A 71,326-nucleotide genomic window follows, 5' to 3' on the forward strand; every position below is an offset into this window, starting at 1 on the left:
ACTATTTCTCTGTAACCTTTCACTTTGTTTACCCGCACCCACTGCCACCTCCTCGATGCCCGTGCTCACATTCTCCCCTAGCAGTTTAAAGACTTCGACATCTTTTGAACTGCCCTCTCGAGAGAGCCAGCCAGGTTTGCCACCCTATCCCTAGACAAATGTACCCCATTCCAAGCGTAAAGGTCCCCTTTGCTGTAAAAGTTGTCCCAGTTGTCAATGAATAGGACTGATATTGACTTGCAATATCTGTCAAGACGGCCGTTGACACCAACTGCCCTTGACAACAATTCATTGCCAACTCTTCTTCTAGGCAGGACACCACCACATATGATAGGGATCCCTCCCTTCACCCTAATACGTTCTATAACTGTCTTGAACTTATCAAGAAGCTCCTCACTCCCACACTGGCCAATATCATTGCCTCCTGCGCTGAGGCAGATAATGGGTTTGTTCCCATTACCAGACAAGATATTGTCCATCCTGTCAACTATATCCCCCACCCAACCTCATGGCAAATACACTCTCCTCCTATTTTTATTTTTACCACAAAAAGCTCTATCCAGCTACCGTACCTGGGAATCACCAACACTTAAGGGTTTTGTACCTTCCTTGTTAGCCCTGTCCCTGAGTATACTAGCATCCAACGTCTATCAAAGGAATAAAGGAGTTTTTCCCTTAGCTATAGTTGTTTCGGTGTCTTTTCTCACCACCAGTTTGGTCGTTCCTCTTCTAACAACCCTTCAATTGCCAGTGCTTTCGTCAGACACGGGCTTTCCTTGTCTCGTGTCTTCCTCCTTCATCCTCGCTATCACTTTCTTTAATTTCAAGTCTTCGGCCTTGACCTTCACTAAATTGGCCACTGACTCGGTCCTGACAAGGGCACAGCCCTGCTCACAACCAGCCCTAGCCATTACTGACAATTAATCCTTGGGAGCTAAGTCGACCGTGACCTTTCTTTCAGCAGGGTCATAACACACAGACATACAAACATGATGTGATATACCTTGACTTTAGCAAAGCCTTCGACAGAGTCCTAACGAAAGTCTAATACGAAAAGTGGAGGCTCATGGAATTGGAGGAGTCATTCGAAAATGGATTAGGGCGTGGTTACAGGACAGGAAACAGCGAGTATGCATTGACGGTACTAAATCCGATTGGGGTAACGTCACTAGTGGAGTACCCCATGGCTCAGTACTTGGACCATTACTATTTATTATATACATAAGCTAAAGGCGTAGACTGCAACATAAGTAAATTTGCTGATGACTCTAACAGAGGGTGTTTAATTAAACCTGGCATATGCAATTTAATGTAGACAAATGAAAAGTACTTAGTCAAGGAGATGTAAACAGAGAAACCAGATATCAGATGAACACCGTTGTTATAGAGAAATCCGACTGTGAGAAAGATTTAGGAGTAATGATAAGTAGAAATCTTAAACCAAGTCAACGATGTGTATTTGCTCGAAATAAGGCTAACAAAAACTTGAGTTCATACAAAGGAGCGTTCGCTGCAAGACCAGCAAGGTTATCCTAAAACTATATGTTGCTTGTGAAATCTCACATGGATTATGCAGTTTAGTTTTGGTCACCGTACCACAGAATGGAAATAGAATACCCAGAAAGAATTTAGAGAGAATGACAAGACTAATCCCAAGCATACGGTACTGAGACATGTTAAAGCATCTTAACTTGCACTCCCTTGAGAGACGTAGAGTGAGGGGCGATATGATCGAGGAGTATAAATGGAAGTCAGGGCTAATCTGAGGTGATTTATCAAAGGTACTCAAACTATCTAACGGGGAGCGAACTTGTAGTAATGGTTTTAAATTAGACATATTTTGATTTAGGCGCGAGATAGGTAATCATTGGTTTGGAAATAGAGCAGTGGATGAGTGGAACAAGTTACCAAACATCATCATTAACTCGAATACTCTGGATAGCTCCAAACATAGGTTGGATGGATATATGAGCGATAGGGGTTGGGTGTAAACAGGACTACCCAGTATGGGCCAATAGGCCCGCTGCAGTTTCCTCCATTCTTATGTTCTTATGTTCTTTGGTTTGCGTTAAATAGCACGGTTCACACCTATCGCATCAACTCCTACATAATTACCACTTGAAGATTATAACCAAGACCTGGAAAATTCACAACTGCTGTATTAAAAGTTTTTGATTCTTTAACTCGTTTATAAATTTGAATATAACAACCCTGTTCTTGTAACCAAGAGCTGATTATAAGTTTCACGTCTTTTTAACATCCAAATAAAATTAATTTACATAAGGAATATCGTATTAACATGTTTGGATTAACTCGTCTTAACAATCAAGAGAAGAGGAGAGGTGGTATACAGTCATTGATAAATAAAACTTAAAATGGGCGAAAAAATAATTTAAACCGATGATAATGATAATAATAATAATAATACAGGTGAACACAGGTAAAGAACTTCCATTAATTAGAGTTGTATGCAGACCATCAAAATCATTTCAGCGTGGAAGGGGAAGTTACCTGAAGATGGGAATATCTCTGGGTTACTGAGACACTTGGGGTGTTGGGGGCAGATGGTGTAGTAGGTAGAGTGGACACGTATAACCAGAACATTAGGAATGGGAGGTGTCTTAGAACACAAGAACATAGGAATGGAGGAAACTGCAGCGGGCCTATTGGCCCATACTGGGCAGTCCCGTTTACATCCATCCCCTATCGCTCATATATCCATCCAACCTATGTTTGAAGCTATCCAGCGTATTCGAGTTAATGATGATGTTTGGTAACTTGTTCCACTCATCCACTGCTCTATTTCCAAACCAATGATTACCTATTTCGCGCCTAAATTTAAATTTGTTTAATTTAAAATCATTGCTATGAGTTTGCTCCTGGTTGGATAGTTTGAGTACCTTTGTTATATCACCTTTGTTTAGCCCTGACTTCCATTTATACACCACGATCATATCGCCACTCACTCTACGTCTCCCGAAGGAGTGCAAATTACGATGCTTTATCCTACCTCTGTACTCAGGGTTCCTAATGCCCGGGATTAGTCTTGCCATTCTCCTCTGAATTCTTTCTAGGGATTCTATAACCATTCTGTGGTACGGTGACCTGAATTGAACTGCGTATTCCAAGTGAGGTCTCACAAGCGCAAGATATAGTTTCAGGATAACCTCGCGAGGCTTGTAACTAACACTACTTTGTATGAACCCAAATACTTGATAGCCTTGTTTCGAGAAACACACATTGTTGACTTGGTCTAAGATTCCTACTTATCATTACTCTTAAATCTTCCTCACAGTCGGCTTATAACATAGTTGTTCATCTGCTATCCGGTTTCTCTGTTTACATCTCCTAGACTAAGTACTTCATATTTGTCCACATTAAATTTCATATGCCATTTTTCAGACCATACGAAAAATTCGTTTACATCTTCGTGTAGTTTTGTGGAGTTCTCACCAGATATAATTACACGCTCTATTTTAGCGTCATCAGCAAATTTACTTATGTTGCTGTCAACGCCTATATCTATGTTGTTTATGTATCTAATAAATAATAATGGTTCCAAGTATTGAGCCTTGGGGTACTCCGCTAGTGACGTTACCCCAGTCGCATTTAGTGCCGTTAATGCTTACTCGCTGTTTCCCGTCTTGTAGCCACATCATAATCCATATTAGAATATCTCCTCCAATGCCATGAGCCTCCACTTTTCTTATTAGTCTTTCGCGGTGGAGTCTGTCGAAGGCTTTGCTGAAGTCGAGATATACCACATCATAATCGTGAAGAGAGTTTTGATTTACAGACAGACAGGCAGAGACACAGACAGGAAGAGACACAGACAGGCAGAGACACAGACAGGCAGCCTAGATAGGTAGATAGATAGTACAGATTTATTCAGTAGAATCGACACATGTTTACATTGGTTCTACCTATACACAGTACAGGTTTACACACATTATGTATACACTACACATACAGTGTAGGTATACCAACAATGGTAGACAGTGTAGGTATACCAACAATGGTAGGCAGTGTAGGTATACCAACGATAGTAGACAGTGTAGGTATACCAACAATAGTAGACAGTGTAGGTATACCAACGATAGTAGACAGTGTAGTATACCAACAATAGTAGACAGTGTAGGTAGTATACCAACAATGGTAGACAGTGGTGTAGGTATACCAACAATGGTAGACAGTGTAGGTATACCAACAGTAGACAGTGTAGGTATACCAACGATAGTAGACAGTGTAGGTAGTATACCAACACAGGGTGTAGGTAGTATACCAACAATGGTGTAGGTATACCAACAATGGTAGACAGTGTGTAGTATACCAACAATGGTAGACAGTGTAGGTATACCAACAATGGTAGACAGTGTAGGTAGTACCAACAATGGTGTGACAGTGTAGGTATACCAACAATAGTAGACAGTGTAGGTATTATACCAACAATAGTAGACAGTGAGGTAGTATACCAAATACTAGTAGTGAAAGGGTAGTATACCAACAATGGTAGACAGTGTAGGTATACCAAACAATGGTAGACAGTGTAGGTAGTATACCAACAATAGTAGACAGTGTGGTATACCAACAATAGTAGACAGTGTAGGTAGTATACCAACAATGGTAGACAGTGTAGGTATACCAACAATGGTAGACAGTGTAGGTATACCAACAATAGTAGACATGTAGGTACCAACAATGGTAGACAGTAGGTAGTATACCAACAATGTAGACAGTGTAGGTAGTATACCAATAGTAGACAGGTAGTATAACAACAATGGTGACAGTGTAGGTATACCAACAATGGTAGACAGTGTAGGTAGTATACCAACAATAGTAGACAGTGTAGTATACCAACAATAGTAGACAGTGTAGGTAGTATACCAACAATGGTAGACAGTGTAGGTATAACAACAATAGTAGGACTATGTAGGTATACCAACAATAGTAGACAGTGTAGGTAGTACCAACAATGTAGACAGTGTAGGTAGTATACCAACAATAGTAGAGATAGTGGTAGTACCAACAATGGTAGACAGTGTAGGTATACCAACAATACAGTGTAGGTATACCAACAATGGTAGACAGTGTAGGTATACCAACAATAGTAGACAGTGTAGGTAGTATACCAACAATGGTAGACAGTGTAGGTATACCAACAATGGTAGACAGTGTAGGTACACCAAACAATGGTAGACAGTGTAGGTAGTATACCAACAATGTAGACAGTGTAGGTATACCAACAATAGTAGACAGTGTAGTATACCAACAATGGTAGACAGTGTAGGTAGTATACCAACAATAGTAGACAGTGTAGGTATACCAACAATAGTAGACAGTGTAGGTATACCAACAATAGTAGACAGTGTAGGTATACCAACAATAGGTAGACATGTAGGTAGTATACCAACAATGTAGACAGTGTAGGTATACCAACAATAGTAGACAGTGTAGGTATACCAACAATGGTAGATGAGGTAGTATACCAACAATAAGACAGGTATACTAACAATGGTAGATCAGTGTAGATACCAACAATGGTAGACAGTGTAGGTATACAATGGGAGTAGTATACCAACAATGGTAGACAGTGTAGGTATACCAACAATGGTAGACAGGGGTAGTATACCAACAATGGTAGACAGTGTAGGTATAACAATGGTATGGGTACATGGTAGACAGGTATACTAAAGTGTAGGTATACCAACAATATATGTGTAGTATACCAACAATGGTAGACAGTGTAGGTAGTATACCAACAATAGTAGAGTGTAGGTATACCAACAATGTAGACAGTGTAGGTATACCAACAATGTAGACAGTGTAGGTATACCAACAATGGTAGACAGTGTAGGTAGTATACCAACAATGTAGACAGTGTAGGTAGTACAACAATGGTAGACAGTGTAGGTGTATACCAACAATGGTAGACAGTGTAGGCAACTACAGATAGTGAGGCAGATAAAATGTAGATACAACAATGGTAGACAGTGTAGGTATACCAACAATAGTAGACAGTGTAGGTAGTATAACAAACAATAGTAGACAGGTAGGTATACCAACAATAGTAGACAGTGTAGGTAGTATAACAATGTAGACAGTGTATAGATAGTAGACAGTGCAGACAAGGTAGTATACTGAACAATGCAGGAGACACAACAATGGTAGACAGCAACAATTGTAGACAGTGTAGGTATACCAACGATAGTAGACAGTGTAGGTATACCAACGATAGTAGACAGTGTAGTAGTATACCAACAATGGTATGGTAGTATACCAAATACAGAGACAGGAGGTAGTATACCAACAATAGTAGGTGTAGGTAGTATACCAACAATGGTAGATAGGTATACCAACAATGTGTGTAGGTATACCTAGTAGAGGTAGGTAGTATACCAACAATGTAGACAGTGTAGGTATACTAACAATAGTAGACAGTGTAGGTAGTATACCACATGTAGAGGTGTAGGTATACCAACAATAGTAGACAGTAGGTAGTATACTAACAATAGTAGATGTAGTATACCAACAATAGTAGACAGTGGAGTATACCAACAATAGTAGACAGTGTAGGTAGTATACCAAATAATGGTAGAGTGTGGTATACCAACAATGGTAGACAGGTATACCAACAATAGTAGACAGTGTAGGGTATACCAACAGTAGACAGTGTAGGTATACCACACAGTAGACAGGTAGTATACCAACAATGGTAGACAGTGTAGGTATACCAACGAATAGTAGACAGTGTAGTAGTATACCAACATGGTAGACAGGAAAGTGGTAGACAGTGTAGGGTATACCAAATGGTAGACAGTGTAGGTAGTATAAACAATGGTACAGTGTAGTATACCAACAATGGTAGACAGTGTAGGTAGTATACCAACAATAGTAGACAGTGAGGTAGTATACCAACAATGGTAGACAGTGTAGGTATACCAACAATAGTAGACAGTGTAGGTAGTATACCAACAATGGTAGACAGGTAGTATACCAACAATAGTAGACAGTGTAGGTAGTATACCAACAATGACAGTGTAGGTAGCATACCAACAATAGACAGTAGGTAGTATACCAACAATAGTAGACAGTGTAGGTAGTATACCAACAATGGTAGACAGTGTAGGTATACCAACAATAGTAGACAGTGTAGGTAGTACCAACAATGGTAGACAGTGTAGGTAGATACCAACAATGGTAGACAGTGTAGTATACCAACAATAGTAGACAGTGTAGGTAGTATACCAACAATAGTAGACAGGTAGTATACCAACAATAGTACAGTGTGTATACCAACAATAGTAGACATGTAGGTAGTATACCAACAATAGTAGACAGTGTAGGTATACCAACAATAGTAGACAGTAGGTAGTATACCAACAATGGTAGACAGTGTAGGTATACCAACAATGGTAGATAGGTATACCAACAATAGTAGACAGTGTAGTATACCAACAATAGTAGACAGTGTAGGTAGTATACCAACAATGGTAGATGTAGGTATACCAACAATAGTAGACATGTAGGTATACCAACAATGGTAGACAGTGTAGGTAGTATACCAACAATGTAGACAGTGGTGACAGACAGTGTAGGTAGTATACCAACAATGGTAGACAGTGTAGGTAGTATACCAACAATAGTGGACAGTGTAGGTATACCAACAGCAGTAGACAGTGTAGGTATACCAACAATAGTAGACAGTGTGGTATGCCAACAATGAGACAGTGTAGGTATACCAACAATGGTGAACAGTGTAGTAGTATACCAACAATAGTAGACAGTGTAGGTATACCAACAATAGTGACAGTGTGGGTATACCAACAATAGTAGACAGTGTAGGACCTACACTTGACAGTGTTAGTATACCTGCATATGAAGGTATATACCAACAATGGTGAACAGTGTAAGTATACCAACAATAATAGTAGACAGTAATGAGTAGTATACCAACAATGGTAGACAGTGTGGGTATACCAACAATAGTGACAGTGTAAGTAGTATACCAACAATAGTAGACAGTGTAGGTATACCAACAATAGTAGACAGTGTAGGTACCAACAATGGTAGACAGTGTGAGTATACCAACAATAGTGAACAGTGTGAGTATACCAACAATAGTAGACAGTGTGAGTGTATAACAATAGTAGACAGTGTGGGTATACCAACAATAGTAGACAGTGTAGGTATCATGTATACCTGACAATATTATACATGTGGAGAACAATGATGGTAGACAGTGTAGGTATACCAACGATAGTAGACAGTGTAGGTAGTATACCAACAATAGTAGACAGTGTGGGTATACCAACAATGGTAGACAGTGTAGGTGGTATGCCAACAATAGTAGACAGTGTGGGTATACCAACAATAGTAGACAGTGTAGGTATACCAACAATGGTGAAAGTGTAGGTATACCAACAATAGTGAACAGTGGAGTATACCAACAATGGTAGACAGCAGGTAGTATACCAACAATAGTGGACAGTGTGGGTATACCAACAATGGTAGACAGTGTGGAAGTATACCAACAATAGTAGACAGTGTAGAGTATGCCAGCAATGGTAGACAGTGTGGGTATACCAACAATAGTAGACAGTGTGGGTATACCAACAGTAGACAGTGGAGTATACCAACAAGTAGACAGTGTAGGTATACCAACAATGGTAGACAGTGTGGGTATACCAACAATAGTAGACAGTGTGGGTATACCAACAATGGTAGACAGTGTGGGTATGCCAACAATGATAGACAGTGTGGATATGCCAACAATAGTAGACAGTGTGGGTATACCAACAATGAGTAGACAGTGTGGGTATACCAACTGATAGTGAACAGTGTAGGTACCAACAATGATTAGACAGTGTGGGTATGCCAACAATGGTAGACAGTGTAGGTATACCAACGATGGTGAACAGTGTGGAGTGAGTATACCAACAATGAGTGAAGTGTGGGTATACCAACAATAGTAGACAGTGTGGATATACCAACAATGGTAGACAGTGTGGGTATACCAACAATGGTAGACAGTGTAGAGTATATGCCAACAATAGTGAACAGTGTAGGTAGTATGCCAACAACAGTAGACAGTGTGGTGGTATACCAACAATGGTAGACAGTGTAGGTAGTATAGCAACGGTAGACAGTGTAGTGGTATACCAGACAATGGTGAACAGTTGTGGTAATATAACAACATTGAACAGTGTGGGTGTACTTGACAATGGTGAACATTATTGGTGGTGTTGACGAGCGGTGGACGGTTGAATACTTGACAGTGTTGGACGATTGTGGTTTACTGACAGTGGTCAGACGTAGTTGGTGAGAATACTTGACGACGGTGGACTGATGTAATGATTCTCCGACGATGGTGGACTGATTGTTGGTGTGCCGAACGGTGGACGGTTATTGGGTGTGCACGTCAGTTGGACGGTGTGGGTGGTGTGCCAGCAAGAGGTGGACGGTGTGGGTATGCCGACAATGGTAGACGGTGTGGGTGGTATGCCAGCGATGTAGGTGTGTATCACAGGACAGTGTGGGTTACCAACGGCATGACGGTGTGGGTGTTCAGCGATGGTAGACGGTGTTGGTGGTAATACTGACAGTAATTGAGACGGTGTGGGTATCCCGACGATGAAGTGAGACAGTTAATAGATGGTGTACTAACAATGGTGGACGGTGTTGGTGTACTTGACGATAGTAGACGGTGAATTGAGGTTATGACCAGAATGGTGGACGGTGTAGATTGGTATTACTGACAACGGTGGACGATTATTGATTATACTTGACGATGAGTGGACAGTTGGTGGAGGTGTGCTTGACAATGAGTGGACGGTGTTGTGCCTGACGGTGGACGGTGTGTAGATTGTACTGACAGTGGTGGACAGTGTGGTGGTATGCCAACAATGGTGAACGATGTGGGTGTATGCCAGTGAGTGGACGTTGGATAGGTATGCCAGCAATAGTGGACAGTGTGGGTATGCCAACAGTGGTGGACGGTGTGGGTGGTATACCAACGATGGTGAACGGTGTGGGTGGTATTACAAGCAATGGTGGACGGTGTAATGTAACAGCAATGGTGACGAGTGGTGGTATACTGACAATAGTAGACAGTGTGGGTGTACGCATGGTGACAGTGTGGTATGACAATGATTGGACGTGTGAGTATACTAACAATAGTAGACAGTTAGTGTAACAACAGTAGACATAGTGAGGTATGCCAACAATGATTAGACAGTGTGGGTATACCAACAGTAGTGAGACAGTGTGGTGGTATACCAGCAAGTAGTAGACAGTGTGGTGGTATACCAACAATAGTGAACAGTGTGGGTATAACAGCAATAGTAGACAGTGTGGTGGTATACCAACAATTGGTAGACAGTGTGGGTATACTGACAATGATAGAAACAGTGTGGAGTATACCAACAATTAAGACAGTGTGAGGTATACCAACAATGGTGACAGTTGGGTTACTGACAATGGTGAACGTTGTAGGTATGCAACAATGATGAACAGTGTTGGTGGTATACGATATTAGACGATGTGGGGTATACCAGCAACGGTGGACGGTGTGGGTGTACTAACGATAGTAGACAGGTTGAATAGTATGCCAGCAATAGTTGAGACAGTGTGGGTGTACCAACAATGGTGGACGGTGTGTTGGTATGCCAACAATGGTGAGACAGTGCAGGTGGTGTACTGACAAATGGTGGACAGTGTGGTGTAGCTTGACAGTGGTGGACGATTAGTGGGTGGTATGCCAGCAATGAAGTGGACAGTGTGGGTGTGCCAACAGTAGTGAACAGTGTGGGTATAATACAGTAGTGGACAGTGTGGGTAGTGTAACCAACAATGAAGGTAGACAGTGTGGGTATACCAGCAATGAGGTAGACAGTGTGGAAGTATACCAACAACAGTAGACAGTGTGGGTAGTACCAACAATGGTAAACAGTGTGGTAGTATACCAACAATGGTGAACGGTGTGGGTGTACCAGCAATGGTGGACAGTGTGGTATACCGAACGATGGTCAGACAGTGTGGGTGATACCAACAATGATGTGGGTTGCAACAATGAGTAGACAGTTTGGGTATACCAACGATAGTGAGACGAGTGTGGGTATACCAGCAATAGAAGACGTTGTGGGTGATACCAGACAATGGTGAACAGTGTAGGTGTATGCCAAACTGACGGTGGTTCCACAGAGACATGGTATCCAGACTGTGACTGTGTTATCCACACGTGACGTAACGATAGTAGACAGTGGTGGTAATACCAGCAATAGTGAACGGTGTGGGTAATACCAACAATGGTAGACGGTGGGTATGCCAACAGTAATTGAACGGTGTGGGTGGTATACCAACAATGGTGGACAGTGTGGTATACCAGCAATAGTGAACGATTGGGTATACCAACGTAGTAAACATTAATAGTGTAACAACAATTGTGAACAGTGTGGTATACCAACAATGAAGTGAACCGGTGTGGGTGGTATCCAGACAATGGTGAGACAGTGTAGAACCACAACAATGGTATGCCAACAATGAGTGAACAGTGTAGGTGAGTATACCGACAATGGTAGACAGTTGAAGGTATGACAACAGTAATGGACGGTGTGGGTAATACGACAATGAGTAGACGGTTGGAATTGTACCAACAATGGTAGACAGTGCAGGTGGTGTAACCAACAATGGTGAACGAGTGTGGGTATACCAACAATGGACAGTGTGGTATGACAATGGTAGACAGTGTGGGTATGCCAACAATGGTAGACAGTGTGAGTATACCAACAATGGTAAGACAGTGTGGGTAGTATAACAACAATAGTAGACAGTGTGGGTATACCAAGCAATGGTAAGACAGTGTGGTATAACAACAATGGTAGACAGTGTGGGTATAGCAATGGTGAACGGTGTGGTATACCAACAATGGTGAACAGTGTGGGTGGTATACTAACGTGGTAGACAGTGTGATGGTGCAGCAGTAGTGAGACAGTGTGGTGTATGACAATGATCAGACGGTGGTAATAACGACAATGGTGAGACGGTGGTGTGCCAACAATGGTGGACGGTGTGTGTATGCAACAATAGTAGACAGTGTGAGGTGTACTGACAGTAAGACGGTGTGGGTGCAACAATGGTAGACAGTGTGGTATACTGACAGTGTAGACAGTGTGGGTGGTATACCAGCAATAGTAGACAGTGTGGGTATGCCAGCTTGATAGTAGACAGTGTGGTGTACCAGCAATAGTAGACAGTGTGATTGGTATATCAACAATGTGAACAGTGTGGGTATACCAACAATGGTAGACAGTGTGGTATGCAATGGTAGACAGTGTAGGTATACCAACAATAGGTAGACAGTGTAGGTAGTATACCAACAATAGTAGACAGTGTGGGTATACCAACAATGGTAGACAGTGTAGGTATACCAACAATAGTAGACAGTGTAGGTAGTATACCAACAATGGTAGACAGTGTAGGTAGTATACCAACAATAGTAGACAGTGTAGTGAGTATACCAACAATGGTAGACAGTAGGTAGTATACCAACAATAGTAGACAGTGTGGGTAGTATCCCAGCAATAGTAGACAGTGTGGTAGTATACCAACAATGGTGGACAGTGTAGGTATACCAACAATGTGAACAGTGTAGGTAGTATACCAACAATGGTAGACAGTGTAGGTAGTATATCCAGCAATGGTAGACAGTGTGAGTGTATACCAACAATAGTGAACAGTGTAGGTAGTATACCAACAATGGTAGACAGTGTAGGTATGCCAGCAATAGTAGACAGTGTGGAGTATACCAACAATAGTAGACAGTGTGGGGTATACCAACAATAGTAGACAGTGTAGGTATACCAACAATAGTAGACAGTGTAGGTAGTATACCAACAATGGTAGACAGTGTAGGTATACCAACAATGGTAGACAGTGTAGGTATACCAACAATGGTAGACAGTTGTAGGTATACCAACAATAGTAGACAAGTAGGTATACCAACAATAGTAGACAGTGTAGGTAGTATACCAACAATGGTAGACAGTGTGGAGTATACCAACAATAGTAGACAGTGTGGGTATGCAACAGTAATTGACAGTGTGGGTAGTATACCAACAATGGTAGACAGTGTGGGTATACCAACAATAGTAGACAGTGTAGGTAGTATACCAACAATGGTAGCAGTGTGGGTATACCAACAATAGTAGACAGTGTAGGGTATACCAACAATAGTAGACAGTGTAGGTATACCAACAATAGTAGACAGTGTGGTATACCAACAATAGTAGACAGTGGGGTAGTATACCAACAATAGTAGACAGTGTAGGTATACCAACAATAGTAGACAGTGTAGGTAGTATACCAACAATGAGTAGACAGTGTAGGTATACCAACAATAGTAGACAGTGTAGGTATACCAACAATAGTAGACAGTGTAGGTAGTATCCAACAATGGTAGACAGTGTAGGTATACCAACAATAGTAGACAGTGTAGGTGGTATACCAACAATGGTGGACAGTGTAGGTATACCAACAATAGTGGACAGTGTAGGTATACCAACAGTAATGACAGTGTAGGTAGTATACCAACAATGGTAGACAGTGTAGGTATACCAACAATAGTAGACAGTGTAGGTAGTATACCAACAATGGTAGACAGTGTAGGTAGTATACCAACAATGGTAGACAGTGTAGGTATACCAACAATGGTAGACAGTGTAGGTAGTATACCAACAATGGTAGACAGTGTAGGTATACCAACAATGGTAGACAGTGTAGGTAGTATATAGTAGACAGTGTGGGTAGTATACCAGCAATAGTAGACAGTGTAGGTAGTATACCAACAATGGTAGACAGTGTGGGTATACCAACAATAGTGAACAGTGTAGGTAGTATACCAACAATGGTAGACAGTGTGTAGGTATACCAACAATAGTAGACAGTAGGTATGTACCAACAATGTAGACAGTGTAGTATAACGATAGTAGACAGTGTGGTAGTATACCAACAATGGTAGACAGTGTGGTATACCAACAACGGTAGTGAGGTATACCAACGATAGTAGACAGTGTAGGTAGTATAACAATAGTAGACAGTGGAGGGCAACAACAAGTAGACAGTGGTAGTATACCAACAATAGTAGACAGGTATCAACAATGGTAGACAGTGTGTATACCAACACAGTAGACAGTGTAGGTATACCAACGATGGACAGTGTATACTAACAGTGAGGTATACAACATAGAGACAGTGTAGGGTATACCAACAATAGTAGACAGGTAGTATACCAACAATGGTAACACAGAAGTATAACATAGTAGGTATAAGTATCAACAATAGACAGTAGGTACCAACAATAGACAGTGTAGGTAGTATACCAAATAATGGTAGACAGTGGTATACCAACAATAGTAGACAGTGTAGGTATACAATCAAAATAGTAGACAGTGTAGGTATACCAACACAGACAGTGTGTATACAATGGTAGACAGTGTATACCAACAATAGTAGACAGTGGTATACCAACAATAGTAGACAGAGGTAGTATACCACAGACAGTGTAGGTATACAACAGTAGACAGAGTATACCAACAATGGTAGACAGTGTAGGTAGTATACCAACAATGGTAGACAGTGTAGGTATACCAACAATAGTAGACAGTGTAGGTAGTATACCAACAATGTAGACAGTGTAGGTATCCAACAATAGTAGACAGTGTGGTATACCAACAATAGTAGACAGTAGGTAGTATACCAACAATAGACAGTGTAGGTAGTATACCAACAATGGTAGACAGTGTAGGAGTATACCAACAATAGTAGACAGTGTAGGTAGTATACCAACAATAGTAGACACAGGTATAACAACAGAGACAGTGTAGGATACCAACAATAGTAGACAGTGTAGGTATAATAGTAGACAGTGTAGGTAAAGAATAGTAGACAGTGTAGTATACCACAGTAGACAGTGTAGGTATACCAACAATAGAGACAGAGCCAACAATAGTAGACAGTGTAGGTAGTATACCAACAATAGTAGACAGTGTAGGTAGTATACCAACAATAGTAGACAGTGTAGTATACCAACAATAGTAGACAGTGTAGGGTAGTATACCAACAATAGTAGACAGTGTAGGTATACCAACAATAGGTAGACAGTGTAGGTAGTATACCAACAATAGTAGACAGTGGTAGTATACCAACAATGTAGAAGTGTAGGTATACCAACAATAGTAGGTGTAGGTATACCAACACAGAGACAGTGTAGTATACAGTAGACAGTGTAGGGTATTACCAACAATAGTAGACAGTGTAGGTATAACCAACAATAGTAGACAGTGTGTAGTATACAACAATAGTAGACAGGTAGTATACCAACAATAGTAGACAGTGTAGAAGGTATACCAACAATAGAGCAAGGGACCAACAATGGTAGACAGTGTAGGTAGTATCAACACAGTGTATACCAACAATGTAGACAGGTAGTATACATGGAACAATAGTAGACAGTGTAGTATACTCAACAATAGTAGACAGTGTAGGTAGTATACAATAGTAGACAGTAGGTATACCAACAATGGTAGACAGTAGGTATACCAACAATAGTAGACAGTGTAGTAGTATACCAACATAGTAGACAGTGTAGGTATACCAACAATAGTAGACAGTAGGTATACCAACAATGTAGTAGACAGTGTAGGTATACCAACAATAGTAGACAGTGTAGGTATAACCAACAATAGTGTATATACCAACAATGGTAGACAACGATAGAACAGACAGGTATACTAAGATAGAGAGTATACCAACATAGTAGACAGTGTAGGTATACAACAATAGTAGACAGTGTAAGGTATACCAAATGGGGGTAGAGGTGGATACCAAATAGTAGACAGTGTAGGTATGCTCAACAATAGTAGAGTGTAGGTATACCAACAATAGTAGACAGTGTAGGTATACCAACGATGGGAGGTGCGCAGGTATGCCAACGATGGGAGGCAGTAGGTATGCCAACGATGGGAGGTGGTGCAGGTATGCCAACGATGGGAGGCGGTGCAGGCATGCCAACGATGGAGGCGGTGCAGGTATGCCAACGATGGCACATGCCAACGATGGAGTATGTGCAGGCATGCCAACGATGGGAGGCAGTGCAGGTATGCCAACGATGGGAGGCGGTGCAGGTATGCCAACGATGGGAGATGTAAGGCATGCCAACGATGGGAGGCGGTAGGCATGCGAACAATGAGGGAGAAGTGTGCAGGCATGCAACGATGGGAGGCGTGTGCAGGCGCAATGAGGGGAGGTGGGCGCAACGATGGGAGTGGCAGGCTAGTAACGATGGGAGGTGGTAGACTCAAGCAATGATGGGAGAAGTGCAGGCATGCCAACGATGGGAGGTGCTCACAGATGGGAGGCGGTGTAGGAAGCGCAACGATGGCATGCCAACGATGGGAGGCGCAGGCAGGCATGCCAACGATGGAGTAAGTGCAGGATGCCAACGATGGAGGCGTGCAGGTATGCCAACGATGGAGGCAGTGCAGGCATGCCAACGAGAGGCGTGCAGGCATGCCAACGATGGGAGGCGGTGGAGGTATGCCAACGATGGGAGGTGCAGGTATGCCAACGATGGGGAGGCGGTGCAGGTATGCCAACGATGGGAGGCGGTGCAGGGCCAACGATGGGAGGCGGTGCAGGTATGCCAACGATGGGAGGCGGCAGGTATGCTAACGATGGGAGGCGTGCAGGCATGCCAACGATGGGAGGTGGTGCAGGCATGCCAACGATGGGAGGCAGCAGGCATGCCAACGATGGGAGGCGGTGGGCGTACAACGATGGGAGGCGCAGGCACAACGATGGGAGGCGCAGGTGCTGGGCAGCATGCCAACGATGAGGTGCGGGCATGCCAACGATGGGAGGCGGTGCAGGCATGCCAACGAGATGGAAGGCAGGCCAACTGTGGGAGGAGTGCAGGCATGCCAACGGAGGGGAGGCGTGCAGGCATGCCAACGATGGAGGCGGTGCAGGCATGCCAACGATGGAGTATGTGCAGGCTTGCCAACGATGGGAGGCTGTGCAGGCATGCCAACGATGGGAGCAGGCAGGTATGCCAACGATGGAGGCGTGCAGGTATGCCAACGATGGGATGTGCAGGCATGCCAACGATGGGGAGGCGTGCAGGCCTGCCAACATGGGACTGCAGGCATGCCAACGATGGGAGGTGGTGCAGGTATGCCAACGATGGGAGAGGTGCAGGTATTCCAACGATGGGAGGCGGTGCAGGTATGCCAACGAAGGGGAGGCGGTGCAGGTATGCCAACGATGGGAGAGGCAGGCATGCCAACGATGGGAGGTGCAGTAAGCAATGAGGGAGGCGGTGTAGGCACGATGGGAGGCAGGCGCAATGATGGGGAGGTAGGTATGCAACGATGGGAGGCGTGCAGGTATGCCAACGATGGGAGGCGGTGAAGGTATAACGATGGGAGGTGCAGGCATGCCAACGATGGGAGGTGCAGGCTTGCTAACGATGGGAGGCGGTGCAGGTATGCCAACGATGGGAGGCAGGCATGCCAACGATGGGAGGTGTGCAGGCATGCACGATGGGAGGTGCAGGCATGCCAACGATGGGAGGCGTGCAGGCATGCCAACGATGGGAGTCAGCGATGGGAAGCGCAGCCAACGATGAGGCGTGCAGGCATGCCAACGATGAAGCAGGCATGCCAACGATGGGAGGCAGGCATGCCAACGATGGGAGGCGTGCAGGCATGCCAACGATGGGAGGCGGTGCAGGTATGCCAACGATGGGAGGCGTGCGAGGCGCAACGATGGGAGGCAGGTATGCACGATGGGAGGCGGTAGGCGCAACGATGGGAGGCGTGCAGGCATGCCAACGATGGGAGGCGTGCAGGTAAGCAACGATGTGGGAGGCAGTGCAGGCATGCCACGATGGGAGGCGGTGCAGGTATGCCAACGATGGGAGGCAGTGCAGGCATGAACGAGTGGGTGCAGGCATGCCAACGATGGGAGGCAGGCATGCCAACGATGGGAGGCTAGCGTGAGGAGCATGCCAACGATGGGAGGCGCAGGCATGCCAACGATGGGGAGGCGCAGGCATGCCAACGATGGGGAGAGTGCAGCAGGCATGCCAACGATGGAGGCGTGCAGGCATGCCAACGATGGGAGGCAGTGCAGGCGTCAACGATGGGAGGCGTAGGCATGCCAACGATGGGAGGCGATGCAGGCTGCTACCATGGGAGAAGCGTGCAGGCATGCCAACGATGGGAGGCGTAGCCAACGATGAGGGCGTGCAGGCATGCAACGATGGGAGGCGTGAAGGGCGTTAACGATGGGAGGCGGTGCAGGCATGCCAACGGGGGAGGTGCAGGCATGCCAACGATGGGAGGCGTGCAGGTATGCCAACGATGGAGCAGTGCAGGCATGCCAACGATGGGAGGCGCAGGCATGCCAACGATGGAGGCGGTGCAGGCATGCCAACGATGGGGCGGTGCAGGCATGCCAGCGATGGGAGGTGCAGGCAGTGAGTGCAGGCAGCGATGGGACGGTGCAGGCATGCCAACGATGGGAGGCGGTGCAGGCATGCCAGCGATGGGAGTGCAGGCATGCCAACGATGGGAGGCAGTGCAGGCATGCCAACGATGGGAGGCGTGCAGGCATGCCAACGATGGGAGGCGTGCAGGCATGCGACATGGGAGGGGTGCAGGATGGGGAGAGGGTGGGCATGCCAACGATGGGAGGCGGTGCAGGTATGCCAACGATGGGAGGCGGTGCAGGCATGCCAACGTGGGGCAGTGCAGGCATGCCAGCGATGAGACGGTGCAGGCATGCAGCGATGGGAGGCGGTGCAGGCATGCCAACGATGGGAGGCAGTGCAGGCATGCCAACGATGGGAGGCGGTGCAGGCATGCCAACGATGGGAGGCGGTGCAGGCATGCTCGATGGGGAGGCGGTGCAGTGGGGCGGTGCAGGCATGCCAACGATGGGAGGATGCTGGGCATGCCAGGCGATGGGCAGTGCAGGCATGCGCGGATGGGGGGTGCAGGCTGCCAACGATGGGAGCGGTGAGGCATGCCAACGATGGGGGCAGTGCAGGCATGCCAACGATGGGAGTGGTGCAGGCATGCCAGCGATGGGAGCGGTGCAGGCATGTGCCAACGATGGGAGGCTGTGGGCATGCCAACGATGGGAGGCGGTGCAGGCATGCCAACGATGGGAGGCAGTGCAGGCATGCCAACGATGGGGACGGTGCAGGCATCCAGCGATGGGCGGTGCGGGCATGCCAACGATGGGAGGCGGTGCAGGCATGCCAAGATGGGAGGCGGTGCAGGCCTCCAGCATGGTGCAGGCGAAGGGGGCGGTGCAGGCATGCCAACGTGGGAGGCGTGTGCAGGCATGCCACATGGGGCGGTGCAGGCCTGCGATGGGAGGCGGTGCAGGCATGCCAGCGATGGGAGGCGGTGGGCATGGCGATGGGAGGCGGTGCAGGCATGCCAACGATGGGAGGCAGTGCAGGCATGCCAACGATGGGAGGCGGTGCAGGCATGCCAACGATGGGAGGCGGTGCAGGCATGCCAGCAGTGGGAGGCCAGGCATGCCAACGATGGGAGGCAGTGCAGGCATACGCGATGGGAGGCGGTGAGGCATGCAACGATGGGAGGCAGTGCAGGTGCCAGCGATGGGAGGCAGTGCAGGCATGCCAACGATGGGAGGCAGTGCAGGCATAGCGATGGGAGCAGTGCAGGCCTGCAGTGAGGCGATGCAGGCATGCCAGCGATGGGAGGCGGTGCAGGCATGCCAACGATGGGAGGCAGTGCAGGCATTCCAGCGATGGGGGCAGTGCAGGCATGCCAACGATGGGAGGCGGTGCAGGCATGCCAACGATGGGAGGCAGTGGTGCGATGGGGGCAGTGCAGGCATGCAACCGATGGGAGGCGGTGCAGGCATGCCAGCGGTGGGAGCGGTGCAGGCATGCCAGCGATGGGGAGGCGGTGCAGGCATGCCAGCGATGGGAGGCGGTGCAGGATGGGGGAGGCGGTGCAGGATGGGAGGCTGGTGCAGGATGGGGCGGTGCAGGCATGCCAGCAGTGGGAGGCGGTGCAGGCCTGCCAGCGATGGGAGGCGGTGCAGGCCTGCCAGCGATGGGAGGAGTGCAGGCCTGCTAACTGGGAGGCGGTGCAGGCCTGCCAGCGATGGGAGGCGGTGCAGGCCTGCCAGCGATGGGAGGCAGTGCAGGCCTGCCAGCGATGGGGAAGGTGCAGGCATGCCAACGATGGGAGCAGTGCAGGCATGCCAACGATGGGGAGGCGGTGCAGGCCTGCCAGCGATGGGGCGGTGCAGGCATGCCAGCGATGGGAGGCGGTGCAGGCATGCCAGCGATGGGAGGCAGTGCAGGCATGCAGTGGGGGAGGCGGTGCAGGCATGCCAGCGATGGGGGCGGTGCGGGCATGCCTGCCAGCGATGGGAGGCAGTGCAGGCATGCCAGCGATGGGAGCAGTGCAGGCACTGGCGGTGGGAGGTGCAGGCATGCCAACGATGGGAGGCGGTGCAGGCATGCCAACGATGGGAGGCGGTGCAGGCATGCCAACGATGGGGAGCGGTGCAGGCATGCCAGCGATGGGAGGCGGTGCAGGATGTGGCGATGGGAGGCGGTGCAGGCCCCAACGATGGGAGGCGTGCAGGCATGCCAGCGATGGGAGGCGGTGCAGGCATGCCAACGATGGGGCGGTGCAGGGTGGCGATGGGAGCGGTGCAGGCATGCCAGCGATGGGAGGCGGTGCAGGCATGCCAGCGATGGGAGGCGGTGCAGGCATGCCAGCGATGGGGCGGTGCAGGCATGCCAGCGATGGGGGCCGGTGCAGGCATGCCCAGCGATGGGAGGCGGTGGCGCATAGCGATGGGGCGGTGCAGGCATGCCAGCGATGGGAGGCGGTGCAGGCATGCCAGCGATGGGAGGCAGTGCAGGCATGCCAACGATGGGAGGCAGTGCAGGCATGCCAGTGGGAGGCGGTGCAGGCATGCCAGCGATGGGGCGGTGCAGGCATGCCAGCGATGGGAGGCGGTGCAGGCAGCAACGATGGGGAGGTGCAGGCATGCCGATGGGGCGGTGCAGGCATGCCAGTGGGAGGCGGTGCAGGCATGCCAACGATGGGGCGGTGCAGGCATGCCAACGTGGGAGGCAGTGCAGGCATGCCAACAGTGGGGGAGGCGGTGCAGGCATGACCAGCGATGGGAGGCAGTGCAGGCATGCAACGATGGGAGGCAGTGCAGGCATACCAACGATGGGAGGCGGTGCAGGCGATGGGAGGCAGTGCAGGCATGCCAACGATGGGAGGCGGTGCAGGCATGCCAGCGATGGGGAGCAGTGCAGGCATGCCAGCGATGGGAGGCGGTGCAGGCATGCAGCGATGGGGGCAGTGCAGGCCAGCGATGGGGAGCAGTGCAGGCATGCCAACGATGGGAGCGGTGCAGGCCTGCCAACGATGGGGAGGCGGTGGGCATGCCAGCAATGGGGGCGGTGCAGGCATGCCAGCGATGGGAGGCGGTGCAGGCATGCCCAGCGTGGGGAGGCGGTGCAGGCATGCCAACAATGGGAGGCAGTGCAGGCTGCCAGCGATGGGCGGTGCAGGCATGCCAGCTGGGAGGCTGTGCAGGCCTGCCAGCGATGGGGGCAGTGCAGGCATGCCAAGCGATGGGGCGGTGCAGGCATGCCCAGCGATGGGAGGCGGTGCAGGCATGCCAACGATGGGAGGGTGCAGGCATGCCAGCGATGGGAGGCAGTGCAGGCATCCCAACGATGGGAAGGTCGGGCATGCCAGCGATGGGGCGGTGCAGCGATGGGAGGCAGTGCAGGCATGCCAACATTGGGAGATGGGCATGCCAACGATGGGGGCGGTGCAGGCATGCCAGCGATGGGAGGCGGTGCAGGCATGCCAACGATGGGGGGCGGTGCAGGCATGCCAGCGATGGGGGCGGTGCAGGCATGCCAGCGATGGGGGCGGTGCAGGCATGCCAGCGATGGTGCAGGCATGCCAACGATGGGGCGGTGCAGGCATGCCAACGATGGGAGGCAGTGCAGGATGGGAGGCGGTGCAGGATGGGGGCGGTGCAGGCATGCCAGCGATGGGGGCAGTGCAGGCATGCAACGATGGGAGGCAGTGCAGGCATGCCAACGATGGGGCAGTGCAGGATGGGAGGCGGTGCAGGATGGGAGGCGGTGCAGGCCTGCCAACGATGGGAGGCGGGCAGGCATGCCAGCGATGGGAGCGGTGCAGGCCTGCCAGCGATGGGAGGCGGTGCAGGCCTGCCAGCGATGGGAGGCGGTGCAGGCCTGCCAGCGTGGGAGCGGTGGGCGCCAGTGGGAGGCGGTGCAGGCCTGCCAGCGATGGGGAGGCAGTGCAGGCACCAACGATGGGAGGAGTGCAGGCACTGCCAGCGATGGGAGGCAGTGCAGGCCTGCCAGCGATGGGAGGCGGTGCAGGCATGCCAGCCGTGGGAGGCAGTGCAGGCCTGCCAGCAGTGGGAGGCGGTGCAGGCCTGCCAGCGATGGGGGGCGGTGCAGGCCTGCCAGCAGTGGGGCGGTGCAGGAGCACTTGACAGTGGGAGGCGGTGCAGGCCTGCAGCAGTGGGAGGCGGTGCAGGGACTGCCAGCGGTGGGGAGTGCAGGCCTGCCCAGCGATGGGGGCGGTGCAGGCCTGCCAGCGATGGGGGCGGTGCAGGCATGCCGACGATGGGAGCGGTGCAGGCATGCCGACATGGGAGGCGGTGCAGGCATGCCAGCGATGGGGGCGGTGCAGGCATGCCAACGATGGGAGGCAGTGCAGGCATGCCCAGCGATGGGAGGCGGTGCAGGCATGCCAGCGATGGGAGGCGGTGCAGACCTGCCAACGATGGGGCGGTGCAGGCATGCCAGCGATGGGAGGCGGTGCAGGCATGCCAACGATGGGAGGCGGTGGGTATGCCAGCGATGGGGAGGCGGTGCAGGTGCCAGCGATGGGTAGGTGTGACGATGGGGAGGCGGTGCAGGTATGCCAAGGATGGGAGGCAGTGTAGGTAACCAGCGATGGGAGGCTGTGTATGCCAGCGATGGGAGCGGTGCAGGCATGCCAGCGATGGGAGGCTGGGGTATGCCACGATGAGGCGGTGCAGGCATGCCAGCGATGGGAGGCGGTGCAGGCATGCCAACGATGGGAGGCGGTGCAGGCATGCCAGCGATGGGGAGGGGTGATGGGGAGGCGGTGCAGGCATGCCAACGATGGGGGTGCAGGCATGCCAGCGATGGGGAGGCGGTGCAGGCATGCAACGATGGGAGGCGGTGCAGGCATGCCAGCGATGGGAGTGCAGGCATGCCAGCGATGGGAGGCGGTGCAGGCATGCCAGCGATGGGAGCCGGTGCAGGCATGCCAGCGATGGGAGGCGGTGCAGGCATGCCAGCGATGGGAGGCGGTGCAGGCATGGGAGGCGGTGCAGGCATGCCAGCGATGGGGCGTGCAGGATGGGGAGGCGGTGCAGGCTGCTGCCAGCGATGGGAGGGGTGCAGGCCTGCCAGCGATGGGAGGCGGTGCAGGCTCTGCCAACGATGGGAGGCAGTGCAGGCCTGCCAGCGATGGGGAGGCGGTGCAGGCCTGCCAGCGATGGGAGGCGGTGCAGGCATGCCAGCGATGGGGCGCAGTGCCAACGATGGGAGGCAGTGCAGGCATGCCAGCGATGGGGGCGGTGGGCATGCGATGGAGTGCAGGCCTGCCAACGTGGGAGGCGGTGCAGGCATGCCGACGATGGGAGCAGTGCAGGCATGCCAACGATGGGAGGCAGTGCAGGCATGCCGACGATGGGAGGCGGTGCAGGCATGCCCGATGGGAAGCGGTCAGGTGCCAGCGATGGGAGGCGGTGCAGGCATGGCGATGGAGGCGGTGCAGGCATGCCAGCGATGGGGCGGTGCAGGCATGCCAGCGATGGGAGGGTGCAGGCATGCCAGCGATGGGGCGGTGCAGGCATGCCAACGGTGGGAGGTGCAGGCATGCCAGCGATGGGGGCGGTGCAGGCGCAGCGATGGGAGGCGGTGCAGGCCTGCCAGCGATGGGGGGCAGTGCAGGCATGCCCAGCAATGGGAGGCGGTGCAGGCATGCCAGCGATGGGAGGCAGTGCAGGCATGCCAACGATGGGAGGCGGTGCAGGATGCCAACGATGGGAGGCAGTGCAGGCATGCCCAGCGATGGGAGGTGCAGGATGGGAGGCGGTGCAGGATGGGAGGCGTGCAGGATGGGAGGTGGGCCTGCCAGCGATGGGAGCGGTGCAGGCTGCCAGCAATGGGAGGCGGTGGGCCTGCCAACGATGGGAGGCGGTGCAGGCCTGCCAGCGATGGGAGGCGGTGCAGGCACTGCCAGCGATGGGAGCGGTGCAGGCCTGCCAGCGATGGGAGGCGGTGGGCCTGCAACGATGGGAGAGTGCAGGCCTGCCAACATGGGGAGGCAGTGCAGGCATGCCAGCGATGGGGAGCGGTGCAGGCCAACGATGGGAGGGCAGTGCAGGCCTGCCAACGATGGGGCGGTGCGGCACCCAGCGATGGGGAGGCGGTGCAGGCATGCCAACGATGGGGGCAGTGCAGGCATGCCGACGATGGGAGCGGTGCAGGCATGCCAACGATGGGAGGGCAGTGCAGGCATGCCAGCGATGGGGAGGTGCGAGAGCCAGCGTGGGAGGCGGTGGGGCATGCCAGCGATGGGAGCGGTGCAGGCATGCCAGCGATGGGAGGCGGTGCAGGCATGCCAGCGATGGGGAGGCGGTGCAGGCATGCCAGCGATGGGAGGTCCAGGCATGCCAACGATGGGAGGCGGTGCAGGCATGCCAGCGATGGGGAGCGGTGCAGGCCTGCCAACGATGGGGCGGTGCAGGCATGCCAGCGATGGGGCGGTGCAGGCATGCCAACGATGGGAGGCGGTGCAGGCATGCCAGCAGTGGGAGCGGTGCAGGCATGCCAGCAGTGGGAGGCGGTGCAGGCATGAGCGATGGGAGGCAGTGCAGGCATGCCCAGCGATGGGGGGCGGTGCAGGCATGGCAGTGGGGGTGCAGGCATGCCAGCGATGGGGCGGTGCAGGCATGCCAACGATGGGAGTGCAGGCATGCCCGGCAGTGGGAGGCGGTGCAGGCATGCCAGCGATGGGAGGCGGTGCAGGCACCAGCCATGGGGAGGCGGTGCAGGCATGCCTAGCAGTGGGAGGCGGTGCAGGCATGCCCAACGATGGGAGGCGGTGCAGGCATGCCAGCGATGGGAGGCGGTGCAGGCATGCCTTAGATGGGAGGCGGTGCAGGCATGCCAGCGATGGGGCGGTGCAGGCATGTGATGGGGAGGCAGTGCAGGCATGCCAGTGGGAGGCGGTGCAGGTGGGAGGTGCAGGCATGCCAGCAGTGGGGGCGGTGCAGGCCTGCCAGCGATGGGAGGCGGTGCAGGCCTGCCAGCGATGGGAGCTGTGCAGGCCTGCCAGCGATGGGGCGGTGCAGGCATGCCAACGATGGGGCGGTGCAGGCATGCCCGACGATGGGAGGCAGTGCAGGCATGCCAGCGATGGGAGGCGTGCAGGCATGCCAGCGATGGGGCGGTGCAGGCATGGCCTTGATGGGGAGGGTGCAGGCAACGATGGGGAGGCAGCTGGCAACGATGGGGCAGTGCAGGCATGCCAAGCGATGGGAGGCGGTGCAGGCATGCCAGCGATGGGGAGCAGTGCGGGTATGCCAGCGATGGGAGGCTGTGCAGGCATGCCAACGATGGGAGGCGGTGCAGGCATGCCAGCGATGGGAGCGGTGCAGGCCTGCCAGCGATGGGGCGGTGTGGCATCCAGCGATGGGAGGCTGTGCAGGTATGCCAGCAATGGGGCGGTGCAGGCATGCCAGCGATGGGAGGCAGTGCAGGTATGCCAGCGATGGGGTGCAGGCATGCAGCGATGGGCGGTGCAGGCCTGCCAGCGATGGGGCGGTGCAGGCCTGCCAGCGATGGGGAGGCGGTGCAGGCATGCCAGCGATGGGAGGCGGTGCAGGCATGCCAGCGATGGGGCGGTGGGCATGCCAACGATGGGGAGCAGTGCAACGATGGGAGCGGTGCAGGCATGCCAACGATGGGAGGCGGTGCAGGCCCGAACGATGGGAGTGCAGGCGTGCGGTGCATGCCAACGATGGATGGTGCAGGCTACTGACGATGGGAGGCGGTGCAGGCATGCCAGCGATGGGGAGGCTGTGCAGGCCTGCCCGGCGTGGGAGGCGGTGCAGGCATGCCAACGATGGGAGGCGTGCAGGCCTGCCAGCGATGGGAGGCGGTGCAGGCATGCCAGCGATGGGAGCTGTGCAGGCATGCCAGCGATGGGAGGCGTGCAGGCATGCCAACGATGGGGCCGGTGCAGGCATGCCAACGATGGAGGGGTGGGCATGCACCCAGCAATGGGAGCAGTGTGGGTATACCAGCGATGGGAGGCTGTGCAGGTATGCCAACGATGGGAGGCGGTGGGCAGCATGCGTGATGGGGCAGTGCAGGCCTCAGCGATGGGGAGGCAGTGTGGAGTATACCAGCGATGGGGCTGTGCAGGTATGCCAGTGTGCAGTGGAGGCAGTGCAGGTGCCCAGCGATGGGGCGGTGGGGCATGCCAGCGATGGAGCGGTGCCTGCCAGCGATGGGGCGGTGCAGGCCTGCCAGGTGGGGCGGTGCAGGCATGCCCAGCGATGGGAGGCGGTGCAGGCATGTCAGCGATGGGGCGGTGCAGGCATCTCCAACGATGGGAGGCGGTGCAGGCATGCCAGCAGTGGGAGCCGAGTGCAGGCATGCCAGCGATGGGAGGCGGTGCACACTTAGCGATGGGAGCGGTGCAGGCATGCCAGCGATGGGGGCAGTGCAGGCATGCAACGGTGGGAGCGGTGCAGGCCTCAGCGATGGGAGGCGGTGCAGGCTGTGATGGGGCTTGCAGTGGGAGCGGTGCAGGCATGCAGCGATGGGAGGCGGTGCAGGCCTGCCAGCGATGGGGAGGCGGTGCAGGCATGCCAGCGATGGGGCGGTGCAGGCATGCCAGCAGTGGGAGGCGGTGCAGGCATCGCCAGACGATGGGAGGCGGTGCAGGCATGCCAGCGATGGGGGCAGTGCCGGGCATGCCAGCAGATGGGAGGCGGTGCAGGCCTGCCAGCAGTGGGGCGGTGCAGGCATGCCAGCGATGGGAGGCGGTGCAGGCATGCCAGCAGTGGGAGGCGGTGGGCATGCCAGTGGGGAGTGGGTGCTGATGGGAGGTGCAGGCATGCCAGCGATGGGGAGGCATGCCAGCGATGGGGCGGTGCAGGCATGCCAGCGATGGGGCAGTGCAGGCATGCCAACGTGGGAGGCGGTGCAGGCATGCCAGCGATGGGGGCGGTGCAGGATGGGGCCGGTGCAGGATGGGAGGCAGTGCAGGCCTGCCAACGATGGGAAGGTCCAGGCCTGCCAACGATGGGAGGCGGTGCAGGCATGCCAACGATGGGAGGCGGTGCAAGGATGGGAGGTGGGATGGGAGGCGGTGCAGGCCACCCAGCGATGGGGAGGCAGTGCAGGCCGCCAACGATGGGAGGCGGTGCAGGCCTGTAACGATGGGAGCGGTGCAGGCCTGCCAGCGGTGGGGCGGTGCAGGCCTGCCAACGATGGGAGGCGGTGCAGGCCTGCCAGCGTGGGAGGCGGTGCAGGCCTGCCAACGATGGGAGGCAGTGCAGGCCTGCCAGCAGTGGGAGGAGGTGCAGGCCTGCCAGCGATGGGGAGGCAGTGCAGGCCCGCCAGTGGGAGGCAGTGCAGGCCTGCCAGCAGTGGGAGGCAGTGCAGGCCTGCCAGCGAGTGGGAGGCAGTGCAGGCCTGCCAGCAGTGGGAGGCGGTGCAGGCCCTGCCAACAGTGGGAGGCAGTGCAGGCCTGCCAGCAGTGGGAGGCGGTGCAGGCCTGACAGTGGGAGGCGGTGCAGGACTGCCAGCAGTGAGGATGCAGGCCTGCCAACGATGGGAGGCGGTGCAGGCCTGCCAACGATGGGGAGGCAGTGCAGGCCTGCCAGCCGTGGGGAGGCAGTGCAGGCCTGCCAGCAGTGGGAGTGGTCGCAGGCCTGCAACAGTGGGAGGCGGTGCAGGCCTGCCAGCAGTGGGAGGCAGTGCAGGCCTGCCAGCAGTGGGAGGCGGTGCAGGCCTGCCAGCAGTGGGAGGCAGTGCAGGACTACCAGCAGTGGGAGGCAGTGCAGGCCTGCCAACAGTGGGAGGCGGTGCAGGCCTCCACCAGCAGTGGGAGGCAGTGCAGGCTGCAACAGTGGGAGGCAGTGCAGGCCTGCCAACAGTGGGGAGGCGGTGCAGGCCTGCCAACAGTGGGAGGCGGTGCAGGCCTGCCAGCAGTGGGGAGGCAGTGCAGGCCTGCAACAGTGGGAGGCGGTGCAGGCCTGCACAGCAGTGGGAGGCGGTGCAGGCCTGCCAGCAGTGGGAGGCAGTGCAGGCCTGCCAACATTGGGAGAGCCAGTGCAGGCCTGAGCAGTGGGAGGCAGTGCAGGCCTGCCAACAGTGGGAGGCGGTGCAGGCCTGCCAACAATGGGGGCAGTGCAGGCCTGCCAACAGTGGCAGACAGTTACTCGCATTGACCAAGGATGGTTCAGCCGCCCATCAATGTCATCATAAACTTCAGGTGATTCAAATTAATTTAAAATAACACGAGAGAAGTTGTGAGAAAGAAGCTTCCCTTAGACATCATAGAGTCGAAGAGAATATTATCATGGGCTGTGCTAGGTCAGGTAGTAGGTGACCTGACCCCAGAACGTGATGACCTAACTATAACGACAGCGAGTCCTGATTACATGATGGATTACGACAGAGGTGGAAAACCTACCTGAGATTAGGCAACGTGACTACAACAGGTGGAGTGATGTGAGTGACTATTATGGATAAATAATTGATGAATATTATATCATGTAGTAACAATATCATGAAGGTCAGGAACTGTTATGCGACAAATAGTGTATTGATGTCCTTTTATCGTCTCTTATGGTTTGATTTGAAGTTGAAAGCTAGGAAGGGTGAGGGAAGGTGGTGGAAGGTGGTGATGAAGGTAGTAATAATGGTGATAGTGATGATGATAGTAATAATAGTCTTGATGATAGTAGTAATAGTGGTGGTGATGGTGGTGATGATAGTAATAATAGTCGTTATGATAGTAGTAATAGTGGTGGTAGTAGTAGTAATAGTCTTGATGATAGTAGTAATAGTGGTGGTGATGATAGTAATAATAGTCGTTATGATAGTAGTAATAGTGGTGATGGTGGTGGTGACGATGATAGTAATAATAGTCGTGATGATAGTAGTAATAGTGGTGGTGATGGTGGTGACGATGATAGTAATAATAGTCGTGATGATAGTAGTAATAATGGTGATAGTGATGATGATAGTAATAATAGTCGTGATGATAGTAGTAATAGTGATGATGATGATGATGATGATGATGATAATAATAATAATAGTAGTAATGGTGTTAGTGGTGATGGTGATGGTGGTGATAATGGTGGTTGATGTATTACATTATATGACATCTTTATTGAGGATTATATAGTAGGTGTTGCATGTCTGGTCACCATTAACTTGTATCGTATTTTGGGCACCTATTGAGCGGCGCATGTCTGGTCACCATTAACATGGCGCGTATTTCGGGCACCATTAACCGTACCATATTTCTGGCTACTGTGTGTGTGTGTGTGTGTGTGTGTGTGTGTGTGTGTGTGTGTGTGTGTGTGTGTGTGTGTGTGTGTTCTTGGTCTTCACTGATCTCAACACCTCTTGGACTCATTTAAATGAAACAGTTGAGTGTGAGAGTAAATTAAACAAACCCCACACACTCTCCTCTCTCTCTCTCTCTCTCTCTCTCTCTCTCTCTCTCTCTCCTCTCTCTCTCTCTCTCTCTCTCTCACAAAACTAGGATATTTAAGTTTCTTCCCTCCTTCATTTACATACACTCATACTCCAGCTTCATTTGTTATTACTTTAAACAAATCACGAAGGATGAGGACTCCTTGTAATGTAATAAGCAATAACGGATTGCATAAAGATTATAAGGCGTCCCAGCTTATACTACATGTTGATTAAACACTCATGTTAACCAAAGTTAACCTAATCAAGCCTAACCTACTAAACACAACAAATAATCTAACATAATTTAATTTATCCAACCCATATTAACCTAACCTAACCTGAACTAATTAATTTAACCTCATCATACATGACCATACTGGGCAGTCCCATTTACCCATCTCCTTTGTTCATATAACCATCAACCTATGTTTGAAGCTATCCAGAGTATTCGAGTTAATGATGATTTGTTAACTTGTCCCTCCAGTCATATCTATTTCTAAACCAATGTTTCCTATTTCTCTAAATCTAATTTGTCTAATTTAAAACCATTACACAAGTTCGCTCCTGGTTGGATAGTTTGAGTACCTTTGTAATGTCCCTTTTAATTCAGCCTAACCCTTTATATAAATCATATCGTCCTTCACTCTACGTCTCTCGAAATTGAGAATTAAAGATGTTTTAACCTGTCTCTGTACTGAAGGTTATTAATGCAGGATTAATCTTTTCATTCTCCTTGAATCACAACCACAACGGTGACCAGAACTTAACCTAACCTAACCTAACCTAACACCTCCAGGAAGAATGAGTGCATTTAATCATCAGGTATAATAAGCGAGAGTTCCTAAACTTCGCTCTCCCACTTAAGACTCAGGAAACAGAGGTGGAGGTCAGACACAGCTCAGTAACAGCCTGATGGTTTACGAGGGACGCCTACCCAACCCACCAATTTCCTGCCAGGTCAAGTTCTCAGGCGAGTTATGGTGGGTGAGGGATGACAGGTGAGGGGGGGTGCTGGGGAGGAGGGTGGGATGAGGCAGATGGGAGGTGGATGAAGGTAGGTGATGGGTGAGGGTGGTGGATTAGGGTGGTGGGTGGGGATGGAGGTGATGGGTGAGGGTGGGGAGCGGGGAATCTGGTAGGGGATGGCCAATCAGATTGGGAAACTGATACAGAAGAAAAAGGTGCAGACGGGGTGAGGTGTACAGGGTGAGGGCAGGGTGTACAGGAAGTGAGGGGGGAGGGCAGGGTGTGCACAGGGTGAAGAGGGCAGGGTGTGGGGTGAGGGAAGGGTGTAGAGTGGGGAGGAAGGGTGTGGGGTGAGGGAAGGGGTGTGCAGGGTGGGGGAGGGGCAGGGTGAGGAGGGTGGGGAGGGGTGGGGAGCAGGGTGCAGGGTGGGGAGGAGCAGGGTGTGGGGTGGGGAGAGGGCAGGGTGTGGGGGTGGGGAGGGGCAGGGGTGTGCAGGGTGGGGAGAGGTGTGGGGAGGGGTCAGGGAAGGAGTACAGGGTGAGGAGGAAGGGTGTGCAGGGTGAGGGAGGGAAGGGTGTACAGGGGTGAGGAGGGGAAAGGGTGTACAGGAGTGAGGGAAGGAGCAGGGTGTAGAGGTGAGGGAGGGCAGGGGTGTACAGGGTGAGGAGGGGAAGGGTGTGCAGGGGTGAGGAGAAGGGTGCAGGGTGAGGGGGAAGGTGTACAGGGTGAGGGAGGGAAGGGTGTGCAGGGTGAGGAAGGGCAGGGTGTACAGGGGTGAGGAGGGCAGGGTGTGGGTGAGAGGAAGGGTGTGGGGTGAGAGGGGAGAAAAAGGGTGTGGGGTCAGAGGGAAGGGTCTGGGGTGAGAGGGAAGGGTGTGGGGTGAGGGAGAAGGGTGTACAGAGTAAGGGGAGGGAGCAGGGGTCTGAGTGAGGGAGAAAGGTGTGGGGAGGGCAGGGTGACAGAAGTGAGGAGGAAAGGTGTACAGGGTGAGAGGAAAAGGGTGTGGGGAGTGGGGAGGGCAGGGTGTGGGTGAGGAGGGAAGGGTGTGGGGTGAGGGAGGGGGAAGGTGTGGGTGAGGGGGAAGGGTGGGGGTGGGGAGGGAAGGGTGTACAGGGTGGGGAGAGAAGGGTCAGAGATGAGGAGGGGGAAGGAAGGGTGTACAGGAGTGGGGAAGGGCAGGGTGTGGGGTTAGGAGGAAAAAGTGTGAGGAGTGTGGGGTGAGGGAAGGAAAGGTGTGCAGGAGTGGGGAGGGTGTGCAGGGTGAGGGGGAAAGGTGTGGGGTGGGGAGGGCAAGAGTGGGAAGGAGGAAGGAGTGAGGGGGAGGAAGGAGTGTGAGGGTCAGGGAGGAAGGGTGAGGACAGGGTGTGTGCAGGGTGAGGAAGACAGGGTGGACAGGGTGAAGGGAGGGAAGGTGTGGGGTGGGGAGGGAAGAATTGAACAGGGTGAGGAGGGAAAGGGTGTACAGAAGTGAGGGAGGGCAGGGTGTGCAGGGGTGAGAGACAGGGTGTACAGGGTGGGAGGGAAGGGTGTGGGTGGGGAGGGAAGGGTGTACAGAGATTGAGGGAAGGAAGGTGTGCAGGAGTGGGGAGGAAGGGTGTGGGGTGGGGAGGAAGGAGTGGGGAGACAGGGTGGGGTGGGGAGGGTCAGGGGAGGGGGTCAGGGGGAAAAGGTGTACAGAGGTAAGGGAAGGACAGGGTGTAGGGTGAAAGGGAAGGAAAGGTGTGGGGTGAGAGGAAGGGTGTGCAGGTGAGGGAAGGAAGGTGTACAGGGTGAGGGAGGGGAAGGGTGTGCAGGGTGGGGAGGGAAGGGTGTACAGGGTGAGGAGGGAAGGGTGTGGAGGTGAGAGGGAAGGGTGTGGGGTGAGGAGGGGAAGGGTGTGGGGTGGGGGAGGGAAGGGTGTGGGGTGAGGAAGGAGGGTGGGGAGAGGAAGGGTGAGGAGGAGCAGGGTGTACAGGGTGAGGGAAAGGGTGTAGGGTGGAAGAAGGAGTGTACAGGGGTGAGAGGAAAGGAGTCAACAGGGTGAGGAGGGAAGGGTGTACAGGTGAGAGGAGAAGGGGTGTGGGTGGGGGCAGGGTGTGGGGTGAGGAGGGAGAAGGGTGTGGGGTGAGAGGGAAGGTGTGGGGTGGGGAGGGCAGGGTGTGCAGGGTGGGGAAGACAGAGTGTGGGGGCAGGAAGATACAAGGTGAAAGGAGCAAGGGTGTAGGGTGAGAAGGGAAAGGTGTGCACAGGAGTGAGGAGGGGAAAGGTGTACTGGGGTGGGGAACAGGAGTGCATAGGGTGAGAGGAAAGAGTGTAGGGTGGGGAAGGACAGAATTGAGGAGAAGGGTGTACAGAAGTGAGGGAGGGGCAGGGTGGGGGAGGGAAGGGTGTACAGGGTGGGGAGGGAAGGGTGTACAGGGTGGGGAGGACAGGGGGGGAAGGGTGTACAGGGTGGGGAGGGAAGGGTGTGCAGGGTGGGGAGGGAAGGGTGTACAGAATTGAAAGGGAGGGTGTATGGGTCAGCCTGGGGAAACAGGGTCCTCGGGTGGGAGGGGGAGGCTCAGGTGGGGAAGACAAGGGGGAGAGACAGGGGAGGAAGGAGGTGAGGTGTGGGAGTGAGGGAGGGAGCAAGGAGTGTACAAGGTGAGAGAACAGGAGTGGGGTGAGGAAGGTGGGGAGCAGAGTGGGAAGGAAGGGTGGGGGGCAGGGTGTACAATTAGGGAAGGGCAAGTAAGGAGCAGGGTGTAGGAGGAGAGGGACAGGGTGTGGGTGGGAGGGCAGGGTGTGGGGAGGGGAAAGAGTGTGGGTGGGGAGGGGTGGGGGAGACAGGGGGTGGGGAAGGAAGGTCAGGGTGAGGTGGGGAGCAGGGTGTACAGGAATTGAGGGAAGGGAGCAAGATGGGGAAGGGCAGGGTGTACAGGGTGGAGGGAAGAGACAGCGTGCAGAGTGGGGAGGGCAGGGTGTACAGGGAGTAGGGAAGGGCAGGGTGTGGGGTGGGGAGCAGGGGTCAGCTGGGGTGGGGAGCAGTGTGGGGTGGGGAGGGCAGGGTGTGTACAGGAGTGGGGAGGGACAGGGTGTACAGGGGTGGGGAGGAGCAAGAGATGTGGGGTGGGGAGGGGCAGGGTGGGGGTGGGGGAGGTGTGAGGGAAAGAGTGTGGGAGGAAGGAAGGAGGGGAAGGGTGGGGAGACCAGGTGTGAGGAAAGAGGAGGGTGTGGGGACAGGGTAGGGAGGACAAAGTGGGGAGAGTGCAGGGTGAGAACAGGGTGTGGGAGTCAAGCAGGGTGTACAGGGTGAGGGAGGGCAAGGGTGTACAGAGGTGGGGAGGGCAGGGGTGTACGGGGTGGGGAGGGGCAGGGTGTACAGAGTGGGAGACAGGGTCAGAACAGGGGTCAGGGTGGGGAGAACCAGGGTGGGGAGAACCAGAGTGGGGAAGACAGGGTGTGGGGAAGGAAAAGGGGTGGGGAGTGTGGGAGACAGAGGAAGGGGAGGGAAGGGTCAGGGGAGGGTCAGGGAGGACGGGTGTGGGGTGAGACAGGGTCAAAGTGAGGAGGGAGTCAAGGAGGGAAAGGGTGCCTAGGGTGAGAGAAAGGGTGAACCAGGAGTGAAGGGAGGGAACCAGGATGGGAAAAGGAGTGGGGAGGGTGTGGGGAAAGGAGGGGAAGGGTACTGGGGTAGGGAAGGAAGGGTGGGGAGAGGGAAGGATGGGGTGGGGAGAGTGGGGAGCAAGGTGTGGGAAGGAAGTGGGAGGAAGGAAAAGAGGATGGGGGGGGCAGGGTGTGGGGAGGGCAGAGGGTCAGGGGAGTGGGGAGGGTCAAGGGAGTGAGGAAGGAGTGGGGGTCAAAGGGAAGGCAAAGTCAAAGAACAGAGTGTAAAGGAAGAGACAAGGTAGTGAAAGGATTGAAAGGCAGGTGTACAGGAGTGAGAGGAAAGGGTGTACAGGGTGGGGAAGACAGGGTGTGGGGTGAGAGAACAGGGTGTGGGGTAAGAGACAGGGTGTGGGTGAGGGAGGAAAAGGTGGGGTGGGGGTGGGAGACAGGGTGTGGGGTGAGGAAGGGTCAGGAGTGAGGGGAGAGAACAAGGGTGTGGGGTGAGGCAGGGGTGTGAGGAAGAGGGGGTGAGGGAAGGGTGAGGAGGACAGAGGAAGGGGGGGGTGGGGAAGGAAAGGTGCACAGGGTGGGGAAGGGCAAGGGTGTACAGGAGTGAGAGAGCAGGGTGTACATGGGAGGGGAAACAGGGGAAAGGGTCTGGGAGTGAGGAGGGAAGGTGTGGGGGTGGGGAGAACAGGGTCAGGGGTGGGGAGGGGCAGGGTGTGCAGGGTGAGAGACAGGGTGTGGGGTGGGGGCGGGGTCCTGGAGGTGAAAGGAAGGGTGTGCAAGGGTGGGGAGTACAGGGGTGAGGGAAGGAGTACGCAGGGTGAGGAGGTTAAGCGTGGGGAGACAGGTGTACAGATGAGGGAGGGCAGGGTGTGCACAGGTGAAAGGGCAGGGTGTGCAGAATTGAAGGAGCAGGGTGTACAAATTGAGAGGAAGGGGGCAAGGGTTGACAGGGGAAGGGTGTACAGGGTGGGGAGGGCAGAGGTGTAGAGGGTGGGGAGGAGCAGGGTGTACAAGGTGGGGAGGGAGAAGGTCAGCAGGGTGGGGGAGGGGAAGGAGGACTGTGCAAGTGAGGGAAGGGAAGAGATGAGGGAGGGAAGGGAGTGAAGGGTGAGGGAGGGAAAGGTGTGCAGGGTGAGGAGGGAAGGGTGTACAGAAGTGAAAGGGAGGCAGGGTGTACAGTGAGGGGAGGGCAGGGGAGTACAGGACTGAGGGAGGGAGACAGGGTGTGCAAAGAGGGAGGAAGGGTGTGCAGGGTGGGGAGGGAAGGGTGTGCAGGGTGAGGAGGAAGGGTGTGAGAGTTTGAGAAGGGAAGGGTGCAGAGGTGGGAGGGCAGGATGTGAGGGAGATGAGAGGAAGGGGTGTACAGAGATTGGTGAGGGGCAAGGTGAGGCAGGGTGAGGGAGGGGGAGCAGGGTGTACAGAACTGGGGGAGGGAAGAGATTGAACAGGGGTGAGACATTGGGGTGAACAGGTGGGGAAGGGCAGGGTGTACAGGGTGAGGAGGAAGATGCAAGTTGAGGGTGAGGGAGGGGCAGGGGTAAAGGGTGAGGAGGAAGAGGTGCAGGGTGAGGAGTGGCAGGGGCACAGGGTGAGTGAAGATGATGGGTATGATGATGCAATGAAGGAGGAGGGCAGAGGAAGGGGTGAGTGAGGAGAGGCAGGTGAGGAGGCAGGGGTACAGGTGAGGAGGTGAGAGGAAGGTGTACAGAGGAGGCAGGTGACAGGTGAGGAGGGGTGGGTGAGGAGGGAAGGGTACAGGTGAGGAGGAAGGGTGTACAGGTGAGGAGGAAGGGTACAGGGTGAGGAGGGAAGGTGAAGGAGGTGAGGAGGGAAGTGCACAGGGTGAGGAGTGCACAGGTGAGGATGTGATAAAGCAATAAGAGGAGGGCAGGGTGGGAGTGTACAGGCAAGGAGGAGGGAAGGGGTAGGGTGAGGGAGGTGGGGTGAGGAAGGTGGAGGAGGAAGGTACAGGTGAGGAGGGCAGGTGACAGGTGAGGAGGCAGGTGAGGAGGAAGGGTACAGGTGAGGAGGAAGGTGTACAGGTGAAGGTGAGGAGGGCAGGTACAGGGTGAGGAGGGTGAGGAGGGCAGGGTACAGGGTGAGATAAGCAGGGTGAATGAGGGTGGAGGAGGGAAGGGTAACAGGGTGAGGAGGAAGGAAGAGGGTGAGGAGGAAGGCAAGGGTGAGGAGGAGGAAGGACAGGTGACAGGTGAGGAGGTGAGGAGGGCAGGTGAGGAGGAAGGTGAGGGAGTGAAGGGGGTGAGGAGGAAGGTGAGGAGGGGTACAGGTGAGGAGGAAGGGTGAGAGGAAGGTGTAACAGGGTGAGGAGGGAAGGTACAGGTGAGGAGGTGAGGAGGCAGGTGTAACAGGGTGAGGAGGGCAGGTGAAGAGGGTGAGGAGGAGGGCAGTACAGGTGAGGAGGAAGGAAGCAGGGTGAGGAGGGAAGGGTGATGAGGGATAAGCAATAGGTGAGGATGAATGAAGGCAATGACAGAGGGCAGGTGTACAGGTGAGGATGGAAGGTACAGGTGAGGAGGTGAGGAGGCAGGTGAGGAGGAAGGTAAGAGGAAGGTAACAGGTGAGGAGGTAGGTAACAGGTGAAGGTGAGGAGGTAACAGGTGAGGAGGGCAGGTGAGGATGTAAGCAGGTGAGGAGGAAGCAGGTACAGGTGAGGAGGGATGAGGCAGGTGACAGAGGCAGGGTGGAGGAGGCAGGTGTACAGGGTGGAGGCAGGTGCAAGCAGGGTAGGAGGCAGGGGTGTGCAGGGTGAGGAGGAAGGTGTACAGGGTGAGGAGGGAAGGGTGTACAGGTGAGGAGGGAAGGTGCACAGGTGAGGAGGGAAGGTGTAATATAAGGAGAGGCAGGGTGCAAGGAAGAGCAGGGAAGGGTGTTGCAGAGGGGAGGGAAGGGTGTAAGCAGGTGAGGAGGCAGGTGCAAAGAGGGTGAGGATAAGGAGGAGGAAGGGCTGAGGATAAAAGGTGTACAGAGGATGGGCAATAAGAGGAGGAGGCACAGGTGAGAGGAGAGGTGAGGAGGAAGGGGTAGAGGAGGGTGACAGGTGGAGGAGGAGGCAGGTGAGGAGGTAACAGGTGGAGCAGGTGTAAGAGGTGAGGAGGCAGGGTACAGGTGAGGAGGCAGGTAAGAGGGGAGGAGGGAGGTGTACAGGGTGAGAGGAAGGTGCAGGGTAGAGGTGAGGAGTGAAGGTGTACAGGGTGAGAGGGCAGGAGAGGAGTGGAAGGCAACAGGGTGAGGAGGGAGGGTGCACAGGGTGAGGATGTTAAGGGATGATGATGGGCTGGCAGAGAATATGACATAAGAGGATATGGGGAGGTGAGGGAGGTAGGTGAAGGAGGTGAGGAAGGTGTGGGTAAGAGGCAGGTGAGGTGAGAGGCAGGTGAGAAGGAGGAGACAGGTGAGGAGGGGCAGGAGGTAAGGTGAGGAGGGCAGGTGCAGGGTGAGGAGGGCAGGGTGCAGGGTGAAGAGGGCAGGGTGTGCAGGGTGAGGAGGGGCACAGGGTGAGGAGGGAAGGGTGCAGGGTGAGGAGGGATGCAGGTGAGGATAAGATGAAGGGGTACAGGTGAGTGAGTGTTATACAGCAGGGTGAGGAGGAAGGAAGAGGAGGAAGGCACAGGGTGAAGGAGGGCAGGTGAGGAGGCAGGTACAGGAGGAGGCAGGAGCAAGGTGGGGTGAGGAGGGCAGGTGGGTGAGGAGGGAAGGTGCAGGGTGAGGAGTGAAGGGTGCAGGGTGAGGAGGGGTGTACAGGTGAGAGGAAGGGGTGTAGAGGGTGAGGAGGCAGGTGCAGGGTGAGGAGGGAAGGTAAGCAGGGGTGAGGAGGGGAAGGGTGAGGTGGGTGAGGAGGGCAGGGAGAGGGAGGGTGTGTGTACAGGGTGGAGAGGGCAGGGTGTACAGGGTGAGGAGGGAAGGTGTGTAGGGTGAGGGAGGGAAGGGGTAAGCAGGGTGAGGAGGGAAGGGGTAAAAGGTGAGGGGAGGGGAAGGGGTGCAGGGGTGAGGAGGGCAGGGTGTACAGGGTGAGGAGGGAGGGGTGTGTGCAGGTGAGGAGGGAAGGGTGGTGGGCAGAGGAGGGTAGGCAGGGTGAGGAGGGAAGGGTGTACAGGGGTGAGGAGGGCAGGGTGAACAGGGTGAGGAGGGCAGGGTGTACAGGTGAGGGAGGGGAAGGTGTACAGGGTAGAGGAGGGAAGGTGTGTAGGGAGAGGAGGGAAGGTACAGGTGAGGAGGAAGGTGTACAGGGTGAGGGAGGGAAGGGTGGGCAGGGTGAGGAGGGCAGGGGTGCAGGGTGAGGGGAGGGGAAGGGTACAGGGGTGAGGGAGGAGGGGTGTACAGGTAAGAGGGAGGAAGGGGTACAGGGTGAGGAGGGCAGGATGGGAGGGGTGAGGGAGGGAAGGGTACAGGTGGGAGGAGGGGGTACAGGGTGAGGAGGGCAGGGGTGTACAGGGTGAGGAGGGAAGGTGTAAGCAGGATGAGGAGGGCAGGTGAAAGCAGGGTGAGGAGGGGAAGGTGTACAGGGTGGAGAGGGAAGGTGTGGCAGGGGGAGGAGGGCAGGTGAGGAGGGGAGGTGAGGAGGGCAGGTACAGGTGAGGAGGAAGGTGACAGGGTGAGGAGGGAAAGAGGTAGAGGAGGAAGGTGTACAGGTGAGTGAGGAGGGCAGGGTGTACAGGGTGAGGAGGGAAGGGGACAGGGTGAGGAGGGCAGGGTACAGGTGAGGAGGGAAGGCAGCAGGGTGAGGAGGGAAGGTAAAACAGGGTGAGGAGGGAAGGCAGGGAAGAGGGGAGGCAGGGGTGTACAGGGGTGGAGGAGGCTAGGGTGGGGCAGGGGTAGGAGGGAACGGTGTACAGGGTGAGGGAGGGGAAGGGGTGAGCAGGGTGTAAGGGGAGGGGCAGGTGTACAGGTGAGGAGGGCAGGGGTGCAGGGTGAGGAGGGAAGGGGTGTACAGGGTGAGGAGGGAAGGGGTGTACAGGTGAGGAGGCAGGGTGTGCAGAGGTGAAGGGGTGCACAGGGTGAGGAGGAAGGGTAACAGGGTGAGGAGGGAAGGGGTGCAGGGTGATGGGGAGGGGTAGTGTACAGGGTGAGGAGGGCAGGTAAGCAGGTGAGAGGAAGGTGTACAGGGGTGAGGAGGGAAGGTGCAGGTGTTGGGGAGGGAGGGCTGCCTGTGGTAAGGACTGGGCACTGACAAGAGGCAGAAGCAGGGGAGGAAATAAGATGGGAGAAGGGCAGGATATGGGCAAGAATTGCAGGTCAGGAGCATAGGCAGAAGCATAGAAAGGGCAATGCTGGGGAAAGAAACAGCTGAAGTAGAGACAAGAATGGGACAGAAACAGAACAAGAGGGGGCATTTGGGGGGGCAGCACTCCGCGCCATCACGCCTGCACATTGTTACCAATTCAATACCCAAGAGACAACACGGATAAAATCCAAAGCAATGTAGACATTGATAACACAGGTCAAGAACACCAAACAACATCTCTCTATTCAGCTTACGATTTCGCTTGATGCTTTATCTGACGTCATTTCTGACGCCCATCAGCTGCAGTACAAGCCAGCGTGATTATGTGCAGGGACGTACAGACAAATTAGTTGTCAAAGACGAAGTTAGAATATGATTTTGTTGTAATGTGGAATTAATTAGACTGTTATTATGCGCTGTATTTAGGAAGGATATGTTTTAATTGACATCAAAACGAATTTTGTATAATGTGTCGAAGTTAGAAATGGTTATGTCATCCACATTGTTTTTTTTGTGTCGTATTTAGAAATGGTATTTCATAGTGTTGCATCTAAAATAATTTGTTTAATGAACTGGTCAGGAAAGGAATTTATTATAATATTACATCTAAATTTGATTTGATGTTCAGATTAGTTAGTATGTGCTTTTGTCATTTACATTCAAACTGTGTCGTCTTGAAGCGTCTGGTCATAACTAGTCAATATCTGAGGACCATGATTGAAAAACAAACATTATAAATACCTTTTTTATCTTGGTAAATGTTTATATATATACAGTAAATCTATGTTAGAATCAATACAAAAACAAATCAGACAACCGGCCTGGCGTGAGGACAATCCACATGTAAACAAATACTCGATATTATCCGGGAGCGTCATTAGGTAAAACACATCAGCGTAAGTGTACAGAGGAACAAGAATAGGAGCTGAACCACAAAGAGATCACTGTTACTCAGCAGGCGGGTTTAAGGTTCGTCTGGCGGGTGGAAGAACACTAAGGAGATGCTGGTTACTCGTGTTGGTATAGTTTTTATAATATGAGTCTTATGCATACAGTGTCACCACCTACAACCCCAGGTAGTTGCAAGTTTAACATCAGGTGAAATAAGGTGGGTGTACTAATCTTCAGGCAGCCATGGCTTTGCTGCCAGACGTGATGTGTTTAGGCCTAGGCAGCTGCCAGTACAGGTGATGGGTGGTAGGAGGTTGGTGGGCGGCAGGAAAGGTGGAATAATGGGCAGGAGGATGAGGTGGAATAGTGGAGGAAGGAACAGATAGTAGGTGCAGAAACAAGTTGTCTGTGGTCAGCAGGAACAAAGTGATAGTGGGGCAAACAGGGATAGTGGCAGCAGGAACAAGTTGGTGGTTTGCAGGAACAAGTGATAGTGGGCAGCAGGAACAAGTTGGTGTGGTCAGCAGAACAAATGTGATAGTGTACAGCAGGAACAAGTGGGCTGGTGGGCAGCAGGAACAAATGGTAGTGGGCGCAGGAACAAGTTGGTGTGGTCGGCAGGAACAAATGTGAGTGGGCAGCAGGAACAAAGTGGGAGTGGGCGCAGGAACAAGTTGGTGTGGTCGGCAGGAACAAGTGGGATAGTGGGCGGCAGGAACAAGTTGGTGGTCAGCAGGAACAAATGATGGTGTGCAGCAGGAAGTGGGATGATGGGCGGTGACAAGTGGGATAGTGGGCAGGAAAAGTTGGTGTGGTAGCAGGAACAAATGCAATAGTGGGCAGCAGGAACAGAAAAGTGGGCAGCAGGAACAAGTGGGATAGTGGGCAGCAGGAACAATGTGATGAGTGTGGCAGGAACAAGTGGGAGGACACAGAACAAGTGGGACAGTGGGCGACAGGAACAAGTTGGTGTGGTCGGCAGGAACAAATGTGATAATGGGCGGCAGGAACTAGTGGGATAGTGGAAGGCATGAACAAGTGGATAGTGGGCAGCATGAACAAGGGGATAGTGGGCGATGAACAAGGAGATAGTGGGCGACAGGAATGAGGTAGGTGGGCAGCATGAACAAGCTGGGATAGTGGGCGGCAGAAAAAGGGGACAATGGGCGGCAGGAAATAGTGAGATAGTGGGCGGCAGGAAAACAAGTGATAGTGGGCGACAGGAACAAGTGGGATAGTGGGCAGCATGAACAAGTGAGATAGTGGGCGACAGGAACAAGTGGGATAGTGGGCGGCATGAACAAGTGGGATAGTGGGCAGCAAGAACAAGGGACAATGGGCAGCAGGAACAAGTGAGATAGTGGGCGGCAGGAACACGGGATAGTCGGCAAGGAAATAAGGGACAATGGGCGACATGAAAAGGGATAGCGACAGAACAAGTGATAGTGGGCAGCATGAACAAGGGGACAATGGGCGGCAGAAACAAGAGAGATAGTAGGGAACAAGGGGACAATGCGGCAGGAACAAAAGATAGTGGGCGGCAGGAAATGCGATAGTGGGCAGCAGGAACAAGTGGGACAATGGGCGACAGGCAGCAAGTGAGATAGTGGGCAGTAGGAACAAGGGACAATGAGCAAGGAACAAGTGAGATAGTGGGCAGCAGGAAACAAGGGGACAATGGGCAGCAGGAACAAGTGAGATAGTGGGCGGCAGGAACAAGTGGGACAATAGGCAGCAGGAACACGAGATAAAGGGCAGTAGGAACAAGTAGGATAGTGGCGCAAGAACAGAATAAAGACAGACATGAAATAAGTGGGATAGTGGGCGACATGAACAAGTGGGAGGCAGCAAGAACAAGTGGACAATGAGCGGCAGGAACAAGTGAGAGTGGGCGGCAGGAACAAGGATAGTGACGGCAGGAACAAATGAGAAGTGGGCGGTATGAACAAGTGGGATAGTGGGCAGCATGAAACAAGTGATAGTGGTATATGAACAAGTGGGATAGTGGGCGGCATGAACAAGGGGACAATGGGCAGCAGGAACAATGAGACAGTGGGAGGCATGAACAAGCAGGATAGTGGGCGGCAGGAACAAATGATGGGGCGGCATGAAAAGTGGGATAGTGGGCGCATGAACAAGTGGGATAGTGGGCAGCATGAACAAGCGGGACAATGGGCGGCAGGAACAGGTGAGATAGTGGGAGCAGAACATGGGATAGTGGGGCAGGAACAAGTAGGATAATTGGGCGGCATGAACAAATGGGACAATGGGCGATGAACAAGCGGGATACTGGGCGACATGAACAAGGATAGTGTGCGGCATGAACAAGTAGGGATAGTGGGCGGCATGAAAAGTGGGGATAATGGGCGCCATGAACAAGTGGGATAGTGGGACAGGAACAAGGGATAGTGCGGCATGAACAAGAGGACAGTGGCGGCATGAACAAGTGGACAATGGGCAACAGGAACAAGGGGATAGTGGCAGGAACAAGGGATAGTGGGCGGCAGGAACAAGGGGATAGTGGCAGCATGAACAAGTGACAATGAGTGGCAGGAACAAGTGAGATAGTGGGCGCAGGAACAAAGAGGATAGTGGCATGAACAAGTGGGACAATGGGCGACATGAACAAGTGGATAGTAAGAGACAGGAACAAGTGGATAGTGGGCGGCATGAACAAGTGGAGAATGGGCGGCAGGAACAAGGATTAACGAAAAACACGGATAAGCAGAAAACAAATGTAGTGGGCGGCTTGAAACAAGGGGATAGTGGGCGGCATGAACAAGTGGGATAGTGGGCGGCATGAACAAATGATAGTGGGCGCATGAACAAATGTGATAGTGGGCGGCTTGAACAAGTGGGATAGTGGGCGGCATGAACAAGTGGGATAGTGGGCTGCATGAACAAATGGGATAGTAGGCGGCATGAACGAGTGGGATAGTGGGCGGCATGAAAAAATATGTTAGTGGGCAGCTGGAACAAGGTGGTGTGGTGAGCAAGAACAGGTAGGTGGGTGGGTGGTTGGGGGGTGGGGTGGCAGCAGGACAGGGCCAACACAGACACCGCCCACATATCCTCGTGTAGTGGTACAGTAACATCGTCACTTCAGTTCCGGGTGTACAATACATCATTTCATAGTTGATACTCAGTCATGTCATCCTCAGGTGAAGTGAATGTTAGGGAGATGATAAAAAAATGACTTAAATGGAATAGGGGAACGCGCATGCGTGCGTAGTGTCAACAAAGGCTGTAAGAGACAGCTCCTTAAAATTCGTATTTCTGACGAATTCAGCGAGTCTACTAATCCCAGCCTGTGCAGACAACTATAGTAAGACCCAGTTATCAGCACAGTGGCATATATTTGTTTTTTACTTGTGGACTTTGTCATTTTTTGGGGATAAAACATCTGGTCCTACCACCCGATCCCTCTGAGCAAAGTTTTTCAAGTTTGCGCATGAGCAATGTGATAGTGTGTCGTAGCAGTGACGTCATTACCACTCCACCTGACTGCAGTGTTGCCAACGTGCCCTATGCCCGCCGTTAAACGCTCCCGTTCGTTGGAAACGGCGGCAGTAGGTGACAGTGATGCTGACGACTTTCTTCTTGAAGACACGTCAAAGAAGAAGCAGAAACCTCAGAAGTCAGGGTCTCCAGCAGGGGCCACGGCTCCCCCTTGCACCCCTTCTGGGGCTGTAGAGGGTGGACTCCTGTCATCGGGGTCCCCAAGTGAGCTTACATGTGGCTCAATGACCGACCCTCCGCCGACGATGGACATAGGGGATTCCCTTTGTCTCCCTGCCCCGTCGCGCCTTCGTCGTCTCGCCTTCCCTCGGGACTTGCCTCTGAGCACACGGACGACCTGGTTCTTCCGTCACTGCTCTCCACTTCAGGACTCAACACTTCGCCTCCGCCGAGGTCCCACAGCCGTGATAGTCACCACACAAATGGACGAGACGGTACGCCTGCTCACTCAGGTGGGCTTTCCTGCTCCCCAGGGGGAGGTGATGCTGAAGTTCACCACCATCACCCCAGAAACTCGTCGTACCAAGGTAATGGTTCGCCACGTACCCTGGGAGATCCCTATCGACGATCTTCGCCCTCTTCTCCCACAACTACTGGACATGGAACGCCGCATCAACCCGGTCTCCAAACGTCCATCCAACGAACTCATCGGCTGGTGGGTGGGCCCCCTCCCCCCGAAGGTGAATGTAGGACCAATTCGCAACTGTCCTCTCGACCGATTTATCGGAACCCCGAAAATCTGTGGTCGTTGCCAATCGTGGAAACACCGCACCTGGGAGCGCACGAGGATGGTCGCCTGCGGGTTTCTGCGCAGGTCCTCACGAAACAGTGGAATGCAAATCGAAAATTCAGAACAAAATTCCAGTTATTCCACGGTGTGTCAATTGCCATGGCAGTCACCACGCCTGGAATGCCAATTGCCCACAGCGTCCTGGCACTCGCCCGGGGAAAACTTACCTTGTACCACCGCCCTCGTCTCTGACGAAGCCCCTGTCAACCAAACCTCACTCCTATCCACCACCGCCTCTTCCATCCATCAAGGATTTCCCATTGATCTCCTCTCCTCTACCACCCCCCCTATCACCCCCACCACCCATCCTTTCTCCCCTCCCTCCCTCTTCCTACCGTTCTTGGAACAAGGTCGTTGCCGGCCCTGCCACACAGTCACCACCATCTCCAGCCCACCCGGACCCCCGCTGTCTCTCACCAGCACCACCACCTCTTACTCAACTGAACCCTCACCGTCCCTCTCCGTCGCTACCACCACCACCTGCCCAGTCGGGCCCTCGGCAATCCTCGCCGCCACCTCCAGCTCCTGTACAGGTACACCAAGTTGGTTCTATGGAAACATTCACTCTCCGTCTGGATCGCCACTCCAAGCAAATCAACCTTCTCTCTGCCCAACTCTACTAGTTTGTGAAAACAATTGCGACATTGCAGAGGCAACAACAACTCATTCTGGACACCCTGACCCAACAGGGGCGCACTTTGCAAGCCCTGATGACCCGCCTCCTTCCATCTCCCGAGATGGAGGATCCATCCCTCGCTCTCCCACTCCTCCCTCTCCATTTTTCTCAACAGAATTTGGTACCTCCTCTGGAGCCCTGTCTAGCCCCTCCGACTCATCTCACACCGGAGGCCGTTCCCTCCTCTTCTTACAATGGAACATCCAGGGACTTAGACCTCGCCGGACAGACCTTGCCCAGTTTGTGCTCTCCCATCAAGTAGATGTTGCTCTACTTCAGGAAACCATCACAGACGATGTTACTCCACTCCGCCTCTCTGGCTATACTGTTTACACCCTGCCTCGGTACCGTGGGCAGGCTCGTGGCCTCCTCACCCTGGTGCGTAACACCATTCCATCTGTTCGTCTCCCTTCACCTGACCCACATGGACCCCCGTCTGAATTGCTTTCTGTCTCCCTTACTCTTGGTGACCGGACTCTTCGTGTAGTCAATGTTCATTTCAAGAGTGATTCTCTGGACCCTCAGGTTCTTCACGACCTCCATGATGGGATTCCCACTATTGTTCTTGGCGACTTTAACGCCCGCCATCCCACTCTTACTCCGGATCATCCCACGCCATGTACCCTTAACGGATCACATCTCTCACAGTTTCTTAATGGGGATGATGATGTTCGCTTTCTTTGTCCTGACGATCCTACTCGCCTCCCCCATAGTTTCCTTGATGTTGGCTTACTATTGAACGGTCATACTTCCTTTCATCCTACCGTCTGCACCGAGCCTGCTCTGTATAGTGACCATCTTGCCGTTACTACCCATCTCAGGCTCTCCTTCTCTGCCCCGACATCAGCTCCTTATCGATCCCCTCGCCTTCGTCTCACACAAGATGCTGTTCCTTCCTTTACCCAATACCTTTCTACCTGGGCGGATTCCTATGTTGTCCCTCAGTCCCTTGACTCTTACAGCGCTGATTTTGTTGATGCCGTGTATGACTCTGTCAATCGCGCTACCCCTCCACGCCCTCCCCGTCACCCCAGAAGTGCCACCAACTACTGGTATCGTATCCCTGCCATGAGACATCTCCGGCAGGTAACCCGTGATCTCCACTCTGCCATACGGAGGTCTCGGTCTCCAGAGGACTGGGAAGACTTCAAAAATTGGTGCTCCTTTGCAACTCGGGAGCGCCGTCGGATACGTGAGGTGGACTGGCTATCCTTCACGGGGTCTCTATCGTTCCAGTCATCACCCTCTTATGTATGGAATCGGATTAATGCTATACGGGGTACTCGACGGAGGCCTCCTCCCCACCCTGACCCCGCCTCCCTTGCCTGCTCTTTAATGGAGGACTGGGCACGAGCTTCCTCCCCTGAGGCACTTCCAGATCCAATGCAGGAGGCAGTGCAGGCTCGCATCGACGCGTCTGAGCCTGTTGTTCGTGCTGCTCTTACCTCCCCTGCCCCCACTGATCATCCCATCACACAGTTCGAGCTTGACAGTGCTCGTCGCTCTAGAAAAGACACCTCTCCTGGGGATGATCAGATAACCTACTCCGTCCTCAACGCCTGTACTAATATTCCTAACGGCCCCTTGCTTGCTCTCTACAATATGTCTTATGAACATGGGGTTCTCTCGTCCAACTGGAAAAATGCCACTATTATCCCCATCCCTAAGCCGGGAGATCCTGGGAAATATCGACCCATTAGTCTTACCTCCTGTGTTTGCAAGATGATGGAGAGGATACTCCATCGTCGCCTTCTTCACACCATAGGCGGCTTCCACAACTCCCTCAATGGTTTCATTCAACATCGCAGCACAGCACATTCCATTGCTTCCTTTTATTGCAACCAGACTGCCCGCATCTCCGTCTTCCTTGATATCAAGGGAGCCTTTGATACGGCTCAGCCTGCCCTCATTTTAGCTGAACTTTCGCGGTTAGGGGTTAAAGGGAGACTTCTACAATGGATCGCCTCTTACCTCACTGGACGTCAGGCCCGGGTTCGCGTTGAAGGCTCTATGTCTCCTGTTCAAGAAATGAACCTCGGCACCCCTCAAGGTGGAGTCCTGAGTCCCACCTTGTTTAACACTCTGATGCACTCCATTGCATCTCTCCCGTGGTCGACAGAAGTTGTCCACTCAGGATATGCCGACGATGTCCTCCTCCAAGCCCCTGACTACCTCAGCATGCAGGAAGCCCTTGATCTGGTCTCCAGAGAGTGTGATTCACTTGTGCCATGTGGCACGGTCGTGTTGTACCTCCACCCCTTCTCTTATCAGGAACGCCCTTGGACTGGGTTAATGAGACAAAATACCTGGGTGTGTATGTAACTCGCACACGTTGTCAGGTCCCTGAAGTCCGCTATCTTCGAGACATATGCTTTCGGCGTCTCGCTCCCCTCTCTACCATGTGCAGGGGTTCCCTTGGTACCACCATCCCTGTACTTCTCACCATGTACAAGTCCTTTGTCCGTTCCTGTGTCGACTACGCCGCCCCTGCCCTCGTCAACATTAGTCGGACTGCTGTCAACCGTCTCGAAGTTATCCAGAGGAAAGCTGCTCGTATCATCCTTGGGGCTCCTCAGTGGACACGCTCTACTTCTCTATATACCGAACTTGATCTTTCCCCCTTACAGGATCGTGTCCAGGAGTTTTACCTAAAAACTGCCGTTTCCATTCTACGGGATCCTCGGGGCAACTATGTCCAAACCAACTTGACTCCTGCTGTCCGAGACCGACCTCCATCTAGAAGACAGTGGCGAGGGTCACTAATCCGAGCCCTTCAGGAACACGACCTCCTGCCTGATATTGTTGTCACCCCTGTTGTTGGTTCGTCTCCTTCTCCCTGGCTGGATTTTCAACCTGAAGTGATTGCCCTCGGTGGGCCGCTCCCGAAATCCCAGGTGAACCCTGTTATTCTCTGCAAATACCACCTCTTCAGGATCGCCTACTGGTCCCCAGGTAGGGTCGTCCTCTACACTGATGGTTCTGTTGACCCCGCTACAGGTAGGGCCGGGGCTGGTGTCTACATCTTCCGTCCTGATGCCCCTGAGCCTATCAAACTGTCTCTCAGAGTTTCTGACGGGGCATCCTCCACTCAGGCTGAACTAATAGCCCTCCTTGCTGCCCTTCTCGCTGAGGAAGAAGCAGATGGTTTCTGCCCCTTGCTTGTCTGCTGCGATTCCAGGTCTGCTCTCGAAGGGATCGCATTTGGATCAGGGGAAAATAAGGACCTCATCCTCCGAATACGAGGGTTAACATCCACATTTCAGGATGAAGGCCGTCCCGTGACATTCCTATGGATACCCAGTCATGTCGGTATCTTGGGGAATGAGGCAGCAGATGGCCTTGCCAAGACTGGCTGCAACAAGGCCACACCTGACTACGTTGTTCCTCGAACACTCTTACAGATTAGGACCCAAATTCGTCGCAAACAGAGAGAAGCTCGGGAAGCAGCCATCCCCCTGGACTCCCCGCCCACCTGGTACGATGTCCTCCGTAAACTTCCTGACCTCTCGTACGTCTACGGGAAAGGGTCGCGGAAAGGGGACGTGATTGCTGCCCGTATCATCATTGGGTATGAGTTTGCTTGGGAGATTGGTATCCCAGCATCCCCTGAGCAACGCTCTTGTGCATTATGCAGAAGACCCGACAGCAGCACCCTTATCCACCACCTCCTAAGATGTCCCCACACACAACGCTTCCGTGACGCCTGCTGGACCATCACTCCACGACCCCCTGACGGAGACACGACGATCCCCATACTGGCCAGATATTTTGTAAATAATATTGATTATGTGTTAAAGGAATATCCTTCCTTCCTTAGGCTTTAGTAAGCCCCTTTATAATATTTATACTGTATATACGTGTCACACTTGCCAGATGCTTCTGGTGTTATTGTACAGGGGTACCTAGTGACAGAACTAGGATCCCGCTTCCTCTATCAAGGAATAAACAATTGAAATTGAATTAAATGGAATAATATTGGTTTAAAACAGCCATTAACTCAGAGAGGTATTGAGATTTAGTCTTTCTTTCACGGACCACATGAAGATTAGCCCCTACACCCTCCCCCCCCCCTAAGGTTATAACTCCTGATGATTTAATACTAACACTGTCTGGGAGTTAGGTTAGGTTAGGTTAGGTTAGTTTAGTTGTTGGGTATTTAATCGTCAGGTTAGGTTAGGTTAGGTTAGGTTAGGTTAGTTTAGTTTAGTTTAGTTTAGCTGTTGGGTATTTAATCGTCAGGTTAGGTTAGGTTAGGTTAGTTTAGTTGTTGGGTATTTAATCGTCAGGTTAGGTTAGGTTAGGTTAGGATAGTTTAGTTTAGTTGTTGGGTATTTAATCGTCAGGTTAGGTTAGGTTAGGCTAGGCTAGGTTAGGTTAGGCTAGGTTAGTTGTTGGGTATTTAATCGTTAGGTTAGGTTAGGCTAGGTTAGGTTAGGTTAGGTTAGGTTAGTTGTTGGGTATTTAATCATCAGGTTAGGTTAGGTTAGGTTGGCTGTTGGGTTAGGTTAGTTGTTGGGTATTTAATCATCAGGTCAGGTTAGGTTAGTTGTTGGGTATTTAATCATCAGGTTAGGTTAGGTTAAGTTAGGTTAGCTGTTGGGTTCTTAATCGTTAGGTTAGGTTAGGTTAGGTTAGGTTAGTTTAGGTTAGGTTAAGATAGGTTAGCTGTTGGGTTCTTAATCATCAGGTTTAATAAACTGAGTGGCTAATCTTTATGTGATCTCTTAATCCAAATGATATGAAAGTTGAAATTACTAGGATTATCTTTAAAGGTGTGTTAATCTGTTAGTGTCATTATTTCATTTTTTCCAGAATTAAAAAAAAATATAGAAAACCCATTAAAAAAACTCCTTATGTGACGTACTGTGTCTGGTGTTGTTGACAGTGTCTCTTCCATTTAGCAGCCACAATAATGACCTCATGTTACTTATTCTCAGTAGCCATGGAAGTCGATTTCCTACACCACCAGATGTCGTCCCCGTGAAGTGCGTGTGCCTGTATCTGGTCTCTGTCCTAGCCACTGAGGACACGTTGTACTACCACGGGTGGAGAGGATATCGTTAAAAATATGAACACTTACTTATTTCACCTGAAGATCCGACTAAAGCTAACCTAACCAAACCTAACCAATAAACTAACGTAATCAAGGCTAACCAGTAAGCTAACCTAACCAAACCTAACCAATAAACTAACGTAATCAAGGCTAACCAGTAAGCTAACCTAACCAAACCAAACTAGTAACCTAATATGAATAAGTCTACTGAAAACTTCGAGTTAGGGCCACAAGTCTGTACAAACTGCATGAGTGTATCTCTGTTTGTTATTTTTTAATAGACATTCATAACAGAAAGATAACACCGGTCAACAAGGTTTTTGGTTCATGAATCATATTGGATGTTTCTTACCAATTAAAACAGCTGTTATGAATCTACACTTAGTTTTGCTGTATCATATCTAGTTTCCAAGATATTGCTTATACCTAGTTACAGGGTATATGAACTGCCAAACTGACTGACTTAGTGATTCATCTTGAGCGTTTAAAGCAAAATAATTTTTTTTTGACGTTCAAGATTACAGCAGTGTATCTCCTGTACAAGGATGCTATGTTTCTCTATTCATAAAACATTAGGAGAGTCTCATTAAGTTCTTCAGTGTGGAGCAGTTCAGTGTATTACTGCTGTGGTTTGATGGTCTTTTGAGTATTGTCTTTATTACTGACTACTCTAAACCAGGTTGAAAGCTGTTCTTAAAAATATAAATAAGTTACCTAACACACCGATGACTCGCCGTCTTCATCCAAAAGAGTCGCATGCCAATATGGCTGTGGTACTTATATTCACCAAATACTGAATTTCAATGGCATATACTGTACATGGCATCATGGGCCTACTCATGGGCACGCAAGAGGGTTTAAAAATTTGTTGTTGTTTCTTGTGTGTGGAGGGAAGTCATGCTGGAAAAGAACATTAACTGTGAAATGACTAGACTTCACGTGAGAATTACATTCCTGGCAAAAAAAGGGTGCAACACGATCACTTTGATCTCGCAGTATATGTACTTATTACTATTATACAACAAGCAAGTGTTAATGACGAACTCTATTAACGTATTACGTAAAGAATGTGAAGGTTTCAAGTACCTCAGTCAGAAATTACCAAAATATCACTGACGCTAAACTAAAGAAAGATTTTCGTGGGAGCTCAGATTCGTGAAGTTCTCCTGCACCGCCATACATCTATTGAATACAAACGGAAATTCAAGAAAAGCTTCTTTTAGTCATGTCAGTTAAGTCAGAATGGGTTTATCCGTCCCAAATCACTCAGACTACTTATGTAAGTCATGCAAATACAATACTTATTATATAAGATAATGGTTTCAAATTTTCTATAAAAAAATCAAGATGTGACAGAGTAAAACTAAGTTTAGTTTCATACTTAACATAATTAAATTTACTAAACTCAAGTATTTTTTTTCTGAACCGGATGAAAAATTTAAATTTGTTGACCAGTGTAATTTTAGGACACCCTGTACTGTATATTCTGTATGTATATACTGAGAGAACACGAACGAGGAAATAAAGACGAGAGTGATGTGTGGCACGAGGGTGAAGTTCAGGTTTTATGTGGTTGTGTTTTGATAACGTTATATAGTATAAGGTTATGACGTTGGGTCAGGAGAGCGTGTGAGGAGTGGCAGCACATTTAGCTTTTGTTCCCCCGACCATCCCCGCACCCAGCAAGATTCCAAATCTATAAACTGGGATATAAAGGGAAAATTTTCTTCCTCAATTTTCTTGGAGTGTCGCGGTGTGTCCGGGCCCTAAAGAGTACCCTTGGCGCGGTGGGTCTGGATTCCATCTGCCAGAGTTTAGAGTGATGGACGAGGCCATTATTGACCGTCCTGTGGTTACTTCCAGAGTTCTTGTGGTGGCCCGGGAGGTGATTTATCATCCAGTGGTAACGTGGTTGAGGGCGATAGAGCTAAACACTTCCTGACATATAATGGCTTTTTTCCTCATGTTTTTATCCCATGGCGGTGAGCAGTGAACGGTAGAGCGACCTTCATCCTCCAACATTAACTCCTAAAGCTATATGTTATCGTCATGTATTCAGCACCAGAACCCAAATGTAAACAAAACAGTGTTCGTATTCAGCATCAGAAACGACAACAACAACAACAAAACGCAAACAAACTACAGTATTCACATCCATAGCTGCCTACAATGGTGGCAGCGAACAGTTCAGAGGTCGGTAGAGCTACGATAACTATTTCCTTTAGAATATTGGCACCTGGACATCTTTTCTGGACGCCATATTTTCACTCGGAAGGTAACGTGGTAGGATACTCCAGTTGGCAGGGGAGGTGAACCTAACTCCCGGAATAGTGATGGGGAAAAAAAAATCAACTTCTTTCCCTCGTCATTGTATGCATCCAGTTCTAGAAATCCCTGCAGTGTGTGTGTTGTGCCTCGGTGTTTTAGGCTTTACTTCCAGGTATGTATGTAAAAACTCTTCTTATACCTGGACTAATGGAGAGAGAGACCATCACCTCAGGTAACTTTTCACCTGAGGTCTTGACAGCGTTGGCACTTAGGTTTACTGACTGAATCATATATCTCTCTACGTTGTTGACCTGACTAACTGACCTGTAGGATGTAATAAATGACCCTTTTAGCTGATTTACAGTGAGATAATGAGTGACCTGAGATAACCTATTGTGATGTGAGATTTTTTCTTACTGGAATAACGTAATCGTGCAGATGTGGTGGAGGGGGATTGGCCTCAGTGATCTGCACGAAGGAGTGATGTATAGTTAGGGGGTTGACCTAGGGAGTGCTATAGGCTAAGGAAGTAAGTGACTTGGGGGAGTAAATTCGGTAAGATAAGTGACGGGGAGTGACTCAGGTGAGTGATCCACATTGACCTAGATTAACCTGTAGTTGACCAGAATAACCCGGAGTGACCTGCAATGACTCCGAATGACCCGGAGCGACACAGAGTGACCATAATAACCCGGAGTGACCTGCGGTGACCCAGAATGACCTAGCATGTACTAAAAGCTCTTGGTGGGTTAAACTTAAAACCATTTCCAGGTGGGCGGTTAACTGTAAGAGGATCAAACTCTTGCGTTCTGTCATGTGTGTGTGTGTGTGTGTGTGTGTGTTGTGTGTGTGTGTGTGTGTGTGTGTGTGTGTGTGTGTGTGTGTGTGTGTGTGTGATACCCACCTACCTGCTGACACCACTGACCTTCCTCACTTCACCTCTTCTCTTCTCCGTAATAATGATTTTTTTTTAATAATTTCTTTATTATTTCCTCATTATAATTATAGTCTTTCTCAGTTATCTATAATGTTTTTCAATGACACTTCACACACACGCACACAATGCACACACACACACACACACACACAATACACACACACACACACACACACACACACTCGCACACACATAATACTTCCTTGAAATAAATGTACAGTATATACCAGGTGCCTACAAGAGAGCTTAGGCTCTCAACTGGCTCAGCCATGTTAATATCATGATTTTTAATGACTCTGTGTCTGTGTTCTTCTGGCTAAATAAATTGTTTCAATATCACACACACACACACACACACACACAGACACACACACACAGACACACACACACAGACACACACACACACACACACACACACACACACACATATACTACTGCTACTACTACTACTACTTTCCTGTCACTCGGAATCGAGTATGACGATCATCCAGCTATAATGCAATGATATGAGTTATTAAGGATGTCACCTTCGTTGGTGAGTTCTGAGGTTCCTATCGAGGCCGATACGGGACCGGCTGGGTCGTCCACAGATGTTGGCGCTTGTCTGCCTCGGTATGCAGTCGGGATAACTCGAAATTATTGACACCTTCTCGTGTGGTGCTTTCTCAAATCGTTACGGTGTGGAGTAATCGTCTCCTAGGTGAGGGGGTCGATTTGGCACTTTTTCAGGTTTGTCTTAAGACTATCCTTATACCTTTTCAGTTGCCCGCCAGCGTTACGTTTACTATTCGTTAGGTGACTGTAAAGTAGCTGCTTTGGTAGTCTACTGTCGTCCATGCGGGTAACATGGCCAGTCCAACATAGTTGTTCATGGATAATGGTTGCCTCAATGCTCTTACAGTTGGTGTCAGCAAGAATACTGGCATTTGTTCTCTTGTCTTGCTGCAATATAGCAGGGTGGAGAGGATCATTGCTCGATATATGTGCAAATTTGTATATATTTTCAGCTCCCTACAGCTGAAGACAAGGGTACGGAGTCTGCCAAAGGCTTGGGATGCACATCTGATCCGTTATTGAATTTCTTCATTAATGTAAGCGGTGTTGGACGGGGGAGCCAAGGTAATGGAAGTGGGAATTGTAGAAAGATTAGTACTTTTAAGCTGGATGGCAGGCTGAAAGATAATCTGAGTCTTTTGTACATTGACCTCAAGGCTGAAGTATGCATATGCATCTTTGTTGGTGTTCAGGATATTCATGTAGGTTAATTTTACCTCCACACCACCCCGTAAGTACTGTACTGTGCGGTGTCTCTCAGGACTCATTTTGTTTAAAACTCGGGTTGAAACACGACGACCCTCTTCAAGGGAACATGTTGTTTAATAATACGGGCGTTAGTAAGGTCAATGAAGGCCATGTACAAGTCACGATGCTGTTTTCTGCACTTTTCCTGTATCTGGCAAGCAGCCGAGATCATGTGATCGGTGCCACGTGATGGTTTGAAGCCACATTAAGATTATGGGAGAAGTTTTTCCTTTTCAGGAAGAAATCTGTTTAGGAGGACTCGGGCGATAATCATGTCAGCTACGGACAGCAGTGAGATCCCTTGGTAGCTGCCACAGTCTGACCGGTCTCCCTTGTTCTTATAAATATTGATGATCGAGTCGTCTTTAAGTTCTTGGGGGATTTCCTCCTTCTTCCATATATTTTCCAGGAGAGAGTGGAGATGGCTGGTAAGCAAAGGTCCTCTTGCTTTATACACCTAGGCTGGGATTCTATTAGGACCTGTGGCTTTATTTTTCATCTGCTTGATGGCAGTAGCTACCTCGTCCAGGGATGGATGATAGCTGAAGTGGGTCAGCTCTGGGTGCTGAGGAACCTGCTTGGTATTCAGGACATCCACATTAGTGTTTCGGTTGAGCAGCGAATGGTAGTGCTCTTTCCAGTGCTGACGGATGCCTTCTTCATCCTTAATTAAGAAAATCATGCGTCTTGTGTCGATCTGAAAAAATTTGAATTTGACATGCTATGTTTTTTTACTATTCGTTCATTAGTTTCTGAAGTTCGCACTGGGCTGCCACGTTCTTCTTTTGGATGATATCTTCTTTGGTCCAAAACTTAGTGTTGTTCTGCCAGCCAGTGAGAGTAGCATATTTACTATTGAGAAGTACTTTGATTTTCGGGTCGTTTTCACTAAACCAATCCCAGTGTTTCTTTTGATCTGGCCGAGGGTCTCGTTGCAGGTTTTTAAGATGACAGCTTTGATGGGACTCCATTTGGTAGTGGGATTTTTGTTGTTTGTTGTTGGGGTATTTATCAGCCCATCGTTGAACTACTTTCTGAAAGCATGTGCTACAGCTGGATCCTCCAATCGCTTAAAGCCTCTTCTGGAGGCTTGTTGCCTTTGCTGTTTTGGGGCGACGTGAAAGGAGAGTTTGGGCCTGACGAGCAGATGATCAGTGTCAAGGTGGTGTGAGCCACGCATGGCTCGGATGATCAGGACATCTCGGCGATCTCTTTCTCTGACAATGATGTAGTCAATGAATTGCCAATGTTTGGATCGTGGGTGTGTGCCTCTGTGCCAAGAGTCCTTGAACTTTTCGGCCTTCCTGAACAAGGTGTTGGTAATTGTGAGGTTGTGTTCAGTACACTTGCTGAAGAAAAGTTGGCTCTTGGGATTACACGTGCTTATTCATTTTCTCCCTATGGTTCTCTGTGTTACGCCAGCATCTTTGCCAGCTCTGGAAATGAAGTCACATAGGAGTACAACCTTATCTTCTCTGGAGATAGAAGTTAGCACTCTGTCAAGGTCAGTGTAGAAGGCCTCCTTGATGTCGTCTTCTGCTTCCTGCGTTGGGGCGTATGCACTGATGAAGAAGGCATGATGCGGGTGATTCATTAGGAATCTGAGTGTCATGAGGTGCTCGTTCATCCCAACAGGCATTTCAGTTAGCCTCTGTAGGGTTGGTTGGCGAATAGCAAAGCCAACCCCGTAAATGTAGTTCCTCTCTGCAGCAGTCTTACCCTTTCAGAAGAAGATATTGCAGGACCCCCGTTCTGTGAGTCGACCCTCATCTGGGAGCCAGGACTCCCTAATTGCTGCAATGTCGATGCTATATCCAAATAGCTCTTTTACCACTAGGGCGGTTCTTCTTTCAGGATGCTCAGTTGTGCCAGTATCCAGAAGGGTCCTGACATTCCATGCAGCGACCATAAGAGGTTGTATAGTTTGTTTTTGCTTTGATTTATGATTATGATTGTTTTGAACCACATTAGGATGACCGTACTGGGTGCTGTTGCTTACTCAGATTGTTTTTATAGGCAATCTATGTTTAGGGCACCTTTTCTAGCCTCTTCCCCATGTGGGGTGAGCAGAGTGGCTCTTGGTAAAGGCTGCTCAGTTGCACAGACAGGACTGGATTGCACTGCTGCCCAAATTCCAGTGCATAAACGACCATCTTATCTAAGCCACTTTGGTGAAGAGTTGTGACTAGATATTCCCGACAGTCATCTCTGTCTGTCCCCTTCACTACTCGTCAGTCGTCATAGGACTTTTGGGGGTATAGGGGTTTTGATGGTGATGGGAAGTTGATGAGCTGGATGATGGCTGCACGTGAGTTGATTTATATGGTGAGGCAGGAGCGCAGGCTGCACCCACACATCTTGGCTCTCCCATTTTCTGATCCACTGGTGCAATCAGTTGCAATGACTGAGGAGAGGGAGAGTTGCAATGGACCTACGATAATCCGCTTTGCCTCCATTGCCTCCATCTGCTGGTGTAGTCGTTGGGTTCCCATGTTGGTCACCTCTTCCGCCTATACCGCCGTTGGGGTCTTACTGGAGCTCAGTAAACATGTAAGGAAGCGGAGCAGCGGTGGGTAGGCGCCAGGACGTGTTCACATGCCAGTGGGCCTATGTGCCGTCAATCTGAGGCCCACTGAGATCCCCTGTTGGTCTAACCTGGGCCCACGAGGCACCCAGTTACCGTGTGTTGTCACGAGGAGGCATTTCTGAAGTCTTGATGGTGAAGAGGCTGTGTACTGGGCTGGTAGAGGAAGATTTATGCAAGGCTGCTTCCCTGTTCACCGCGAGGGCTAGCCAGCGGCGGTAGCTGAAAGCGAGAGGAAGCAAGCAGTTCCTGTACCTTAACACTAACATAATGCTGCCACACTAGACGCATTACATTACCCTGTGCACACACACACACACACAGCTACTTAACATTCTCTTCTCTTTCCTCCCTCATTCACTTCATATTCTCTTTCACTTCCGCTTCTCTTTCTCCGTCTCTCATTTCTTTTATTCCTCATTTTTCTTTTCCTCTTCTTCTTTCTCATTCTGTACTTTCCCCGTGGTGTTGAGGATGGAGGCGTGGGCTGGTGAATAGGCGTGGGAGTGAGAAAAACTCGGTGTGAGGAGGGTGGGCGTGTTCGTGAGACAGGGCAGACGTGGGCGTGAGTGGGCGGGTCTGTGAAGGGTGGCGTGAGATACTGAGGCAGGAATGGGCGTGAGATAGGTGTCAGGTGTGGGCGTGAGACACAGGTAACAGGTGTGGGCGTGACACACAGGTAACAGGAGTGGGCGTGAGACACAGGTAACAGGTGTGGGCGTGAGATACAAGTAACAGTCGTGGGCGTAAGACACATGTAACAGTTATGGGCGTGAGACACAAATAACAGGTATGGGCGTGAGACACAGGTAGCGGATGTGGGCGTGAGACACAGGTAACAGGTATGGGCGTGGAGACACTGGTAGCGGATGTGGGCGTGAGACACAGGTGTGGGCGTGAGACAGGTAACAGGTGTGGGCGTGAGACTCAGGTGACAGGTGTGGGCGTGAGACACAGGTAACAGGTGTGGGCGTGAGACACAGATAACAGGTGTGGGCGTGAGACATAACAGTGAGCGTGAGACACAGGTAACAGGTGTGGAACACAGCGGAGAGACACAGTTAGCAGGTGGGCGTGAGACACAGTTAACAAGTGTGGGCGTGAGACACGGGTAACAAGTATGGGCGTGAGACAGGAAACAGGTGTGGGCGTGAGACACAGTTAACAGGTATGGGCGTGAGACACAGGTAACCGGTGTGGGCGTGAGACACAGGTAACAGATTTGGGCTTGAGACACAGGTAACAGGTGTGGGCATGAGACGCAGGTAACGGGTGTGGGCGTGAGTCACAGGTGTGGGCGTGCCTGTGGGCGTATGTGAATGAGAATGTATTCGCAGTATCGTTATTTGGGTGGGGCGTGGTGGTGTATGTGGCGGGTGTGTCTCAGTGAAATCATAATGTGTTCGCGGTGTTCTATGTATTATTCTGGTGCTGCCTGGCCCAGTGACCCAGGGAGGCCGCCACCCTCCCTCTCTCCTTCATTCCTATCTCCCTCCCTCCCTCCCTCCCTCCCTCCCTCATTCGTATCTCTTGCCTCCCTACCTCACTCCCTCATTCCTATTTCTTGTCTCCTTCCCTCCTTCCCTCTCTCCCTCCCTCCCTCACTCCTTCAGTCCTATCTTTTGCCTTCCTCGCTCACTCTCATTCCTCTCTCTTCGCTCCCTCCCCCATCCCCTCACTCCCTCATTCCTATCTCTTGCCTCCCTTCCTCACTCCCTCACGTCCCCAATATTGTCTCTTCTCTCCCTCCTTCCCTCCCCCACTGCCTTACTTCTACACCTTTTCTCCCTCTTACCTCTTCCTTCCCTCTCTCATTCGTGCAGCTTCCCTCCTCTCTCCTACTCCTTCCCTACCTTCCTGCTACTTTTTCTTCCATACCCCACTTCCATCCCTTTTCTTCTCCCTACATTCACTAACTCCTCCCTAACCTTATTCTCCCTCCCGCTTTCCTCTCTCCCTCATCTGTTCTCCTTCTCCCCCTCTATTTTCTTTATTTCTCCCTCTTCTTGTTTCCTCTCATGCCCCCTTCCTTCCTTTCTCTCACACTTTGTTCCCTTTCCCCCTTCACTGGGGGGGAGGGGGAGGGAGGGAAGTAATTTAGATTGCAATGTGAGAGGTACTACAACAGACCATACAACATGTAATTCAACAGACAATGTAACAGAGAGAGAGAGAGAGAGAGAGAGAGAGAGAGAGAGAGAGAGAGAGAGAGAGAGAGAGAGAGAGAGAGTTCCTATTATTTACCACCACGGATTTAGTAACACACAAACAGGTACCGCATCCATAAGTCTTTATAAATGTTGTTTTGTTGTGTTCTTAAAACTAAAACAGAAAGTCACATTTTGATTTTTTTTCGTGCTACTTGTTGAAAAATTGATGGAAAACGAACTGGACAGAGACTAAATTTTAATGTGTTTGTGTTTGTGTGCGTGCGTTTTGTTTTTGTGTGTGTAATAATAATAATAATAATAATAATAATAATAATAATAATAATAATAATAATAATAATTAACGGTTTATTAAGATAACATGGAAGCCCGAAGGCTGAAAAAATACAATAAATAGAGGTGATAAGTTACATACGGTGAAATCGGGGCCACTTAAGAACATAAGAATAGAGGAAACTGCAGCGGGCCTATTGGTCCATACTGGGCAATCCCGTTTACACCCAACCCCTATTGCTCATATAAGCATCCAACCTATATTTGAAGCTATTCAGCGTATTCGAGTTAATGATGATATTTGGTAACTTGTTTCATTCATCCACTACTCTCTTTCCAAACCAGTGTTTACCTACTTCACGCCTAAATCTAAATTTGTCTAATTTAAAACCATTGTTACGAGTTCGCTCCTGGTTGGATAGTTTGAGTACCTTTGTAATGTCCCCTTTGTTTAGCCCTAACTTCCACTTATACACCTCAATCAGGTCGCCCCTCGCTCTACGTCTCTCGAGGGAGTGCAAATTCAGATGCTATAACCTGTCTCTATACTCAAGGTTCCTAATGACCGGGATTAGTCTTGTCATTCTCCTCTGAATTCTTTCCAAGAATTCTATATCCATTCTGTAATACGGTGACCAAAACTGAACTGCGTAATCCAGGTGTGGTCTCACAAGCGCAAGATACAGTTTTTGGATGACCTCGCTAGTCTTGTAACTAACACTCCTTTGTATAAACCCAAGTACTTTATTGGCCTTGTTACGAGCAAAAACACATTGTTTACTTGGCTTAAGGTTCCTACTTATCATTACTCCCAAATCTCTCTCGCAGTCGGATTTCTCTATGGCATCATTGTTCATCTGGTATCTGGTTTCCCTGTTTTTATCTCCTATACTGAGTACTTTACATTTGTCCACGTTGAATTTCATCTGCCAGTTTTCAGACCATTCGAAAAATTTGTTTAGATCTTCATGTAGTTTTGCGGAGTCCTCGTCAGATTTAATAACACGTCCTATTTTAGTGTCATCAGCAAATTTACTTATGTTGCTGTCTATGCCGATATCTATGTCGTTTATGTATATAATAAATAATAATGGTCCAAGAACTGAGCCTTGGGGAACTCCACTTTTGACGTTGCTCCAATCGGACTTAGTGCCGTTAATGCTCACTCGCTGTTTCTTGTCCTGTAACCACGCCCTAATCCATTTAAGGATGTTACCTTTGATGCCATGTGCTTCTACCTTTCTAATTAGTCTTTCGTGGGGGAGTCTGTCGAAGGCTTTGCTTAAGTCGAGATATACCACATCATAATTGTGCCCCTCGTCCACCGATTCGAAAACTGATGAGAAGAATGTTAATAGATTAGTTAGACAAGAACGTCCGCTTGTGAAGCCATGCTGGGAATCATTGATCAATCGGTGCTTCTCCAGGTGATTTCGAATAGAGTTTGAAATGATTGCTTCCAGTAATTTGCCTACTATTGATGTTAGACTGATTGGGCGGTAGTTAGAGGATAGTGATCTACCCCCTTCTTGAAAATCGGTATTACATTCGCTATCCTCCAGGATTCTGGTACTACACCTGTTTTTAAGGACATGTTAAACAACTTTGCTAAGGGCACACTAAGCTCTTCCTTACATTCCCTTAATACTCTGGCAAATATCTCATCGGGACCAGGTGACTTATTAGGCTTTAGTTTGTCTATTTGCTTACTAACATCGTTACTAGTCACTACTATCTCGCTTAATTTGTTTTCTTCACTATCTCTGAATAGAGTCGGTGCCTCGAGTATCATGTTTAAATTTTCGGTGGTGAAAACTGTTGAAAAATATTTATTCAAATTATTGCTCATTTCTCCGTTGTTATCAGTGAGCTCGCCGGTATCTGACCGTATTGGTCCAATCTTTTCTCGTGTTTTAGTTTGATACATTTGGTAGAATCCTTTGGGGTTTGTCTTCGCCTCCTTTGCTATCCTTACCTCATTATTCCTCTTGGCTTTCCTTATCTCGGTTTTAACCCTACTCGCCAATATCTTATAATAATCTTGGAGGTAAATTTCGCCACGCTTTATCCTTCTACCTGTAGCCTTCCTTTGGCTAATGATGTTCTTTAAATAATTATTTATCCATTTAGGGTCATTGTTGTCTGATCTGAGTTTTTTGTATGGTATGTTCTGCCTTTGTGCATTAAGTAACTCATTATTTAAATTGTCGAGGAACTCGGCAATCTCAGATCTCGTTATCAGGTCGGAGTCATCTGTCAGGTTTACGGCCAAGTGCGACACCCCTCCTCTCAGCTACCTCTTTTAACTGTCAAAGTTTGCCCTTCTGAAATCTGGTACTTTAGTGGAATTTTCCTTAGGCCTGCCCTGAAAATCTAACTGGAATCTAATTTCTTTGTGATCGCTGTTTGCAAGTTCGTTCCCTACCTCGACATTGCTAATGAGGTTTTCTCTGTTCGACAGAACTAAATCGAGTATATTATTACCCCTGGTGGGTTCGGTTATATGTTGACTTAGGAAACAGTCCTGGATCGTCTCGAGCAAATCCTTTGATTCTGAGTTACCTGTAAGGTCAGTTCAATCTATTTGACCAAGGTTAAAGTCGCCTACTATACAGACTTTGTTGTGTATGGAAGCCCTGCGCATTTCATCCCAGATAAGTCGCTTATTGACTCTATCAAGATTGGGAGGTCTATATATTACTCCTGTGATTAATTTTTCCCTACCGTCGATTAATTCTATCCAAATTGTTTCTGTATTCCGCTCAGTTTTTATTTCCTTATTTATTTCACACTTCAGATTATCTCTAACATAGATTGCTACTCCACCTCCTTTCCTGGTCTGCCTATCGGTATGGAACAATTTGTAACACGCAATTTGGAATTCGATCGGCAACTCACGTGAGTCTAGGTTGATCCATGTTTCAGTGAATGCCATTATATCGATTTTTTCGGTACATACCAAGGCCCTAATATCATCCATTTTGTTTCTCGTACTTCTACTGTTCGCGTAGTAGACATTTAAGTTAGTCGTGTTCTGAGTCCTTCCTTTACTGCGTTTAGTTTTAAATTCCCTGTTTAATTTAGTTTTGTCATCATTCCTAACGCTATTTCCCTGTAATCTTTTACTTTGTTTACCCGCTACCACTGCAGTATTCCCCACCTCCGTGCCCATATGTTCCCCTAGCAGTTTAAAGACTTCGACATCGTTTGAACTGCCCCCTCTAGAGACCCAGCCAGGGTTGCCACCCCATCCCGAGACAGGTGCACCCCATCCCTAGCATAAAGGTCCCTTCTGCCGTAGAAGTTGTCCCAGTTGTCAATGAATGGGACTGTTATTGACTTGCAATATCTGTCAAGAAGGTCGTTGACACCAACCGCCCTTGACAACCATTCACTGCCAACTCTCCTTCTAGGCAGGACACCGCATATGATAGGGATCCCTCCCTTAGACCTAATACGATCTATAGCTGCCTTGAACTTATCAAGAAGCTCCTCGCTCCTACACCGGCCAATATCATTGCCTCCTGCACTGAGGCAGATAATGGATTTGTTCCCATTACCAGACAAGATATTGTCCATCCTGTCAACTATATCCCCTACCCCAGCTCCTGGCAAACACACCCTCATCCTATTTTTGTTTTTACCACAAAAGGCCCTGTCCATGTACCTTACCTGTGAGTCACCAACAATTAAAGTTTTTATACCTTCCTTGTCATCCGTGTCCCTGACTGTATTAACGTCCAATTTGTCTATCAAGAGACTGAACGAGTTGGTACACTTAGCTGTTGTTGTCGTTGTTGTAGTATCCTTGGTGTACTTCTTCACCACCAGCTTGATCCTCCCACTACTCACAACCTTCCACTCGCTTGAGTTTTCGTCAGACACTGGCTTTCCCTGTCCAGCCTCCCCTTTTAACCTCGCCAGCTCTTCCTTTAATTTCAGGTTCTCCAACGTGGCCCTCTCAATTTCTTCCTTGGCCCTCGCCAATTCTTCCATGGACCACTCCAGTTTGGTCAACAAACTCGCACACCCCAGACCACACATAGCACTGGCCATATCTGATAATTATCCCTCGGGAGCTAACCCTGCCGTGACCTTTCCCCTAGTGAGGTCAGAACACTTGATTGACAAAAGCTTTCAATACAAAAATATAAGAAACATAGTCAGCATATAGCTTAACTATAGATTTGGTACTGTGGGAGCTGGTCTTGTAAACATTCTTGTGACCTGATGTTGGCGCCCACTGTCTGGATGGCGTCGTGCATAAGACCGTAAGAAAATAAGGAGTCTGCAATAGGCCTGTTGGTCTGTGCACGGCAGCTCCCGTCTAGAGTTACAACCACACTCTATCATCCATGAATCTATCCAGCCTCCTTTTAAAACTTTCCAGCGTTCCAGCACTTACTACAAAGTTGATAAGCTTGTTCCACTCGTCTACCACCCTATTTGTGAACCAGTTCCTTCCTATCTCCCCCCTAAACCTAAACTTATCCAGCTTAAATCCTTTGCTCCGAGTCCTATCCTGCTCGGATATTATAAGAAATTTATCTATATCCCCTTTAATGATTCCTTTCACCCACTTAAATACTTCTATTATATGTCCCTGCACTCTTCGTCTTCCTAGGGAATGCAAGTTTAATTTCTTTAATCTATCTGGAAGGTTTCTAAGTCCCGGAATCATTTTCGTCATTCTTCGCTGCACCGATTCCAGTGTTGGTGGTGGTGAATATACGGTGGACAGGGTGTGTCAGGTCCGTGTCAGGTCAACATTGACCGCTAAGCACGATTGTCACTCTAACAGTTGTTTCATAGTTTCGTGTTGAAATTGCCACTTTTGTATATCGGTTGTGGGTTGATCGTCAATCTTTGCACTGTACTGTTGGTGGGAAGATGTTGATAAATACAGATGGGAAGGAGATGGGAAGGGAAGGGCCCGACAGACCAGGCTGGCAGCTGTCTCCATGGTCAGAAGACCACGAACGCGTGAGCTGGCAGCGCCGATGTCCTCACCCTATGAACGCTGAAGACGGTGTGTGTGTGTGACTAAACAACTTGTTTAGGCAGGTCGACAGGTTCAAGGGTTCTTGGCTACACCCACGATCCAAACATTGGACGCTACCTGACCTAGCTTGGAGAAGGACGTGCCCCTAAGTGCTCGTGTTAGTGACCATAGGAAATGGCCGCCGTGGATCGTTGTGTTGTGGGGGACGAGAGACGGTGTGTGAGGAAAGACGACCCCCTGGCCACTCTGTTAAGTCATCTGGAGCAGTTGGGGAGAGAGATAGACGTTTTAAAGGGGAGAACGAAGCCCTCAGGACTGAACTCTTTCAGGTACGTGTCCTGCCTAGCAGGACACCTGCGAAGGAGGGTCAGGAGGAGCAGGGTGTGGAGTGCAGTAACTCCTACCAAGTGTTGGAGGAAGCTGGCGAGGAAGAGGCAGGGCGGTGTGGTGCCGGGAGAGAAAATGGCAGTTGTGGTAGTTGGGGACAGCCAGGTGAGGTTCTTATATAGGACTTTTTGTGTAAGAGATGGGAAGCGTAGAACTAGGGTGTGTTTTTCTGGGGTTGAGATAGGGCATGTTGCTGAGAGGATAGATAGGGTTTTGTCAGGGGAGGGTACCAGGCCAGTAGTGTGTCTTAGTGTAGGAGGTAACGACATAAGAAAGGTTAGGAGTGAGTAACTTTTCAAGAGGTATGGGGAGGCGCTAGGGATGGTTAGAGATAGGGGAGGGATCCCGATAGCATGTGGTGTCTTACCCAGAAGAGGAGTTGGCGGTGAATGGCTGTCCAGGACAATTGCTATAAATTGCCGACAGGAAAAACATTGTGCAAGCAATGGTTGAGCATTCATTGATAATTGGCAACCATTCAATAGCCGTACAGTCGTTGAGAAGTACATTCGTCTCGCGCGGGGTAAAGACGTTGTCTGCATCCTGGGCGTGAAATTGTCACTCAAAGGGGAGGAGGGTTTCGCCATTAGAGGTCAGGGTAAGTGGGGATAAAAAAAACAAGCAGGTCCTGGGGAGTAAAATTGGTTACTCAGGACAAGGGGTAAAGCAGGACCAGGGAAGGGTAGGTTTAAATGTATACTATACGAACAGTAGGAGCGTTAGAAATAAATAGACTTGCTGAGAGCGGTTGTATGAAGGGGGATGGGTCGCACTCTTCGTCAGGGATACATTAAAATGTTGTGTTAATATTTCAATAAAGGGCGAAACAGGAACCGAGTCTGTATGGGTAGAAATTGCAGAAGGAAGAAAAAACTAATTATGTGAGTGATTTACAGGCCCCGAGTCTTGCGAAAGAAGCAGCTCAGCTCATATGGCAGGAAATGAGTAGGGCAGCAAAATATGACAACCTGTGCATTAGATTTCAACTTCAGAAATATTGACTGGGACAACATTGTAGGTGACTGAATCTGAAGACTTCCTAGACGCAGTACGGAGAATTTTTAAAACGACTAATTACAGAACCTACTAGAGGTGACAATATATTAAACCTAGTATTAACAAATAAAGAAACTATTATCCGAGATATCACAATAGGGAAAAACTAGGGAACAGTGATCACAGAGAAACCAGGTTTACCCTAAATTGGGAAACGAAAACAATGACAATATGGTCAGAGTCCCAGACTTTCGATCTGCGGATTAAGAGGGGTTAAGAAGGTACCTAGGTCATGTCGCCTGGGAAGGTGTAGTCCCCGGTAGGAACGGGTGAGATCACCGGCGACAACAATTGATCATGACTATGATCTATTCACTAGTATATTATGTAAGTACAAGAACAAAATATACCATACAGAAAAAAAAAAAAATGAGAAAATGGTATATAACCAAAAATAAATCATAAAAGAAGAAATTTATAAGAAATTAGAGCATCTCGGAAATAGGTATAATGAGCTATATAGGAATGTTAAGAAAAATGTAAGGAAGGCAAAGAGAGACTATGAAATCAGGATAGCAATAGAATCCAAGGCGAATCCTAAGGAATTTTTTCAGGTATATAGGACAAAGGTCAGGGACAAAGTGGGGCCTTTAAAGTCAGAGAGAGTGGAAGTGATTGATAATAGTGAGAAAATAAGCAAAGCATTAAACAGCTAATTCCTATCAGTTTTCACAAAAGAAATTCACGAGGCAATGCCAGAGGTGGAACTGATATTTAGGGGAAATGAAGAAGAGAAATTAAAGAATATCACTATCAGAAAAAAACGGATGTTCTTAAGAAGATAAATAAATTAAAAAAAGACAAAATCCCCAAGGCCAGATGAAATTTTTCTCGAGGTTTAAAAAGATAAGGAACAGATTAGTGGACCCCTGTAATTATTAAATCATTGCAGGAGTTGACTTGTGTAAACGGGCAAATTTAGTACCAATATTCATGACAGAGCATCAGCGTCAAATTACCGGCCGATGTTTGACGTGGGAAATTTTAATCACTTATTGCAAATATCATCTGATCGCATTTAGAGAAAACAAATTAATCTACGACTCTCAACATGGGTTTACGGGAAAATCTTGTCTAACACTTCTGCGATTTTTTTAGGAAAGTCTTCCAGGTAGTAGATAATGACGAAAATACGATGTTATTTACTTAGGCTTTAGCAAAGCGTTTGACAGAGTACCGCATCAGAGTCGAGAAAGTTAAGGCTCCTAGTATCAGAGGAAAGTTTAAATGGATAAATCACGGTCGTCGATAGAACGCAGAGGGTCAGCGTAGATGGCTAAATCGATGGGTTGTAACCAGTGTTCCCCAGGGCGGGGCACTAGCCCACTTTGATACAATCATACAAACGATCTAGATACTAGGATCATCAGTGACGTAAGCAAAGCGGATGACACCAAATAGGGCGACAGATTAATTCAGGCAGGATGGCAGTACAGGAGGATTTAAATAAACTGCAGGAGTGGTCAAGAAAATGGCAAATGAAATTCAACACCAGCAGTGCAGTGTACTTAATATTGGAAGAACAATACTGTCGACAGCCTTAACAACATCAACCTAAAGAAGTCGACTGGTGAAAGAGACTCAGGTACTGTAAGCCCGGACCTACGGCCTAGGAAATCAGTGTTGATCAAACAGAGTATTAGGTTTATATCTGGAAGAGGGAGGTCATATTGCAACTATATTTTGTGCTAGTCTGGCCGCACCTCGATTATGCTGTTCAGTTTTGGTGCCCATCATATAGAATGGATATCAGTTCACTAGAGTCGGTGCAGCGAAGAATGACGAAAATGATTCCGGGACTTTGAAACCTTCCATATCAAGATAGATTAAAAAACTAGACTTGCATTCCCTTGAAAGATGAAGAGGTGGGGAGATATGAGAGAAATATTTAAATGGGTGAAAGGAATCAATAAAGGAGATTTAAAGTTCTTATAAAATCCGAGCAGGATAGGACTCATAGCAACGGATTTAAGTTGGATAAGTTTAGGTTTAGGAGAGAGATAGGAAGAAACTGGTTCACAAATAGGAGGGTAGACTAGTGGAACAAGCTTAGCAACTTTGTAGTAAGTGCTGGAAAACTGGAAAGTTTTAAAAGGAGGCAAGATAGATTCATGGATGATACAGAATGGTTGTAACTCTCGACAGGAGCTGCCATGCACAGGCCAACCGGCCTATTGCAGACTCCTTATTTTCTAGTGTTCTTATGTTCTTATTGACATCTCGTTGACTACATCATAGAAAGAGACCGCCGAGATGTCCTCATCACCCGAGCCATGCGTGGCTCAGACCATCGGCTCGACAGATGCTCTCGCTTCACGTCTCCCCAAACCGGCGAAGGCAGCAAGCCTTCAGAAGAGGTTTACCACCAAGAGACTGGAGGATCCAGTGGTAGCATATGCTTTTTAGAGAGCAGTTCGATGATGGGCTGATAAACAACCCAACAACAAACAACAAAAATCCCACTGCCGAATGGGGCCCCATCAAAGCTGTCATCACAGAAACCTGCAACGTGACCCTCCGCCAGATCAAAAGAAAACACCAAGATTGATTTGATGAAAACGACCCGGATCTCGAAGTACTCGTCAATAGTAAACGTGCTGCTCTCACTGACTGGCAGAACAACCCTAAGTTTCTGACCAAAGCTGATACTGTACTTTCCACGAGAAGAAAGAGGCGGCCCAACGCAAACTTCGCAATCTAATGAACGAATGGTGGAAAAACATAGCGTGTGAAATGCAAAAATGTGTGGATCAACACAATGCTCAATGAAGACCATGCACAAGTCACGATGTTGTTCTCTGCACTTTTCCTGTATCTGGCAGGCAGCAAAGATCATGTCAGTTGTGCTACTTAATGGTTTAAAAATACATTGAGATTCTGGGAGGAAGTTTTCCGCTTCAGGAAGAGGTCTGCTTAGGAGGAATAGTGCAATAATCTTGCCAGCTCCGGACAACATTGAGGTTCACTGTAGTTGCCACAGTCTGACCAGTCTTTGTTGTTCTTATAATATTGACAATCTTGGCTTCTTTAAGATCTTTGGGGATTTCCTCCTCCTCCTATATTTTTTTCAGGAGAGAGTGAGACGGCTGGTTAGCAGAGGTCCTCCTGCTTTATGCACCTCGGTGGCTTTTTATATTTTTATCTTCTCGATGACAGTAGCCACCTCATCCAGGGATGGAGGATAGCTGAGGTGGGTCAGCTCTGGGTGGAGGGACCTGCTGGGTAGTCAGGACATCCACATCGGTGTTTTGGTTGAGCAGCGAATGGTAGTGCTCTTTCCAGCGCTGAAGAATGCCTTCTTCGTCTATAATTGGGGAGTTACCGTTGGCTGAGCGAAGGGAGCCCAAGCCATGGGTAGTTAGGTCATATATTGTTTTAGCGGAATTAAAAGATACCCGCATGGACGACAGTAGACTGACAAAGCAGAAACTTTACAGTCACTCAACGAATGGTAAACGTAGTGCTGGCGGACAAGAAGGTATAAGGATAGTCTTAAGACAAACCTGAAAATGTGCCAAATCCCCCCCTCACCTGGAGACGATCACTCCACACCGTAACACTTGTAGGAGCATCTCACGAGGTGTCAATATTTCCGAATTAGCCCAACTGCATACCGAGGCAGACAAGAGCCAACGCCGAAAAGACGGTGCCGCCGCCCCTCCCATACTAGATGTAGCCCTCCACACGTGCAACATCTGTAGACGGCTCTGCCGATCCCTCATGGGCCTTGCTAGTTGAGTATGTGTGTTTAGGTTTTTTTTTTTCTCTGTTGGTTTGTGTGTGAGGGATGGGTTTGTGTTTGTGTGTGAGGATGGGTTTGTGTTTGTGTGAGGATGGGTTTGTGTTTGTGTGTGAGGATGGGTTTGTGTTTGTGTGTGTGTGGGGCAGGGGTTTGTGAGGTGTGTGTAAGTTTAGGGGTTTGTGTGTGTGTGGGTGTTGTATGTGTGAGCGTTTGGCGGTAATGTGTGTGCGTTTGGCAGTAAGTGTGTGCGTTTGGCGGTAATGTGTGTGCGTTTGGCGGTAATGTGTGTGCGTTTGGCGGTAATGTGTGTGCGTTTGGCGGTAATGTGTGCGTTTGGCGTGTGAGCGTTTGGCGGTAATGTGTGTGCGTTTGGCGGTTGTGTGTGCGTTTGGCGGTAATGTGTGTGAGCGTTTGGCGGTAATGTGTGTGCGTTTGGCGGTAATGTGTGTGCGTTTGCGGTAATGTGTGTGCGTTTGGCGGTAATGTGTGTGCGTTTGGCGGTAATGTGTGTGCGTTTGGCGGTAATGTGTGTGCGTTTGGCGGTAATGTGTACGTTTGGCGGTAATGTGTGCGTTTGGCGGTGTGTGAGCGTTTGGCGGTAATGTGTGGCGTTTGGCGGTAATGTGTGCGTTTGGCGGTAATGTGTGCGTTTGGCAGTTGTGTGTGCGTTTGGCGGTAATGTGTGTGCGTTTGGCGGTGTGTGTGCGTTTGGCGGTAATGTGTGCGTTTGGCGGTAATGTGAGCGTTTGGCGGTAATGTGTGTGCGTTTGGCGGTGTGTGTGTGGCGGTAATGTGTGTGCGTTTGGCGGTAATGTGAGCGTTTGGCGGTAATGTGTGAGCGTTTGGCGGTAATGTGAGGCGTTTGGCGGTAATGTGAGCGTTTGGCGGTAATGTGGGCGTTTGGCGGTAATGTGTGCGTTTGCGTGTGTGTGTGCGTTTAGCGGTGTGTGTGCGTTTGGCGGTAATGTGTGCGCGTTTGGCGTATGTGTGTGCGTTTGGCGGTATGTGTGTGCGTTTGG

The 71,326-nt window shown here is 50.6% G+C and overlaps 3 protein-coding genes across 3 annotated transcripts; 2 read left to right on the forward strand and 1 right to left on the reverse strand.

Annotated features, from left to right (window-relative positions):
• Nucleotides 1-17,515: 17,515 nt before the first annotated feature.
• Nucleotides 17,516-18,163, reverse strand: LOC121861856 (36.4 kDa proline-rich protein-like). Its single transcript, XM_042359751.1, has one exon. It carries the CDS (start codon nt 18,161-18,163, stop codon nt 17,516-17,518), a length of 648 nt encoding a protein of 215 aa, XP_042215685.1.
• A 762-nt stretch (nt 18,164-18,925) lies between these two features.
• On the forward strand, nt 18,926-23,147 carry LOC121861857 (spidroin-1-like). Its single transcript, XM_042359752.1, has 2 exons — nt 18,926-19,469; nt 23,035-23,147. Exons 1-2 carry the CDS (start codon nt 18,926-18,928, stop codon nt 23,145-23,147), a joined length of 657 nt encoding a protein of 218 aa, XP_042215686.1.
• A 1,019-nt stretch (nt 23,148-24,166) lies between these two features.
• Nucleotides 24,167-41,296, forward strand: LOC121861858 (spidroin-1-like). The gene is made up of 4 exons (XM_042359753.1): nt 24,167-24,741; nt 25,317-25,914; nt 26,188-26,862; nt 41,078-41,296. The coding sequence occupies exons 1-4, from the start codon at nt 24,167-24,169 to the stop codon at nt 41,294-41,296; spliced, it is 2,067 nt and encodes a 688-aa protein (XP_042215687.1).
• Nucleotides 41,297-71,326: the final 30,030 nt, after the last annotated feature.

Source organism: Homarus americanus, unplaced genomic scaffold, assembly GCF_018991925.1.
Source record: "Homarus americanus isolate GMGI-L3 unplaced genomic scaffold, GMGI_Hamer_2.0 scaffold36899, whole genome shotgun sequence".
NCBI classification, from domain to species: Eukaryota; Metazoa; Arthropoda; class Malacostraca; order Decapoda; family Nephropidae; genus Homarus; species Homarus americanus.

Excerpts from the sequence above, each read along its gene's own strand:
- LOC121861856 (XM_042359751.1), bottom strand. The coding sequence starts at position 18,163 with ATGCCTGCACGCCTCCATCGTTGGCATGCCTGCTGCACTCTCCCCATC.
- LOC121861857 (XM_042359752.1), top strand. The coding sequence starts at position 18,926 with ATGGGAGGCGGTGCAGGCATGCTCGATGGGGAGGCGGTGCAGTGGGGC. Across the intron at positions 19,470-23,034 it reads CATGCCAGCGATGGGAGGCG|GTATGCCAAGGATGGGAGGC; the intron begins GTGGGCATGGCG and ends GAGGCGGTGCAG.
- LOC121861858 (XM_042359753.1), top strand. The coding sequence starts at position 24,167 with ATGGGAGGCGGTGCAGGATGCCAACGATGGGAGGCAGTGCAGGCATGC. Across the intron at positions 25,915-26,187 it reads AGCGATGGGAGGCAGTGCAG|GCTACTGACGATGGGAGGCG; the intron begins GTATGCCAGCGA and ends TGGATGGTGCAG. Across the intron at positions 26,863-41,077 it reads TAGCGATGGGAGCGGTGCAG|AACAAATGTGATAGTGTACA; the intron begins GCATGCCAGCGA and ends TGTGGTCAGCAG.